This window comes from Aplidium turbinatum, chromosome 3 (assembly GCF_918807975.1).
Source record: "Aplidium turbinatum chromosome 3, kaAplTurb1.1, whole genome shotgun sequence".
In the NCBI taxonomy this organism is placed as follows: domain Eukaryota; kingdom Metazoa; phylum Chordata; class Ascidiacea; order Aplousobranchia; family Polyclinidae; genus Aplidium; species Aplidium turbinatum.
This window is the reverse complement of record NC_137474.1, coordinates 8,596,887-8,668,975: the sequence shown is the minus strand read 5'-3', so window position 1 is coordinate 8,668,975 and position 72,089 is coordinate 8,596,887. Positions and strand designations below refer to the sequence as shown.

The following is a 72,089-nucleotide window of genomic DNA, read 5'->3' as shown; positions in this document are numbered from 1 at the left end:
CTACAGTAGACCTATGTCCTGTCATTGCAGAAGCTCCCTCAGTAGACATGCCAACACAGTCCTTCCAAAATAGCTCCACTTCCGTGCAAAAATTGACGAAATTATCGTTATCGTTCGATTTGTTTTGACCAGCTTTCGATTGATTCGATTAGTTTTGCTTTTGCAATATTTAGCTATTAGCATGCAGTCCTCAAGCTAGCCCACTACCAGGGCTAGGCCTATTTACGCAGAATCTACAGCTCAGTTAAAAACAATGTTTTGAACAGTTACATCAGTTTTAACAACTGCGTTATAAAATGAAAGTCTGAAAAGTACCATTGGATAATACGCACTACTTTATGTAAAATTGGTATACTCTCTGCGACCCCTGAAGTTCGTTACGCGACCCCTTGCGGGGTCGCGACCCCCAGTTTGGGAAGCCCTGAATAGACTAACCACAAACCAGTGTATTCTAAGTGAGATATAAAGATGAAGCACCAGGAACATGTGACCAAAAGACAGTTAAAGAGGAACCAAACAATAAGTTTAGATGTAGGAGAAAGATAAAAGAGTTAAATGAAACATGGATCTTTACTAAAATATGGAAACTATTAAAATATAGGTCTTCACAGGCAATCTATTTGAGATGAGGATAAGCATAAAAGCGGAGAAATGTTCAAATAACATATTTTTAAGAATTAAACATCGCATAACACACGACAAAAGAAAGGCCGAGGAACGGATTCAATGGCGAAAAGACAATAGAAATAGTTGCGGATAATGATAAACAAATATTTACTTAATCGTTCTGTTGAATAAATTGGTGTCATTAGTTTGTAGTTGTTACAAGAAATCATCACGCGTAAATTTGTTTGGCGTATCCAGGCTTACACCCGGTGGTTGAAGATTTAGATTAAGTGGACGGGAAGACAAGAAAGCCAATCTTCGTGTCCACCTTCAGGCATGTCTTTAAGTGTCCTGCCAAAGACACAGCTACATGCTCTTGAGCGGTGTCGAACCGGCGCCCTTTCGATTGCTGTTCCAGGGTTCTCACCACTCGGCTATGCAGCCGATGTCACGCGTAAATGGTATGATACTATGTAACCAAGTAGAGCGTTCAAGTAATTTTCTTATGTTTAAACGTAAGTTGATGGTAAACAAACCGGTTAACACTTTGCTCCTCAAAGGGAGGCCAGATTTGGCCCCCCCCTCATATTTCCTTTAATTATTTGAAGCACAGTAACGCCATGCACTTGGTTTTTCTTGACTTTTCCTAAAATTGCCAGGCGGATCTGATGATATTAAATTTGATGCTAAAAGTTGTGTAGTTTTCTTGTAAATTCAAGATTTTGGTGAATTTTTGCTATTTCTAGCTCACTTCCAGCAAAGCGTGAAATGGATTACATTGCGATGACAAGCCATAAGCTCATAATTGCTTCGTGCATCGATATGCGCGAGCAGAGAGAAGCATCCTCTTGCTTTCCTTTGTTTGGTATGACCTCAATAATACAAAGCGCGTTATTTCTTATGCTACAAAGAAAAGCCAGTGATCGTAAAGCTGTTAATTAGAAACAATAATAGCAAACGTTTTTTGCGTTATCAGCTCTACAAAGAAGAATAGCAATCCACGATCAAAATAGTAGGCTATGGAGGCCACAAACTATTCAAAACAGTTGTTTCAAGCAGATAATATTCATTGACGAATAAAAAACGTTACAATAAGAAATCTTCTCTTGGATAAAGACACGAAAACCTGGTTTCGAAATAAACGTTCTATGGAAATGCTCTCATTGACAAAACTTGCAATTGAGGAAATGTATCACTGCAAATGCTTTTGGGAGAAGCCGGAGAAATAGCGTTTTTGCAAACAGTAATTGTGAGATACACTCAAAATTATGAGATAGGCTCCATTTACACGTATCAGCTAACTCGATGGCGTCCCTTCAATGCTTTATGTCGCCTACTTGTTGTTATGTCCTGTATTTTTGTTTCACAGTGCACTGTGTTTTGTTCCAAAGAGCGCAAAATAAAGATGATAATGCCTCATCTACATTACAAAATATTTTGTAATGTAGACCTACAAACAAAATGTACAATGTACACAATGTACATTACAAAATATTTTGTACTGCAGACGAGGCATAAAGTTAGGCGTCACATAAGACAAACAACAAATCAGCTTTCTTCATCATTGATTCAACATCTGAATACGTTGCGCCAATGTATAAGAGGCCGGCTATTGTGAAGACCCGCCATTTATAAACGATCCGATTATACCAAAAGTGGGACAAACTAGTGGATCAAAGAATGAATAAACAATGCTGAGAAAACTAAATCTAAGTGACGAACAATACCGATGTCTTCATTTATCTTGGAAAAATGCTGCCTAAACTTATCAACAAAAAATACCGTAAATAACGGCAAGGATCCCGAAAGCAGAATTTGCTCGACTTTGGCATGAATTTAGTCAGACATCTACAGTAATAATTCCACACATACAATAACGGGCTCTCAACTGCTGTAAGATACATAATAATCAACCTGGTTCTGGGCGATTTGTGTAACAGTTTAGGGGAAGACACTACTTGAAATGATGCACCACACAAAAGATTTTCAATGAAGACTGAGTCTAAAAACCGATGTGGATTGTGCTGCACAATAACTTCAAGTTTAGGACAGAAGAGGCACAAAATATCACGATAAAAATAAAGACCTTGTGGGAAATTTCGAGAATCATAACACGATGCAAATACCATAAACGCTTAGTTTGCATGCTGCTCTAAGCTGGCCGGCAACTACAAAGGTAGACAATAGCCTACAGGCAGTTTATAATTCGATAACAGCGCAATAAACATTATAAATACGTAAACCGACAATTTTCTTTTACAAACGTTTTACGTCTAATAGTAAATTTTCCCCCAACAATTTTTTGTGAAGCACTTGCAAACCACGGTTTTGTAAAATAATTCATCATTATTATTTTTTACTTCTCGGATATTGTAAAACGTCATCAGCAAAATCACAAAAAAAATTTCATTACTTCAATGTAGTAGGCCTAAGAATTTTTTATAAAACTGTAGCCACGTTGTTTCAACAAAGAAGCCATTTTTTAGCAATATAAAGTTATGGAAAATAATTTGCAATCCTGCAAATGTTTGGAAAGAATCTAGAAAATCTTCTCACAATCTGGCACAAAATGATTATGTTTATTGTATCTCTGTAAAAATTTTTACGACAAACTTTGAAGCTTTGTTATAATCATGTTTATCTTTGAAGTCAAAAGTTATTTTGTTTTTTGGCCAGAAACATAATCACTGCCTTGCTGATGTTGTCGCTTTTACGCGTATTTTTAGTGCTTCAAACAATAAGGACCCAGTCAGCAATCCAGTCCTTTTACATTGATTCAACATTTGTAAACGTTAAATTTATGTAGATTTGCTGACTGTGGGTTATTTCACATTTCCTTTGTTACGCATGTTCCTCAATTCGCTGTTGCATTATTACGACGCTGGCGGACTAAAATTGATTGACACAATCTTCAATAAAAAGTGAGCTTCCAACTTAGCTTTGTTGATGTAAATGCTGTATTTTTTGTGGATGTAATTTATGAGTCATGTTTATAAACACCCGTAAGCGAAATGACTTATGATGTGGCCTGCATGATATTTGTGATGCGACTTGACACAAATCCACAATTTCAAAAGCACCTAATTTGAACTTAGAAATTTCAGATAATTTCAACCACATGTTCAATTGTCTTCTCTCTACTAAAAATATTCATACTACGAACTCAATTGTAGACCTAAAATACACAAACGAAGATGTAAACAGCTATTCAAGCAGGCTAAGCTGTTAGCCTGTTACTTATGAAAAATTTGGTTCCATAAAACTAGAAGCTAGCCATGAGTTTCGGAATGCATTAGTTTAGGATAAAAATGTAAGACAACAAACGCAGTTTTGATTTTTTTTCAAATTCGTGTAACAATGTTACTCTGATTGTAACTATTTTAGAATCAGTGAGTAGCTTACAATAAGATTTGCTCGCAAGTCGTAAATTCTAATCAACGCAATGATTCGGCACACCGCACACACACTTCGTGCGTTCGATCGAGCTCTTTGTTATTTAGAAGTTTGCATGAAATCGGATTAGCACGGTAATTAAATAGCGGCAAGTTAAATCAAAATTGTCGTTTTTGGGTACCTTTGCAAAAATTGAAATATCAAGTTTAACATATAAAATTTTAAAATAATGACTTTTCAAACTTATAGACAAATGATTTGCATTCACACCAGTGCAACTTCTGTTGAAATAGCATCAGCGGATAACACGTAACAGCTGATTGAATTTGATCCAAAAACGGCCCCCCCTTGAGCAGTTAACTTCCAAAAAAACGTTGAAAAGCAAAGGGTTAAGGCGATTACAGACCAAACAATTATTATTATAAAATCTACGAACACCAAGCTTTTTGATGTTGTGAAACAAAATTATTGCAACTGGATTGGTTCGTGGTTGATATACGTGGGTCCATGGCCACCTAAAGATACGGCCTGATTAGTCACATTTTGCAGAAATTTCCAGGTTTTTCTAACTTTGGGCGAACGTTCAAATAAACTTTCTAAAAATTAGATTTTTACGCTTTCTTTATTCATTTCCCCAGCTGACACAATAGGTTTTAACATCCTCACATGTTGAAAAACAAAGAAAATTTGATTTTGTAGATTTTAGTCAGACTGTTAATTTTCAATAACAGTCTAATTTTGATTTTTTCAACTTACTTTTTCTCAATTGCTACTGCTTCCCCAAGACAACAAAATTTTTTTTGTCATTAGGAAACCGCAAAAAGTAAAAACATCTCAAAAAATGTCAGTTAAGCACTAGCAGTAGCTGTAATCAAAATCTGCAAAATGTGACAAATCAGGCCGCATCTCCAGGTGGCCATGGTGGGTCATTTAATAAATCATAATAATGTGTTTTCAAGCATATTTTCGTCAAAACCGGTTTAGACCTGTTCAAAAGCTACCATGAAAGTATCATGATTTTTGTTTAGATCTTACAAAATATTTAAAGTTACACAAAAGACGGAGGTATTTGCAAAAAAAAAAATTACCAAGCAATAACACAGTGAAATGAAAAAAAAACGTACCTTTACATGATGTAAATAATCCAAAGACGTTTTTTAATAAAACATCTTAAAAACTGATTTATGCAATACAACTTACCACGATTTAAAAATGTTGTGTTGTTATTTCAAAACAGTAAGTCATAGGTAATCATTATCTTTACAGATGAATTGTGCTTATGGAATCGGAAGAATATACATAAGTAATCATTCTATTTGAATAAGAACCTTCTGATGATCCGTTTAGGTTAAACAGGCTGTCAAGGGTTTAGATTGTAATAACTATATTTGATTTAATTCGCTCTGTTTTGCTTTTTTGTTTGGCATTGAGCGCTTTTTGTAGTATTAATATCTTTCATTGTTTTAAGTAATCTCTGAATGGCTAAGAATGAATGTGAAATTAAATTGCAGTTGTAGCAGGTAGAAACTATAAATCACTTTAAGTAATATGCTTCATAAAACTACCAGTATAAAAATTTTAGCATCTACAAAATAAACCATGCGTGTGTTTAACAAAAATAACAGGGGTTGAAAATGTAAAAAAAAAATACTTGACACTAATCCTTTTTACAAATATAAGCGTGGGATCGATCACGGATCCAACAGCTCAACAATAAAACTTTCAGAACAGAATGGAGGTGAAACCTTAAGTAAACGGTGTTGGTGTTTAAAAGTCTCATGTGACACATGCAAAGTTGTGAACATATAAAAATAATGAATAATAAGCAGATGTATTATTCCTGAGAGAAATAAAAAATTATTCAACAAACTGTAAACTAAAACTTTTTAAAACATTAACACGAAAAATTATTTTAAGAAATGGAAAATGTTAGTTCTGTAACTTGCAAAAATGAAAAAAAATTTTATTAAATCACAATTCTTTCATTGTAAAAATAAACAACTAAAAATATATTTTAATAAACTACAAACTTTTTACGTTGTATAATTGATAAATCAAAACCAAAATTTGACTAGGTGCAAACTTTTAAGTTCCATAATTTACAACTGAAAAAATAGTTTTAACAAACAACAAACTTACGTTGCAAGCTGAATTGTGTAGCATATAAAAAATAAACAAATAAATAAACAAGCAGATGTATTATCCTTCAGAGAAATAAAAGAATTATTTCAACAAACTGTGAACTGAAAGTTTTTGCTCTAAAATTATTGACACGAAAAAAAAGTATTTTAAGAAATTGAAAATGTTAGTTCTGTTGCTTGCAAAAATGAAAAATAATTTTAATAAATCAGAAAGCTTTCATTGTAAAAATCAGCAACAACTAAAAATATTTTTTTAACAAACTACAAACTTTTAAGTTGTATGATTGACAAATTAAAATAAAAAATTAACTGACTAGGTGCAAACTTTTAAGTTCCATAATTTACAACTGAAAAAGTAGTTTTAACAAACAACAAACTTATAAGTTTCATAACTTACAAAGTAAAAAAAAAATAAAATAGTTTCAATAAATTGTAATCTGAAAGTTTACCTTTGAAAACATGCACATGAAAAAATTATTTCAAGTCACAAACTTAAATTTTATTTTACAAACTTAAAAATATTTTCAGCAAATTACAATTTTATTTTTACAAGCTTAAGAAACCACAACAAAATATCACAAGTTTCTGTTGCATAATTTGTAATGTTAAAATCTGTGTTCGGAGATTTGTTTGTGTGTTTTTATCATCAGATGTCATTGCGTGTTGCAAAATTTGTGCTTGCATTCTGCTGGAGTTTGAATTTTTTCATGCTTGTCTTAAGTTTAGGCAACAATTTGTGATGTAGTTTGCGTTAGGTTTGTTGATTTTTTTCTGGTTGTCAGAATGTAGAAGTATATGTTGCAACAATTTGTTCTATAGCTGTTCATTTGGGTGTCATTGCATAAAAGGAATGTTGATTGTTTAGCTGGTATTAGCATGATCTAAAATAAAAATTTATTCGTACAAACAAAATATCAAATTTAGAGTAACGTTGTTTTGAAAAAGCTATTATTCTTTTACGCTTTGACATCATCCCAACAAATTTAATTTCCAGGTTAGTTATATTTATCAAAATTACTATCAATGATCACCTAAAACCACTGTTTCAATGATCTTTATTAAACAAATGCTTAGCTAAATTATGAACCTGATAAGCTACACAGATCTAAACTGAACAATAACAAAGCAGGAGGTTCTTTGTCTTAATTTAGTGGTTGTGTATTGAGTTGTATCGTCATGTTGTTATCATAGAGTGGTTTAATTGTAATAAGCATCATAAAACAAAATCGCAAATGTTATTCCTACATTATAAGCCCAAAGTTACGTTGTTTTGACCAAGCTATTACTAGAGGTTAGTTACATTTTTCGAACGTTACTATAAAGGTTTTGCTGAAACCACTGTTACAGCGAAACGGAGACGTGGTGAACGATTTGTCACGATTTCTTTCTATCTCTTACCAGGAAAAAGACTTGGAAAGATTCAATGACGTAGTTTAATGGGTTATAACCGAAAAGCAGTCAATTAAATGTCGAATAATTCTACTAGCGAAATGATAATCTGACTTCTTGAAGAACTTTAACGAACGGCTTCTCAAATAACTCTACTTTCTGCATCAACTACCAATCCACAACTCATAGCACAACTCTCATAATCAACTCATAATAATCACCATAATAATCTCATAATAATACTAATCAACATTACACAAACTACACCACTATTTATAGTTGGTTGTTCAGTCCAGTAACCTCGAGAAGGTTACGCAAGGTTACATCATAAAGAACCATCGTTCGGTCACGTAGCATTTAAATGTAAACAACAGAAGTCTCTAGAAGGCCACGTAGGGAAAATGATTCCAGAAAACACGTTACATAATACAGATTTCGTCATCAGAGGTTACTTCAGGTCATAACCGATAATAACACATCGCACCAGAATTCTACAATCAAAACAACACGCTCGTTGAAGATACAAAGCAAGCCATCGCGAGGCATTGCACCTTGATTGTGACATACGCCCCCCCTTAGAATATTGTTGCAAACAATATAACAACACAATCAATACAAAACACACCACAAAACAATTAATTACTCAATAAATCAATTCTCATAAGTCCATCGTTGCGTGATCTACCAACGATAGCTTTCTCAAAACAATAGTCACGTTTTGTGCGAAAGTTTCCAACGTCCGCAATGTCTTCAATGCACCGGCGAGCAAGATGACCCATCTTCCTACATCGGAAACACCTCCTCTCCGGACAGTCCTTGTCGAGATGACCTTCTTTATGACAGTTGTAGCAAGCCTTTTCATCAAAAGAGCAGCTCCTGGCTATGTGTCCAATCTCCCCACATCGGTAGCAATGGTTGTCGCGGCAACGTCTGTTTTCCGAATGTCCGCCGTCAGCAACGCACTCCCTGGCGAAGTGTCCGCGTCTACCGCATCTATAGCAAACTCCAAATGGTCGTCGCCTGCCTCTTCTCCTCGGTTCTTCGCGCTCATTGTAACCATGACCGTGAGATCGTCGCTGATTATCTGCAGAACAATCTCGAGCAAAGTGACCATTCTTGCCACAAGAATAACAAGTAACTTCAGAATCTCTCTCAATAACATTTCCGATTATAAGATCAACTAAAGAGTTTTGTAAACATAACGCTTTCACAGTCCCGGTAAGGTAGGGAGTATCGATATATATCTTCGCTAACGGTCCTTGAATTGAAGTGTTATTTATCTTTATCACATGGCCAGTTTTTCCCGTTAACTGACTGTCTTTAACCAAATCTCTCCTCACCATTATACCCGTAGAACCAGAATCACGTAAAACTTTTACCTTTTTGTTTCCAACTTTTCCATCCACTACTGGCAGGTAATCTTCAGGTATTATTTTTCCGCAAACATCTTCATCCGGTTTCTCCTCCCCAAGCTTGGGTTCAGGAATCATTAACGCACAACCGCATCGATAAACGTCCGTGTCTTTATTTTTTCCAGACTGATTGGATAGGGAAAACGACTTGTCCTTGCATTCCTTCGCTTCGTGTCCTTGCCTATTGCAACGATTGCACCACTTCCTCGATTCCTGATGATTTCTGTTAGTCTTCCTCCGGCAGTTAACAGACTTATGACCTAAGCCATTACAATTAAAACAACGTACTTCTCTTGGAACAGCACCTCCTTTAGAATTATTTGTTTGCTCCTCGTCATTATTGCATGACAGCGTTTCTTCAGTCGAGAACTTCTCATCATGAGCAACTAAATACTGTTCCGCCACACTGGCTATGTCTTCTAGAGTCTTTGGACTTCTCTCCATTAAATAAACAAACAGATCTTTTGAACATGAATCTGTGAATTGTTCCTTAACTATAAGGTTTGCCAATCCGTCTAATGATTGTTCGGCCGCCGAAAGTTCAAACCATTTTAACAAAAGGTTTCGTAAACGTTCAATAAATTGACCTGGGCTTTCGTGCCGTTCAGGCTTTGCCTCACGGAATCTTTGACGGTATCCATGCTCGGTAAAATTGTATCGTTTTAACAGAGCTAACTTCAATCTGTCGTAGTTCATGGCCTCTTCTTGCGAAAGTCTTGAATATACATCAAGAGCTTGTCCCGATAATAACATGCTTAGCTGGGTAGCCCACGTCGACTTCTCCAATTTGGCTATTGTAGCATATCTTTCAAATCTTAACAAATAACTATCCAACTCATCTTTTTCTTCAACAAATGATGGCAAATCTGGACGTCTAACTTGCGGCAAAATAACATCTCGAGGATTATCATTAGTAGAATTAGATCGCTCACCAATGTCCAGCTTTTGTCTTTCTAATTCAAGTTTTAACTTTTCCAATTCATATTGCGCTCTTCTTTCTTCAGCTTCTGCTTCGCGCTGCGCTCTTCTTTCTTCAGCTTCTGCTTCGTACTGCCGTTGAGCACGTTTTTCTTCAGCTTCTCGTTGTGCTTGTTTTTCTTCAGCTTCAGCTTCGCGCTGCGCCCGCTTCTTCTCTGCTTCGCGCTGCGCCCGCTTCTCCTCTGCTTCAGCTTCAAGTTGTGCTCGCTTTTCCTCAGCTTCAAGTTCTGCTTTCCTTATTTCACGAGCAGCTCTTCTATCTTCTCTTTCGTCAGCTTCTCGCTGAGCTTTTTGGGCCATTATCTTGTGATACTCTTCCATCACAAACTGAGACTTTTCATTGTCACTCAGCCCCATTCGTTCAGCCATGCTCCCTAAGTCTTCAATCATTTCATGTTTGACAGTATCCGCCATCTTGACATTAATTTATTATTCTTTCGATAAATCTTCGGTATTCTTCGATTTATTCTTTTTCGGTTTTTCGGTTAGATTCCCGGACGAGCCCCCAGAATGTCACGATTTCTTTCTATCTCTTACCAGGAAAAAGACTTGGAAAGATTCAATGACGTAGTTTAATGGGTTATAACCGAAAAGCAGTCAATTAAATGTCGAATAATTCTACTAGCGAAATGATAATCTGACTTCTTGAAGAACTTTAACGAACGGCTTCTCAAATAACTCTACTTTCTGCATCAACTACCAATCCACAACTCATAGCACAACTCTCATAATCAACTCATAATAATCACCATAATAATCTCATAATAATACTAATCAACATTACACAAACTACACCACTATTTATAGTTGGTTGTTCAGTCCAGTAACCTCGAGAAGGTTACGCAAGGTTACATCATAAAGAACCATCGTTCGGTCACGTAGCATTTAAATGTAAACAACAGAAGTCTCTAGAAGGCCACGTAGGGAAAATGATTCCAGAAAACACGTTACATAATACAGATTTCGTCATCAGAGGTTACTTCAGGTCATAACCGATAATAACACATCGCACCAGAATTCTACAATCAAAACAACACGCTCGTTGAAGATACAAAGCAAGCCATCGCGAGGCATTGCACCTTGATTGTGACAGTTACGTTGTTTTCACCAAGCTATTACTAGAGGTTAGTTACATTTTTCGAACGTTACTATAAAGGTTTTGCTGAAACCACTGTTACAGCGAAACGGAGACGTGGTGAAATAAAGGTTTACCGAAACCAAATTAAAACCGAAACGAAGATTAACCGAAAAGATGATAAAATGCAGTATTTATTACTGTTCATTTCACAAACTTAAAAATATTTTCAGAAAATTACAATTTAATTTTTACAAGTTTAAAGAAACTGCAACAAAACATCACAACCTTCTAGTTTCTGTTTCACAATTATAAAGTTTAACCTGTGTTCAGAATCTTGTTTGTGTGTTCTTATGATCAAGTGTGATTATGCGTTGCAACAATTTGTTTCATAGCTACTCATTTGGGTTTTCTCATTACATAAAAGAGAACGTTAAATGTTTAATTGGTATTAGCACCATATAAAAAAAAACGTAAACGGTATTTCTACAAACACCAATGACAAAAGTTACATTGTTTTGACCAAGCCATTATTCTTGCAATCTTTAAGTGATATTATATCAACAAAAATAATTTCCAAGTTAGTTACATTTAGCAAAATGGTGAACATGATAAGATACATATGGGTTTAAACTGAACATAACTAAAACAGGAGGTTCTATGTCTCAATTTCCTGCTTGTGTGTTGAGTTGTATGTTAGTTAATGTTAATATCACAGAGTAGTGCAGTTGTTGTAAGCATCATAAAACAAAACCGTAAATGTTATTCCTACATGACAAGCTTAAAGTTAGGTCATTGTGACCAAGCTATTATTCTTACAACCATTAAATGATATTATATCAACAAAATTAATTTTCCAGATTAGTTACATTTATGAAACATGACCATAAGGTTTTAGTTAAAACCAATGTTTTAGCGAAACGTAGACCTAACGTAATAAAGGTTTACCAAAACCAAAATAAACCGAAACGAAGATTAACTGAAATGAAGATGACAAAATGCAGTATTATTAAGCTTTTGAACAACTCATAGATAACACTGGTCTACACAAAATTTCAGGTTTGGGTTTTGACAACTCATAGATAATAATAACATATATATATAACCAACTAAGAAGCGGCTAAGCACGCCTTTGACCAGTTACCTTACAAAAAACTAAAAGCAAGTCACTGATGAAAAGAGCCAAAATGTAACGAAATTCACTAACCTATACAAATCAAAAAAGCACTGAAACCTCATTGATTTACAAAGATCTGGAATCGAGCCGATAGACTTACCTACCAGAATCAATACTGAAAACTCTATTCTTACAAGCAAAACACCTTTGCGAAAAAACATGGCTACACCCAAACCGACAAAAAATTAACAAAACTTTTATAAAATTAACTTAATTAAACTCCGCATATTAGCCGATCTGTAAACTTTACGGCAGTGGTCCCCAGCTGTGTGTTAACAGTTATAAAATTTAAACAGCATTATGATGATAAATCAAGAATGACTTTGTTAACTTTAATTTCAGGTTGAAAAGTTGCTTTGTGAATTACTAAAAATATGTTGGTTATGTTTTAAAGTATTTTCAGTGTCATATCTTAAAGTTATTGCAACCACCTTATCTCTCTCAAAAATTATGATGCATTTGGATTGCATAAACCACAGTTTCGACGTCATCTTTTGTTGTTGTTGCGTCCATAAATTGCTTGTTTGTTGCTTGAAAAATACGCTCACAGTATTGTCCCAAAAAATACTCTTGCAATGCGCAGGAAGTTCAAATGTCCAATGTGTGAGGACTTCAAAAAATATGCTCACAATATTCTCATAAAAAATACGCTCACAATGCGCAGGAAGTTCTAATGTCCAATGTGTGAGGGCTTGAAAAAATACGCTCACAGTAGTGTCCCAGAAAAATATCCTCACAATATTGTCCCAGAAAAATATCCTCACAATATTGTCCCAGAAAAATATCCTCACAATATTGTCCCAGAAAAATATTCTGGACCCATAAAATTGTGCACACAATATGGTAGCAACTGAACGTAATACACTACTGAAGTAGGCTACTGTGGCGAATGAAGCTAATCAGGCTCCACAAGCGCAGGTTGGTGAATTACTTGATCACACAAACTTCAGTGAAACGTGTTTTGAAACAATCAGCATCACTACTGCTACGATTTAAGTTGGTTCATCTATTCATTTAGCCACTGCAACTGGTGTTAGCCAACAAAGCAGTGCTGAAAAGCTTTTGAGAAAATGCGAATCCTTGATCTCGCCATTCAAGAAACGCAAGAAAAGGTAGATTGTGAATTAATACATTTTAACAGAGGTAGGCATCCTCTACTTTGAGAGTAGGGTGCTGCCGCGACTCGGAGTTAAAGTAACGCGCTACCGCTACCCACTACCAGTCGATAAATGCAGCTCGCTACCGCTATTGCTATTCGGACCAAAAGTAGCGCTCTCCGCTTCTCTTGCTTGTTTTGTTCTAAATTGACACTAGGAAGCACTATTTTACTACCTAGTGAATTCAAAGCGATCCTGAAAACCAACCACATCATTCTTTTACACTGCCATTTTAACGTCGTTATAAATAACATGTTTTAGATGAATTCATTACGCATCTTTCAAATACACAAGCATTTTAATATGCGAGTCACTAAGTCCTGCCCACTTTGGCTTTAGCACGTCTTTACCAACCGAGAAAAGTCTCCCCATCGCATCACTGGAAAAAGTGGAGTGTTATACATAAAACAGACATTTTAACTCGCTATTAGGAAAGGATCAATCCTCGCTATTGGGAAAGCATTCTTCCTCGGAGTCAGGACTGGTGTTGGTGTGACTCTTGTTGGTATCAACGTGGCTTTATGTTTCAATAGTAGAATGACTTCTGCCTTGATTTTTATGCATTGTTTCCATGAAAAATCTCCAAAAACTAGTTATTTTTTTTTACTTCAAATTGAAAGCTAACAGGTAGCACGAGTGCGACTGAAAGAAATGTAGTGCCTTTCCGCTATTGTTACATTGAAAAAAAGTAGCTCTGCTACTGCTTACCTCTGTACACTAATACCACCAACATTGGACGTAGCACTGCGCTATAATATTTATGTGTTCAATAGATTACTGTAAGAGAAGGGGGGATAAGCTAGCTTTTTTTTAATTCAACTTTTGCCCTGATTGTATGATACAACAGTATAAGCTATGTTCTTAGATCTCTTGTAAAAAAATTAAAATTTTTGTCCAAAGAAACTAATTTAATATTGCAACATATAGCATGATTACCATGGCTACCAAGGATTACCATGGATTACCAAGACCATGGCTACCTAAAGATACTCTCTAGGACTAGGTGACTCTTTTGACCAGTGGACCATCTAGCTAGGGGGGCTTCTGACTAGTGTACCCTCTGAAGGTTGGTCGGTCACTCCAATGGTCATGGTGTCATCATACATCTCCAAATGTTACAAAATAAAATCATTTCCATGAATATGACAAATTTTCAAACACTATTGGCTCATAAGGTCTTTATAAAACGGTAACAGGAAGAGAAAATTGGGCCAAAAAGCCAATACTATGAGAAAAAATTTCATGCAAAAATCTCAAAAACCTGATGTGATGGGTAAAATCTGATGTGATTTTTGAAATCAGCAGCCTCAATTTACCCCAAATCACATCTTACATTCCAGACACAAATTTTTTTATCTTTTTTGTTGGCCTGTGTAATAGTGAGAATCTACTTCACACGATCAGTAAAATGTAACCTCACTATAGATAGGTTAGGTCCTACAACAGAAGGCGTAGATGGACTTCACTGAATCTATTAACAAAAACGTCCACGTCTATTTTCTCGGTCATTTCCTTTTCAAACGCCAACAGAACCAAGTTCACCTAGAACATAGACCTGTGTGTAGGCTAGACTTGTCTATCCGAGATAAGACCGAGAAGCCACTCTCACAAACCGCACTACTGGACCCTAGTCACGAATGACATTCAGGAATGCCAGTCGTTGATTGCACAGTTCTTTCAGTACTATATTGGAATCCTAGTGTTCTGCAACTTCCACATGGTCATGTAGGAACTGTTTTGCGACTTGCAATTCTGCTTCTGATGGAATATCTGTTTAGTTACGCCCCTCTTAGTTACGGGCCTGCACCTTAGTGGAGCCTGTCTGACCACTTAACCCTATTCGGACTAACGGGTGGACGGGTTCCGTCCATACCTAAAACTTTCATCGATTACATAAAAGTTACTGGCTCAAATTAGCTGAAGTTTTATGACTTTTCCTAAAAATTATTCATCTTTGTTTTAGTAATAAAATTACATTTTTATGTGGTATAGTTTTTTAGTTATCAGCAGTTTTTGACACCCTACTCCTAAAATTGCCAGGTCATCTGAAAAATTTTATCATCTTGTACAAGCAAGTTAGCAAACATTTGTATTGTTTTGTGCCTTCCAAGATTTACTGCGTGACCTACATGACTACTGACCATTTCGGATTACATGCATGACTGGACCGTGTGCCTTTTACGAAGATATTAACGATTTCAGGAGATTATGACGGAGACATCAGAAAAATTTAAAAAAAAATGACTACTTTTAGCAAAAAAGCAATATCAAATAACTGGTAGAGTATGTGTGTCCACTTAAAATTTTAACCAGTTTGTCAATAATTTTGTTTCAACTTTGCGAAAATAGCAACCTTGTAACGTTTTTATATCAAAAGTTATTAGCAAATGAAAGTGTGGATGGAATAAGTCCACACGTCAGGCCATTACCTCACAAAAATAGCTTAGTCCGAATACGGTTAACACTTAGGTCCTGGGCCCATTGCCCTTTGTCATGTTCTGTCGCTTAGTTCTATTTTGACATGCTATCTATACACAGTTCATTTTGTACGTAATACTTTAGCCATTCGACTCTCTAACTTGCCTTTGCTTTTACGCATTGTCTCTCATCATTATTTTGTCATAGTAGCTAGGTTCCTGTAGCTTGGTTTCAATTTTGCGTAGCCTATAATTTTTTACGCAGTATTGTACAAGTTAGTCTTGGCCAGTGATTGGCAGTAGCGTAGCCATGAATTTTGAAAGGGGATTTTCGTCGGTGTTTTCGCCTAAAACGACACCCAGCGGCGGGGGTCTGGGAGGTCTCCCCCATAAAATTTTGAAAAATTACTTTGACTTTGGTGCATTCTGAGAGTATTTTCAACAAAAATGTGGGTATGAATATTCCTGTAAAATGGTGCAGTCAGGTGGCATAGCAAAAGAATAAGATCATGTTTTCTTCGCCATTTTTCGTAAATAAAGCTAAGTCTCTATGTTTTCTTGTTGCTAATTCCTGGCTGAGATGTTTAAATGTTTGGTATTGGCAAAACTCGCTCTTTTAATGCAGTTTTGTTTAAAATTAGGCAAGTTTTTTTTTAGACTGAAAGCATCATTCCCAAGCATAAAGAGACTGAAAGCATCATTCTCAATATCGTGACGTCACACGCGTGCCAAAGGGGGTTTGTAAACCCCAAACCCCCCTGGCTACGCCACTGGCCATTGACATCCCAGACGTCTTCATGAAATCCCAGTATGGTTTTACTTTAGACTTTATCCATTTCTTTCTCACTATAATAGGCTTACAGAACACTATGCTACATTGGCATACCTGGGGTGGGGTAGGTGGATTGGGCCATGTATTTCGTATTGGCTTAGTGTATAAAACAAGATTGTTAATTGCTTTGACAGTGCAATCCTAAACATATTAAATGCCTTAATCTACGTCGTTAACTACTAAAACATTTTAAGGGGGGGGGGCATGGCCCAATGCCTCCCCCACCTGCGTACGCTAGTGGTCTTGGCCAGTATCTTAGTTTGGCTACTACAGATTCTTTTATTTATTTATTTATTCAGTTAGCCTACAGTTTAGGTAATACTTTCGTATGTTTGCTTTTAAGGCACTAATAATGCTCTACAGTAGTAGAGCTAAATGCATATGCCATAAATAAGGCTCTGCTGATTCTTCATGCATTTTTAATCAAAAAAATACTGAACTGATACTTGATGGAGAATCGCTGGCCTGCTGCTTCTTAGTCAGGAGATCCCCTATCCTGGAACTCAATAAATATATTGTATTGACTACACGGGTTGCTGGAAACAGTGAAGTTAATTTTAAGCCGCTCGCCATTACCGCAAACACTTAACTGAAAAAGCTCAACATAGTTGAACTTGAAAAATATGAAAATGCAACTAATCGTCTTTCAATTCAACTATACGTAAAAGACAAACTTTATCGACTTGAAATGGTAAAGCAAACAATGTACTCTTTGATATAATTTAATGCAACGGTTGTGATGTTGCGACCGTGAAATATTTTAAACTGATTGTCCTGCTTTGGTATCATGCACGTTATAAATAACGTCCGCATTTTGTCGCTTCTACCTTTTTCTAGACCTCTAATTTGTTTGTCATATATTGTTTTTTCGTTGTGATGGTCAGAAATAAAAACAAACTGAACTAAACTGTTAGGAAGAAAGCATTGATAACATGCAACATAATTCCCGATTCTTTTATTGCCAAGAAATATAATCGATATACTGTATTCGGCAATTTCCTCATCTCCAGATTGTCGTGCATCATTATTTTATGCAATGAACTTGATCAAGAACAAATTTTTAAAAGCAAACTAGTTGACGAATAATTCAAATATTTGTTTGTCGGGCAAAAGTAACTAATTATAGGATTATAGGTGCCCGGTAGGCTATTTAACACTTTACATGTAAAATACAGTCCTTCAGTTTCATTGATACGCTCTCACATTTGATAACGGTATTGCTTAGTTTGACTGTTTTAACAAAAAAAATAAATAAAGAACCCATATGAAACAACTGGAAAAGTATTGGCCCACATCAGGACTACAGACAACTATCTTACGTTACATAGAATCCAATCTTCTTTAACATTCAACACTTTAAAAATTTAAATTCAAGTAAAGGCAATCAAGTTTAATTATTCAAAAAATGACTCAGGTATGAAAGTGACTTTCTGTCTGTCATATCTCTTGCCCTTTCTCTGGGTTTGTAACCTACAAACCGTAGTTGGAGTCATTCAGGTTGGGAGACAAGACGTCTTTCAAAAATAGCAAAAACAGTTCTTCGAATAAACAACAGAGCTTGTGCTTTCAGTAAACGTTGATGATGAGAGTTGCTGAAATCAAACTCGAGGTACAAACTTTCATAACAAACAATAACTAAAAGCATGTCTAAGAGTGATGTATGAAGCTTTGTGTACAACACTTTCTAAATGTGGTACAAGTGTCAAAGTGTGTGGCTCACGTTTTTAACTTTTTAAAAAGCGCAAACGCGTTTGAAAAGTTCATGAATGTCACGTCATGCCCAAGATTTGTTTTTTAGAGACTTTTTCTATCATCCAACAAAATACTAGTTACTTTTACAGTTGAGAAGGAGCGATCTTCCTGACGTCAGCACTACCTGACTACTCACTATAATAGAACAGCGAGCATTGTGTTTCGCTTACCATACCGGTGTAGCCTCCACACTAGCCATCAAGTTTCCAATCAATTGAATTCTTACCTTTGTGGATTTTGTGGAAAGGTAAGAATTCAATTGACTGGCAAAAGCAGCGGTTGAGAACTATGTGGCAAGAACTAATGGTGCGGTGCTGATGAGCCCAGCCTCATGGACGAAACACGTGTCTATCGCTGAGTTCTTGTTACACTCGACTGCCGAGAAACACAGTTACTTTTTATTCGAAAAATATACTAATTCAAAATAATTTATCATCTCTGCCTATATCGCCACTTATGTTTAATTGTAGCCGAAATTTCTTAAAAGAACGAACCTTTAGAAAAACCAAAAGAAGGGTTTTAGTTAAATCGTAGTAGCCTACTCTGTAGCTTTCAAAAGTTTAAATTTCAAAAGGCAAATCCAGCCGAACTCCTTCTGTTAGAGTTTAGAAATTTCTGGCTTTGCTAGAGAGCGTGACTCTTGGCTGCCAACTTGCCAAGTTCGTAGCGTTTCTGGTGTTTTTTTTTAGTTAGTTGGTTTTGAATTTTATCCTCGGACTGACAAAGCCTGGATAGGTTATTCCTGGCCGTTTTGCATACTTGTAGAGCAGGGGTTCTTAACCTTTTTTGTCTCATTTACCCCTTGCCGAATGAAAAAAGTAAAATTTACTCCCACCGTTTTGATGGCCCCTTGTGATGTCATCGTGTCCAGTCAACCATGAGAACAAATGAAAAACATCATTTTTGTCTGGATTTCCTTGGCAAATATCAAAAACAAGCTGTTTATTTGCCGAAGACACGATTGTTCTTGACGGGGTCATGTGAAAAAAATAATGTCTTGGAACAGTCGTTGAAAGAGCTACTCGCATGTCGTCTTTGGGAACTAAGCGAGATCGATGTTTTGTTTTAATAGTCAACAATGAAGAGAACCCTGCTTCACATAGATAAGTAGATGGAAAAGGTATAATAACTTCAAATGCACGCTTAGTCAGCATAGGAAACTCTTCGACTAATCCACACCAAATCTTGGAAAAGTCACCATTGCACGATAAGAGTTTGGAACAAAGCGTTGTTGAACATTGAAGATCAATCAATTCATCTCTGCAAAGATCACCTTCAGCAATACTTTCTAACTTGGCTTCAAAGGGATGAGTTATCCAAAGAGCAGTAGCCTACTGTTAAAACTTTCACCTTCGAAGTAACCGTCAAAGTTCTTTTTTAAAGCGGCAAGGTGCTGGCATATTTCGACTTCGAGGTCAGAAATCTTGATGCGACTTCTACTGACTTTCCAATCATCAAATGTTGGAAAATTTGCGTAAATTCCTTTTTGAACTCTTCTATTCCATAGATCTAATTTTGTCTGAAAGCCTTAATTTATGATTCAGTAAATTTACCCCCTCGGTAGATGAAATTTACCCCCAGGGGGTAAATTTACCCCCGGTTAAGAACCCCTGTTGTAGAGGATTTTGACGCAGGGCCGGTTACCGAGATTGATAGTGTGAAGTTTTCCGATTGTTGAAATATTGTTCTCGGGGAATTATTCCATCCACTAGGTGCGGCTGAATGGAGAGCAGCCCTGAAATGCGTTGCTCAAGTGCACCCCGAAAGCCGAACCAGCGTCGCGTGATCTTGAGCCGGGCGCGTAACCACTCAATTAATAGGGCTACCTATAGGATGAAATAATCTCCTGGCAGCAACTTTCCAAAAGGTAGCCTACCATTAAAAAATCTCCTTTGAGCAATGGTTTGACAAATCAGAGCGGTGCTAATCAGTGGAAAGTTGCTTCCCGGCAACAACTCTTCAACAATTGGAAACTTCACTCTGTCAATCTCGAAAACCGGTCCTGTGTCAAAAGCTTCTACAACAGTGGTTCTTCATCGGGGAAGCACACCCCTCTTGGGTGGTGTCAACTACTTTTAATAGGGGGCGCCAGTTGCAATGATATTTAATCCTTTTGCAGTGGTTTCAATTGACTAAACTATTTCTTTGCTTTTTATATTTTTGGAAAACTGGGGGTCACTGACAGGGCTGTGTAATTGTGTATACACTGAGAAATTATTGCAATTGTTAATACTCATTACATAATTTAACACAAAGCTTCAGCATCCAAAATTTTGCCTCCAGCAAAGCAATGAAGGGTATCTTGAACTTGATTATCATGGTAGTCAACTTTACAACAGCAGAAGGCTTTATAATAGGCTGGAGGTCTTTGCAAATGCTTTTTCAACCTGTGTCTTCAGTAAGTTGGACGCTGCACTCACAAATGGTAACTTTTGAGTAAATGAACGAATATTCAAATATTAACTGTGCTAGAATCCACGTGTCTTTGCTTCTTTTTCTAGGGCAGTTGCTGTCAAGGCCAAGAACAGGCTGAGAGTTGAAGACTTTATCAACGTTGCACAATTTCTGTGAAGTTGAACTTGCATTAAAAATTGCTTAAAGTCAATTTCAAGTAGCCTACTTCACTAATATGTAACTTAACAAACAAAATCAAAATTACTTTTGGTGTTACAGTTCTTCAAAACCGGCGAGGAATCGCAGAATATGTAATTATTGTTAAAGGGAGGCATGTCAGAAAAAAGTTAAGAGCCACTGCTCTACAAGTACGCGAAACTACCAGGAATGACCTATCAAGGTTTTGTCAGTTCGAAGATAAAGATTCAAAACCAACCACGTGATAAGATTGATGACATGTTGCACGAATGATTGTGACGAGTTTAAAAATTTAAAAACTGCCGCAAGTTGGTGCTAAAGAGATTTGGTATTTGCAAAATATTGCTATCGCCGACATCTCACTGCCCTGTGGCTATGAGTGACTGCTTTGCAATTTGTCTTAGCAACATTGCATGTTGACGATGTTATTTTTTAGACACTAGTCACCGAAAACGTCTAAATCAACTAAATCAAACTAATTTGAGCCATATGATATCTGTTTTTAATCTATACAGACTAAAAAGCAAAAGATGATTGTACCTGCTCGTAAGTATTAGCCTACACCAGGAGTATCCAAACTTTTTACGGACCAAATTTGATAATGTGGAAGTGCTCGCGGCCACCAGTCTCAGACAGTAGTGTTTTTGAGTAAAGAAAGATGCATTTAGCAATACTGTATTAACTATTTCATGCAATTTTCATACAACAAAGCAATATGCAGGTTTAAGTATTTTGTTGTATAATACATGTCATGAGATAATAAGTTAGGCTGTTCAAGTTATCTGCTTTTTTATCACCAATTAATACACCCAGAAACTTTGTGAAACACAACTGTGTTAGTGTCAAGGATGAAACTGACGTCTTGCTTTCTATACCCAGATCAAGTCTGGTTCGAAGTTACTGGTAGACAAGCGTAAAGTAGCACGAAGGTGGGAGTCGCTCAGCTTTGATCACAAGCTGTTCATGTTGAAGTTTATAACCGAGAACGTCTGCTCACACAAAATAATGTTGAACCGAACGTATTTAACATTTCTTTTGTAAACTTTTGCATTTCTGGAAATTTGTTTTTATCCAGTTGCTGATAAAAAGGCACGAGAGAAAGATGTTGCTGTGGACTTCGCAGAGAATTAGCTCAATTAACAGCAGTCATTAAATTTGCCAGCAAGAATGAAAGTTCGACTGTATGTATCACTTATTATTGCACTCTTTGTCAATAATACTGTAGTTGATTTCGCAATTATGACGCAACAATGGTTCTAACTTTTCTCACCTGGCTGTGTCTGTGGAAAAATACTGTATTACCGTCTTTCTCAAATTTTTTTTATTTTTTATTTTGAATGGAAGTTGAACTTGAACGATTTCTGTGTATCTGTAGCCCAAAAGTAACACATTGTGCAACTACAGCTGCGAGCCGTACAAAAACGTATCGCAAGCCGGACTATAGACAGCCCTGGCCTACACCGTCCAAAATACGCAAGCAAACCGTCCAGCATCCAAAATATGTCTGAGACAGAGTACAGTCAGGGGCGCCGGAACGATTTTTGATTGGGGGGCAGCATTATGAAAAAAGGGCACTTTTGTTGCTAAAAGGCTAACTTTTTTTGAAATTTTAAGATAAGATATAGCGATAATGCTCTTCTATCAGCTCACCATCGAGTAATGATACAAGTGTCCGATATACAAAGAAGGGCATCATGCTACGTTATAATGATGTAACCTACTGCGTTGCAAAATTTTGTGCCGTGAATATTATTTTGAGGCAAAAAATGAAATATTATAATTAAGCTAAAAGCGAATAGCAAAAATTGTTATATTGCAAAATGTGCAGTCTTACATGACCTTAAAAGGGCACCATTGCCCCCCTTGCCCCTCCTTTCACAGACAAATTGAGGCCAGGGGGGCATCCGCCCCGCTTCCGGCGCCCCTGCGTACAGTACAGTGTGCATCCAATGAGAGAGTGCCAAAAACAGTAGCCTTAAAAAGGCGGAGAAGGTCGTCGAGTCTGCACTGTCTCATTCAAACATTCATACAAAAGCAAGTATTGCGTTTTTAAATAGCAAATTGACACAAAAAGAAGATTTGATTCTTTTACTAACAATCCGCTGTTTGAGATTGAAGAAACATTAAAGGTTTTTCATACTTACTGTAGCCTACCTTCAAGTAATGAATTTGAGCAAATTTGATTTTAATTGTAGTTTTAATTTTAACTATAATTTTAGCAAGCTTAATTTTATTTGTTTCGTAAAGTGGCAGCATAAGAAAACGTAGTCATAAGAAAACGCAGTCGAAAAACAAAACTTAAGGGTGCACTACTATTTAAAAATCAATTTTTTAATAATTTTTGTGTTTTGATCGATTTAGGACGAAAATTTGATGCTGATTCCAAATATGTGATTAGTTTATTAAAATTTCTACTCCTTCTTGTCCAAAATTGCCATTTACTGGAAGCACTTTTGAAAAACAGAGCTAATTTTTCACAGAATATTTCAAATCCAGCAAGAAAATATGCTCCCTTTCACCAAGCTATATATAACTATTGCAAACAGGAAAACAGCTTGAAATAAGTGGAAATTGGTGATAAGAAATTGCTGATATTGTGATAAAAACAAAGCTTATTTTGACTTAGGACAAAGCATGAGTGAAAGCAGAGAGGGGTTTTGAGAGTTGTTGCTGGTGTGCAGTAGGTGTACTGGTGTAGGTTAGTTTTTGACAAGTCTATGCAGTGTCTGTTCTTTCTTGCATGATGCTTGAAATAACTTAGGGTATTATATATGGTCTTCACATCTTCATTTTATCAATTTTCAGCTAGCTCTAACAATGCCTAAAAAGAATAAATCCAATAAGTCTAAAGTAAAGGTACCGCAAAACAGCTTCGGGCCAGCTGATGATACCTATTCAGCTGCAAGCAGTCCCAGCTGATACCTCTGAATATATTGTGGTCTGTGATAGACAAAGATGATAGTGAAATGGATTGGAATATGTGCCAACTCCAACTGTATCTGAAAGAAAGCTGCAAGCTAGTTTCATTTCTGAAGAAGACTGTGTAGATGAGATGGATAATGCAAGTTGTCGGAGCACTGGATTTCATTTGATTGACCTTCGGAAGCAATGTCTCAGTTACATATGTGTAAAAGTGGTAAGTAACATAGATACATTTTTTTTACAAATAGAATACATACTTTTATAAATCCAGCAGTATGATAGGTGTAGTACGGTATTTTCTATCTTTGTTTATGATCATTATAATACATAGACAACCATAATAATAGATATAATATGTTATTTAGATTTAGCAATCGATATGCTGGTACATATAGTAACCTTACATTTTGTTCAGTTTTAATTTTTATTCTTTTGTGACATGTTATTCTTATTTAGGCTCCATGGCAGTCATAGATGAAAGAAATACAATGGACTATCTTGTCAATTGGCATTCCAGTGCACTAAGTGTGGACGATAAACAATAATCTCCACTTCAAAAAGAAACAAACTTTCACATGAAGTGAATTACGTGCCTCTCTAGCCATGTCAGAGTTGGGTTTTGGACAAGAAGCATTTACAACAATTAGATGTATGTTTGGAATGCCTCCTCCATTCCTACAAAGCAGTTGGGAGATGCAAAACAAAAACTAATCACATGCCCTTGAAGGCTCTGCAGAAGAACAGTACACCGCTGCTAGTACAAAATTACGGCGGTGCTTGCAGGAAAATAGATACTCTGATAATATTGATATTAAGATAATAATCACATATAAATGCTTGATGAAGTGGAGTTTCTTCTCTCTTCATTATTCTATGCTACCACTGCTAGTATTTGCTCATTATCATTTAGTCAATAGCCATCAGTCAACTTAACTCTTGGCTATGATTCTGCTTTTGGTGTGCTGGGCGTTTTTGCTGTTTTTCTCGAAATCGATATTTTTGGTCTTCAATTTCTAACTCCTCCTCAGGTAGTTATCCGATTTTGCTAAAATTTCGTACAAATGTTATTTAGGGTGTCTACAGTAAAGCTATGGGGCATTTTCTTAAAATTTTGCTTGTGTAAGTTTTTATGGCCAATAGTAAGCTCAAATTTGAAAAATTGAAGTGCTCTTGTGAAAAAGACTGTATTTTTTGTTTGGAGGGTTTTTTCTAAAAATGCCCCCATAGGGTTGTTGACATAGGTTAATAATATTATTTCACCAAGTATGGAATAAATATCTCCTAGGCCATTTGAGTTTTTAGATATTTTGTTGATGCGCTGCAAAAATTTTTGTATTTGTTTAAGCTTGTGTATCTTTAGTTCTTCTATCTTGATCTTGAAATAGATATCATAATTGGAAAGATAATTTCTTGTGCTTTCCAGCAATGTATAGTTTGCAGGGGTTTGCATGTATCTCTTTCAAGTTATTAACACTTATGCAAACTTCGGTATAATTTTTTTTCTAAATAGTAGTGCACCCTTAAACAAGCAATGAAATTAATCAAATAAAAATTAAGCAGGTACATGTAGTATGTCTCAACTTCTGGTCTGTTTTAATAAAATTTTGTAGTCCAATTCTTAGGCGACTAACCAAACGTTCCAATTTTGAAGCCAGAATCGCACACCTCATTTGAACATTCAAAATTGCCAGAGTGAAGCTGTAAAAGATCCCTTTTCTATTTCTGTCTAAAAACTAACAATAAATATTTTCCTTGTCAAACCATAAAATAAGAATCAAACAGTTAGACATACGCAAGCCTAATATCATTTTCAATGTTTATAAATTAAACAGATACAAATTTGTTATGATTGGACATAAACTGTTGTAGTTCATTTTGGTCTCATGTTTCAAGGTACGAGATTAAAACATTTCCGAGGGAAGGGGGCAAAACAAATTACTTGAATCAGCACGATTTCTTTGAAATAGCTCAAATCATCTATCAGCTACTAAATCAAATCGGCGATCTCATTTCATCTACATCTGTGGTTTCTAACCGGGGTGCTATTTGCAATGCTCTTGCGCAGTGATTCTCAACCTTTTTGTTTTGGTAGCCCTCTTTTAGTACCTTCGAAGCGGTCGCGGACCCTTAAAAAAATTTATCTGAAATTTAGTATATCGCTTCTCCAATAATCGAACCAAATGTTTCATAAGTTTCGAACGACACACTGAGAAGAATTTGCTAAACTCGCGACGAACTTATGATGATTGAAGGCATTGACGAAATTATGTTATGAGCTTTATGTTGGCACACAGCATCAAAAATCAGTAATCTAAATGTTGATTGGATGTTTTTCTATAAATGTTATCAAAAATCAATAGAATTTTGCCACCTTTACAAAGAATTTATCCCTTTTTTTATTTCTAATCAATATTAATTCGTTATAATCTTTGTCATTGCAAAACTGGCATTGGTGAGAGACTGCTGACTAACTTTTGTATTTCTAAGTTAGGCATTGATCAATAGACTGCTGTCTATAAAGAACTAAGTTAAACAAAGCCTTTTAAAAAAATGAATTTATATGATATATTTTTCATTAGGAATCCAACCTTTGTGCAATGTCCTTTGAAAGTTCAAAAGACATCGCACCGGTTCGTTGGGTAGTACAGTTTGAAAATCACGGTAGCCTACGGTAATACACAAATTAAGAACAACCAATTTTTAAATTTCGTAATTCATCAATCATGCTGCAAACTCGGAAACTTTCACGGACCCCCTGAAATCGCTTCGTGGACCCCCGGTTGAGAACCACTGCTCTGAAGTGTCGCGAGCTATTTCTCGTATTCATGTTTAATTTGTCTTCAAATGGTTAGCTAGGATCATTGTTGCTGATAAATTTTCATGCTCGATTGTTTTAGTTGCATCAGTTACGAACAGTTTTTTTTTTATCATACGCCGCATATGATGTTTCGTGGTCACAAACTTTTAGTATGACACCGTTCTATTGTTGTGGCTTTGAGATGTCATCGTCAATGTCTGTACAAACTGTGCTGAATATCGATTGTAGTAGTTCTGTAGGTGAATGCTGTGCATAGAAAGGTTTTGCCAATTTGTCTGCCAAGGGAAGAGCAGTATATTAATTAAGTTTCATGCTGACTTTGAAATAAGTAAACTTTTTTTTATCAAAATGCCGTTTTATAGTGGCATTCAATCTCCAAGTAAAATTGAAGTGTTACTATCCGTAATTGGGCATCTTTCTAGCACTAGCTTGACTGGGCATGTAGTTCTTCTTAAGAGGCTTTTCCAATGCGCGTAAGTTAGTGATTTACAAGCCAACACATTAATTTATCAACCACCTTAACCAGTTCAAAAAAGAAAATCAGAGAGTGAAATAACTTTATTTGTCGATGCAATTATATCATAATACACAGTTAGCTTACATAATGATAACATTCAATTCACAAAAATAAAGAAAATCATAAATAAAAATTTTATTGTTTATCGCTTTGTATCCAGCTGGAGTGGGAGTCGATCTTTTTTAACGACTCCCACTCTGGTCTATGCCAAAATCCTTCAGACCTCACAGCCATGAAAATAAACAACACCGCATTTTCTATCGATGCTTCTCAGGTTGCTGTCAAGGTCACGTGACAATACCCATACAGCAAATCAGTCGATTTTTACAATGATTCAACGTCTGCAGACGTTGAATTAAATAACGCAGAATAAAATAACGTTTGATTCGTTTACTAACATTCCGGTGTTTGAGACAAAAGAAACATTAATTCCTTTTCCCACTTGCTGTAGCCTACATTCAAGTAATGAATTTGAGCAAATTTGATTTTAATTGTAGTTTTAATTTTAACTATAATTTTAGGAGACTTAATTTTATTTGCTCAGTGAAGATGCAGCAGAGAACATCATAAAAAAACGCAGTCAAAAAACAAATCTTAAACAAGCAATGAAATTAATCAAATAAAAATTAAGCAAGTACATGTAGCATGTCTCAACTTCAGGTCTGTTTTTACAAAATTATACACATTTTGTAGTTCAATTCTATGGCGACCAATCAAACGTTCCAAGTTTGAAACCAGAATTTTCACACCTTATTCGACCATTCAAAATTGCCAAGGTGAAGCTGTAACAGATTTTTTTTCTATTTCGATCTAACAATAAATATTTTCATTGTCAAAACACAAAATAAGAACCAAACAGTTTAACAAATGTAAGCCTAATATAATCTGTAATGTTTATAAATTAAATAGATACAGGTTTGTTATGATTGGACATAAACTGTTGTAGTTCATTTTGGTCTCATGTTTCAAGGTACGAGATTAAAACATGTCCGAGGGAAGGGGGCAAAACAAATTACTTAAATCTGCACGGTTTCTTTGAAATTGCTCAAATCATCTATCAGCTACTAAACCAAATCGGTGATCGCATTTCATCTAGATCTGTAGTTCCTAACCGGGGTGCCATTTACCTTGCTCTAGAATGCCGCGAACTATTTCTCATATTAATTTTTATTTGTCTTCAAATGATTAGCTTGGGTCATTGTTGCTTTTTTTGGGAGGAAAAAAAACAAATTGTTGTTGATAAATTTTCATGCTCGATTGTTTTTGTTACATCAATTAAGAACAGTTTTTTTAATCATACGCCACATGTGATCTTTCGTGGTCACATACTTTTAGTATGACACCCTTTCTATTGTTGTGACTTTGAGATGTCACAGTCAATGTCTGTACAAGTTGTGCTGAATGTCGATTGTAGTAGTTCTGTAGGTGAATGCTGTGCATAGAAAGGTTTTCCCATTTTGTCTGCCATTGGGAGAGCACTAGAGCAGTATATTAATTAAGTTTCATATTGACTTGGAAATAAATAAAAAATCTTTTTATCAAAATGCCGTTTTATAGTGGCATTCAATCTGTAAGTAAAATTGTAATGTTACTATCTGTTACGTCGTATTTGTCCGCCTCCTTTTCTATGTTTGAAAACTAAATTCGGATTCCCTAAGTAGCACCTGGCAACCCCTGCTGTCTCACCTCGAGGTGTGATCGTTACGTCATAATTACATTTGCGCCTTTGCGTTCGTTACTACGTTTCTTTGTGCTTTGAGTTTTGTTAAGTGGCAGTAGGCTACATGTAAAGATCAGCTTAACGTTTACAGCAACTATAGTTAGCGACTGGTAGTTAATTCTAGCTATTTAACGGTGCTGCTGTTTTTTAGTTGAATAAGAGTTAGCCTACTGCGTTAATGTACTGTGTGGTTGAAGCATAGTTGAACTCTGTGCAGCAATTTCATCTGTCGTTGCCGTTGGCCTATGTGGCCAAATCAGTGATTATCACAGTTCACGGTAAGCTTAACATCCTACTGCAACCTTTGTGATAGGCTAGGCCAATGTGAATTTTAGTGTCAATGGTTAAGTGTAATAAGTACCCCGTCTTATTTCCCGATGTTTAAATCAAGTACGGGACTCACCTATGATGTGAAATTTATAGCACAATATTTTTTACTGTTTACTGTTTATATGTTCAGTTTCGATCTACAACGGTAGAATTTTCAATTGTTGGGTTTCTCCCTGTGCTGTTCCGTGCGCCACAAAATAGTCGGTAAGAATTCATTAGGCCTATAATTCGTCATCTGTAATTCCGCATTAGGCCTAATTCGTAAGTTTTGTTTGCTAATCGTTGTTTTGCTGTGTTGTCACAGAAACCTTCTTCTTCGTTTGACCTTCTGCTTGTTCGTTGTCGTCGCTGTCGTTGTCGTCGACAGTTGAATACATTACCGTCACTCTGTGTGCGTGTTCGTACGTTACATAGAAGCGTTTCGACTATTGTGGACAGTCCTCGGAGTTGCAGCACTCAAGTTCCGAAGGTTTGCCGTAAGCTTAATTGTTTCTACATTTGTTTATTTATGATGAGCGTCCAAGGCAGTAGTCCACTCGAGGATGCGTCTGCAGCCAAGCAAGCTGAGTTCGATGGGGCCACAAAAAATTTGCAGCAGTCCTATCTGCATGGAGAGCAGCTAATGCTTCATCCTAGTACTAAGTTGGAGGTATTCCGCTCCTACTGTTCCGATGTGAACCGAAAATATCAGGAAGTTGTCAATCTGATTGGAGATGATAGGGAAACCGAACGCTCCCTAATGGAAAAAAATAAGGTCGAGTTTGACACTCGTTGCAAGGAGTGGTTGGAAAGAACTGCCAACTTGCCGGGGCCATCTACGTCCTGCAAGAAGTCTAGCTCCTCGCATCGTTCCGTGAGCCTACGCTCTGGAAGCACCCGCTCAACGGCTAGCTCAAGGCAACGTGAAGTACTGATCCAACTGAAGCTGGCTCAGCAGGAAAAGCTTCATATTCAAGAGGAAGCTCGGATAGAAGCAGAGAGGAAGAAAGAAGAAGCTCGGGTAGAAGCTGAGAGGAAGAAAGAAGAAGCTCGGATAGAAGCTGAGAGGAAGAAAGAAGAAGCTCGGATAGAAGCTGAGAGGAAGAGCAGACAAGCTGACCACAAAATTGAAATGTTACAACTGGAATTGCAATCTCGGGCAGAGGCGATGAGTGACGCTGATCCATCTTACGTTACTGTCGATGAAACTGGATTCACGTCACCTGGTCTACCAAACAGCAAGGCGAATGTTTCCCCCCGTTTGACAAAGAGACCCTCTGTGCAATTTCAAGAGACATCTTCTCCTGTCCTTTCATCTCCTTATGGCATTCATGATGCTAAAGCTAACAAGCCTAATTCTACGGTCCCTGCAGCACACTGGACTCCTGAAGCAAATATTAGTTCGCCAAGTTTGGCTTGGCAACCGAAAACAATTAAACGTGACTCGTATGGACCAGATTACCAACCTATGTCCCATGTCGGTGAACAACCAGGGTGCTCCTATCAGCAGCCCCAACAACCAAGTAGACATTTCTCTTATAGTGACGAACGTTTCTTACCACGACCAGAAATACTTTCATTTAAGGGTGACCCCTTAACTTACCAAAATTTTGTTCGGACGTTTGACACACAGATCGTCCCGCTGGTACATAACGATCAAAGGAAGTTGGTCTATTTGTTACAACATTGTCATAGTGACGTAAAGCGTTCAATAGAACATCTTGTGAAGAAACCCGATGGCTATGAGCTGGCAAGGAAGAAGTTGTACTTGGAGTATGGCCAACCTCATATCATCGCAAATGCAGCAGAGCAAAAACTGAAGAGGATGCCAAAGGTTGGGCATAACGATCCTCAAGGTTTAAAGGATCTAGCCAATGCCATGGACGTGTGTCTCTCAACCCTGGATGACATTAATGAGTTTGCTGGACTGAACTCTCTGGACACAATGATGGTAATGATTGAGAAGTTGCCATTCCGTATGCAAGAGGCATGGGCAGAGAGATCGGTTATGGTTCTGCACAACACAAGTCGTGAAGCAGGATTCAGAGATCTTGCAGAATTTGTTGGCATGCGAGCAGAGATCCAGAACTCCCTCTATGGAAGTAGGATTCATAAGGCGAAGGAAACTCACCAGACCCTGGCAAAGAAACCCAGTCGGAAGGATCGAGTCTCAGCATTTAACACGGACGTTCCTCCGATCAAGGGTGTATCAAAACCATCTTTCAGTAATGCTTGTCTATGTTGTAAACGCAAGTCGCACAAGCTTGTTGATTGTGACGAGTTTAAAAACATGATGTACAAACAGCGTAGACAACTGGTTTACGATGCACACTTATGTTATAAGTGTCTGACTAGCACAAAGCATCAAACTCGCGACTGTAAAGTTGACAGCACATGTACCATTGAAGGGTGCAAGGGACGTTTCCATCATACTTTGCTCCACAACCCTAATCCACCTAATTCATCTCTGCCACGCAGTGATGAAGAACAAAGGGGAGTTCTTTCTTGTTCAGTGACGGAACCGCGGCCGCAAGATAAAGACGTGGGTGTCTGCAAGGCCTACCTGTGCATTGTGCCAGTAAAGGTTAGATACAATGGCAATGAAGTTTTGACTTACGCGTTCCTCGATCAAGGTTCTACAGCAACCTTTTGCGCTAACAGATTAATAGACGTTTTGAATATCACTGGGGATAAAAGAGAGATCTCACTACAGACTCTTTCTAACACGTCTAAAATATATGATGGAATATCTGTAAGCTTGTCTGTGTCCTCCCTAGATGACAGACGAAAGTTTGAGCTGTCTGGAGTCCTGTCAATTGATGAAATTCCTACAACTCCAAATGCCATTCCAAGTCAAGAGGAACTGTCTGGACTACCCCATCTAGGTGATCTGGAATTTCCCTGTGTGAAGGGTGGAAGTGTGACTCTGTTGATCGGTGTCGACAATCCAGAAGTGTTTTGCATTCAGCGTTCACGGAAGGGATCACGCGATCAGCCAATCGCTATAAAAACCCCGTTGGGTTGGTCCTTGCTGGGCCCATCTCTGTCACCAACTTCCTCTTCCTCTTATCAAGTTAACTTTGCTCAATCAAGAGACATTGCCATCGAGCAACAAATCGAGTGTTTATGGAAAACGGACTTTGGCGATGAAAAATCAATACCTGACATGCCCAACTCACGTGAGGATAGAATGGCATATGACATGATGACAAAATCAGTCAGGCAGATTGATGGAAAGTATCAACTCCCATTACCTGAGAGACCCCTGACCCGCAGAGGTATTTTGTCTGCGACGAGCTCGCTATATGACCCCCTGGGGTTTGTTGCTCCAGTAACCTTGAAACCAAAGTTGTTGTTGCAAGATTTGTGCAAGCAAGGTCTCGGTTGGGATGACCCAATTTCGGCATCTGAAGTGGACATTTGGAATGAATGGATAAATCAGCTACACCAGCTTCACGATGTACGTTTGCCTCGCTGTTTCAAACCTCCCCACTTTGGCGTGGTAACGGAGCATGAACTTCACTATTTTGCCGACGCCTCGTCTGTGGCATATGGAGCTGTGTCCTACCTCCGTCTTGTTGATGATGAAGGAAGGATTCACTGTGCATTTCTGATGGGAAAGTCCCGTTTATCCCCACTTAAAACAGTTTCCATTCCAAGGCTGGAACTCACTGCTGCTGTTATGGCCGTGAGGTTAGATAAAATAGTGAGAAAGGAATTGAACCTACCCAATTGCACATCAAGATTTTGGACAGACTCGAGCGCTGTCTTACAAAGTATTTGTAATGCAAGGAAAAGATTCCCTACATTTGTTGCCAATCGATTGTCCACGATTGAACAAAATACAGACCTTTCGAAATGGAGACATGTGCCTTCAAAGTTAAACCCTGCCGATTGTGCGTCCCGTGGTATGAATGCGAATACGCTGATTAGCTCCAGCTTCTGGTTGTCTGGCCCAACGTTTTTGTGGGAAGCCGAAGAAAGATGGCCAGAGTCTCCAATAAAACTACCTGATCTTCCAGCAGAGTTTGCGCCCGTCAAGAAACAACAAGTTTACGTGAGTGCCGCTTCAGAAGCTTCTTGTTCTACTGACCGATTGATTCATCGATATTCCAAGCTGATACGCTTGAAGAAAGCAACAGCATGGTTGATGCGTTACAAAAGGTTCCTCATGATGAAGACTCGACCTTCGTTTTGCCAAGCCCCACTTGCCCGGTCTCCTATCACAGTCCGTGAGTTGAAGTTCGCTGAAATGGAACTGATTAAATATGTGCAAAGAAGTCGCTTTGGACAGGTGCTAAACGTATTATCTGGAGGTGCCATGCTAACTAAAAGGACATTCTCACGATCCATGGTTAAATTGAACCCTATATTGGTTGATGGGGTCCTTCGGGTTGGCGGCCGTTTGGAGCGAGCACCAATCGAAGAAGATGCCAAGCACCCGATCTTGTTACCTTTTGACTCTCACCTTACAGATCTTGTGATTACAAGTCACCATGCTCAAGTGGGCCATTCTGGCATGACCCATACATGGGCATCTCTTCGACAAACGTACTGGATTCTGAAGGGAGGCGTCGCCGTTAGACGTGTCCTTGGGAAGTGCTTGCTCTGTAAAAAAAGGAATGCACAAGTTGGCAAACAATTTATGGCTGATTTGCCATCTGGAAGACTCCAACCCGATAAGCCTCCGTTTTCTCATGTCGGTGTCGACTATTTTGGACCCTTTATGGTGAAGCAAGGCCGCAGTTCACTCAAACGTTATGGCTGCGTATTCACGTGTATGTCAATAAGAGCTATCCACATTGAAATTACCCACACCATGTCTACCGACTCGTTTATTGATGCCCTTCGACGATTCATCGGTCGTCGAGGTCTCCCAACCGACATTTATAGCGACAACGGATCGAATTTTGTCGGTGCTGAAAGAATATTGCGTGAGTCCTTACAACTGTGGAACCAACAGAAGATTAATGAGTATCTGTGCCAACAAAATGTGACCTGGCATTGGAATCCGCCAACCGGCTCTCACTTCGGTGGAGCATGGGAGCGCATGATCCGTTCCATTCGAAGGATCCTAACTGCTCTGATGAAGGAGCAAACCGTTTCAGATGAAGCTCTCGTTACTTTGATGGTCGAAGTGGAGTCAATCATAAATTCGCGACCCATCGTTCCTATCACCTTTGACCCACAAGATGATGTGCCGTTGTCTCCCAATCACCTATTGCTGTTGAGAGAAGCACCAAACCTGCCCCCTGGACTGTTTGATAGAAAAGACTGTTATGTTCGACGCCGCTGGGCCCAGGTGCAATACCTAGCCAATCAATTTTGGTTGCGCTGGACCCGTGAGTTCCTCCCATTCATCATTCAGAGACAGAAGTGGTTTCAAAGAGAGAAGAACTTTGAAAAAGATGATGTTGTCCTCCTCGTCGACGATTCCCAACCTCGTTCGAAGTGGCTGTTGGGGCGAGTGGTTGACACATACCCAGACAATAAAGGGACTGTACGCACAGTTTCGGTGAAAACTCGATACAATGTGGTCAAGAGACCAATTTCGAAACTGTGCTTGATTTTGGAAACTGCTTAATGCAGAACAAAATGGACTGTTTACCTGTCGCCGGGTTAAAGGCATTGATCAATGTGTATTATGAACTATTGAACAAATTTCTGTTGGCTAATAAAGCCAAAAACAAACATTTCTTGTTGAGAATAGTGAAAAACACACTACCTGCTTCGAAATTTGCCTTTAAGTATAAGTGAGTATAAGTGACTGCATTTTGCAACCCTTTGTTCATGAGGGTCCTCTTGAAGGCTGATTGGATTGTGAAACATATCGTTCCAAACACGACTTAGTTTGATCGTAAAAAATGTTCACTCAGTTCCTATTTTTGTGTGGGGGTGTTACGTCGTATTTGTCCGCCTCCTTTTCTATGTTTGAAAACTAAATTCGGATTCCCTAAGTAGCACCTGGCAACCCCTGCTGTCTCACCTCGAGGTGTGATCGTTACGTCATAATTACATTTGCGCCTTTGCGTTCGTTACTACGTTTCTTTGTGCTTTGAGTTTTGTTAAGTGGCAGTAGGCTACATGTAAAGATCAGCTTAACGTTTACAGCAACTATAGTTAGCGACTGGTAGTTAATTCTAGCTATTTAACGGTGCTGCTGTTTTTTAGTTGAATAAGAGTTAGCCTACTGCGTTAATGTACTGTGTGGTTGAAGCATAGTTGAACTCTGTGCAGCAATTTCATCTGTCGTTGCCGTTGGCCTATGTGGCCAAATCAGTGATTATCACAGTTCACGGTAAGCTTAACATCCTACTGCAACCTTTGTGATAGGCTAGGCCAATGTGAATTTTAGTGTCAATGGTTAAGTGTAATAAGTACCCCGTCTTATTTCCCGATGTTTAAATCAAGTACGGGACTCACCTATGATGTGAAATTTATAGCACAATATTTTTTACTGTTTACTGTTTATATGTTCAGTTTCGATCTACAACGGTAGAATTTTCAATTGTTGGGTTTCTCCCTGTGCTGTTCCGTGCGCCACAAAATAGTCGGTAAGAATTCATTAGGCCTATAATTCGTCATCTGTAATTCCGCATTAGGCCTAATTCGTAAGTTTTGTTTGCTAATCGTTGTTTTGCTGTGTTGTCACAGAAACCTTCTTCTTCGTTTGACCTTCTGCTTGTTCGTTGTCGTCGCTGTCGTTGTCGTCGACAGTTGAATACATTACCGTCACTCTGTGTGCGTGTTCGTACGTTACACTATCTGTAATTGGGTATCTTTCTAGCACTAGGTTGACTGGGCGTGCAGTTATTCTTCAATACGTTAAATTGCCTACCACATTTATTGTTGTTAGCCTTAGCCTACGTTGATTTCTGAAAGTTATTTTATTAATCGCCTTTCCCAAGGGCACCTACTAGGTTTGCAGATAATTTTATGTCTGTGGTGACCATTCTACCTGTAGTCTCCACGAAATTGTAACCTGCAAATAATAGTCCGGCAGCCCGTGACGTTTTTGTAACATCATAAGGTACAAAAGGTTTGAGTGTTTTATCAACCTTGCCCCACTGTGGGATGTTCAGAAACCCACATCCGAGGTTTCACTGCTGGGGCGTTTGGGGGCTACGGCCCGGTGAAAAACCCATTTTGGGGGTCAAAAAAACATCATAAGGTACAAGAACAAAACCTACGCCAGAGTTTATGCCTTCACTTGTAGACTTTGGAACAAGTCGATCTGGGTGCCTCAGGTGGGGCATTCCCGAATAAGGGGCCCCCAAAGTTGGGGCAAAATACGTAAAAATAACATCATAAGGTACAAAGATGGAACTTCTTTCATCAGTTGGGGCATGTTCCACTGAGTTCGAAACAACTTTTGGTATGGCCCCAAGGTGGGGCTTAACCTCATTTTGGGGGTATAACCCCTAAAACTCACAAAATTAACATCATAAGGTACATGGATGAAACCAAGTGTAGGTGATAGTACCTCACTTACGGACTTCAGAACATTAAAATTTGGTCGCCCCAGGTGGGGCATTCCCGAATAAGGGGCCCCCAAAGTTGGGGCAAAATACGTAAAAATAACATCATAAGGTACAAAGATGGAACTTGTATCATCAGTTAGGGCATGTTCCACTGAGTTCGAAACAACTTTTCTTATGGCCCCAAGGTGGGGCTTAACCTCATTTTGGGGGTATAACCCCTAAAATTCACAAAATTAACATCATAAGGTACATAGATGAAACCAAGGGTAGGTGATAGTACCTCACTTACGGATTTCAGAACATAAAAATTTGGTCGCCCCAGGTGGAGCATTCCCGAATAAGGGGCTCCCAAAGTTGGATCAAAATACGTAGCCTACCGGTAAAAATAGCATGATAAGGTGCAAAAATGGAATTTCTTTCATCAGTTAGGGCATGTTCCACGTCTGAGTTCGAAACAACTTTTCTTACGGCTTCAAGGTGGGGCTTAACCTCATTTTGGGGTATTAACCCCTAACATTCACAAAATTAACATCATAAGGTATAAAACAAAGTGTCTCTCGTGTATATTTCAAAACGTCTGCAAATATTTTGGAAAATTAATGAAGCATGTAAGATATAATATCTACACAGCATAACATTTGCTTATTAGGTTAAAATTTATCACTATGAAAATAGATATTCTACGCAGGGGTGGATTGGCGGCTAATCATTAGCCTACTGGGAATTCTAGAACGTTCCCGGTTGGCCGGTCAGAGGGTCACTGTCCTGTTTTATGTAAGTTACAAAAGAAAATTTTATTTGAAATATGATAGTCGTAGCGCTATATCCTTATTCTTTGTTTGAATAACACTGACAATGATTCAAGTTACAAATCGAAGCTTGCTATACAAATACGTGCAATGTCTAACTTTATAGCCTACATCATATTACCGGTGAAAGACTTTTTCTGAAATGAAATAAATTGTTTGTGAAACGAGTATTTTTATGCTAAATCTATTTTGATAGAATTGGACCGTTATTATTTTTTAATTCTCGGGCTAATTCAATTTGCTAATCCGCCCCTGATTGTACGTAGGCCTACCTACATTTAAGTTTCTCTCAGACTAAACACTGAACAGAAACAAATCACACTATGTGGTCTTATTTAAACAACTGAGAGGACTTCTCGAATAACATGTGACTTCTGCTGAAAGGAATGGAAAAATTGCTCGCTACAAAATAACGAAACCTGGAACGGCATGTGAAAGAAACGTTAAATTATACACTAGTAGAACAAAAAGATGCACATTGAACTATTTAAAAACGTATGGCCTGTTCATCAAGTCAAAGGGCTTCTTGAAAAAGCATGCCTCCTGCATAATCTCTCTCGGGTAGGCTATGCACCATTGGGCCCGGTTTGCAGCCATGTGAAAAGATCAATCTTAACACTTTGTTCTATGTGGTTTCGTAAGTTCTGGTGGAAACCGTAAAATTAATACAAGTTCAAATCATACTCTAAACCCCATGTTTACAAGAATAAAGGTAAAAAGTTGCTTATGTAGGCTATAGCCTACAGTTTATTTATGCTTGAGGTGGAGAAAGGCAAAAACATCTATTCATTAAAGGTTTGCAGGTTTGTCGTCAGAAAAGTCGCATTCATCCGTTTCTGTTGTTTCATGATCTGATTCTGTTCCGTGTTGGTCCAAACCCTTCTCACTTTGCAGAACGTTGTCCAGCGTGGACGGAACTGGATCTCCATGAAATCAAACCAGTGAATTTACCATCTTCCAAACGCCAGCCGCTTTCAACTGGTGTCTGGAAAAATCTTCCTTTTTCAGCAGCATGATTGCAAATGCCACAAATGTAATTCGCTCTGAGTATTTTCTGATGGAGCACAGTTTTGCTCAGGGGAAAGTTGCTTCCATCTGAACCTTTCCGTCGTCGCAATGGATTGGAACCTTTCGGTTTGTATGTCTCAATGAATTTTTTAAATCGTAATTCATTAACGCAATGACCACTTTTACATCCACACATCTGGCACACAAATTTTTCAATGCCTTTTTCAATGTTTTCATCAAGATTTTTCGAATACCCCAAAGCAGCAAAGGCATGTTGAGCATGCACATTTTTCTCCAATATATTAAGGGGTCGAGCCTTCCCTTTACCCGAAAAAGCAGCTGTATGATCACAGCCTGTAAAGCAATGAAAACCGGGAAGCGACCGAAGTATGTCTGGAGATAAAGTACTGCCAAGCTTTGATACATCAATATATCTCAGACTCAGAGTGTTGTTTGCCTTTACACCACCTTCCATCCATATGTTACGTCTTTTTGTACAAACGACAAATTTCCCAACAATATAATCAGAACATTCCTGTCATTAGAGCGGACTACCACATTTTTCACATCTTGGCATGCGGTAACGATGTGGTATACATTAGGCGCGTATCTGCTTCTTCGTGGTAGCATAACAAGGACTCCTCTTCACCACACAACATTTTTTCGCCATCTTTTCGATAAACATAACATTTTTCATCAAGTGTAGCATAAAAGAACCTTAAGTCGAGAAAGCTGGAATACTCATCTGATTTTCAAGAATTAATAAGAAAATGCACCAATGCTTGCCTGAAGTTGTCATTCTTCATGCGGCTGCAAAATTAACAGGTTGTTTTATGGCCTCTCCTTCGATGACGTATTGCTGATCGCGGAAGCCATGAATTGCTCGGCGATCTCGCTCGGCATCTTTCATGGACAGTTCGATACAGTTCTATCGAAAACAACGGCGATACAGTTCTATCGATACAGTTTCATGGACAGGCGATACAGTTCTATCGAAAACAACGTGATTGTTTTCCCACTGTGTCTGCACAATTTCTTCAAAGTCGTCTTTGCAACACCTCCGAATGTCATCGGCAAATCTCCAAGAGTGTGAAGAAGAAACATACTATCGATTTCAAAACCTTCAAAAGCATTGACTTTTGAGTTGATTTCATCGTTGCATCCATATGGCACAAATACAGCGGTACTGGTGTGAGGGGGTAAGACAGCATCAATTCCACGTCTACCTTGTGATCTACTGCTGAACATAGAAGCCTTTCCATCAAATTGCGTTCCATTCTCAACTTAGAAAATTTGCCTTCGCGGGTTATGCTTTTCACAACGGCAGTTTTAGAAGCAAAGTTGCAGATTTTGTTTCTACGTGTTGGCTTGTTGAAGGTGCTAGCGTCCTGGTGGCATTGACTTATAAATTTGTTTCTATTCTCAGTTCCTTTTTGAAAAACATTCAAAAGAAAATTTGAAGTGGCAGGAGCGACTGCTTTTCCTGTGCTAAAATTGAATAGAAAGGATACATCGAAGCTTGCATTAAATGGATTAACTGTACTGTTTATTTTTTTGCATTAGTTTATCCAAATGTTTGCGGTCTCTATCGGTGCTTGAAGGACGAAGGTCAAATGATGCTTCGTCTGCTGATGTCATCCCCAGATCTTCATAGAAGTTGTAAAGGATCGATCGGCGCATAAAGTGAGTAAGTGCCCATCTCTGTCTGGCACCAATTGAATTGGTGAAAGACGAAATCCCAGTGAGTCGATTGGCAGATTCTGCATTGATTGTTTGCTCCAAAGTTTGATCAACAGCACATCCGCAGAAGTTTATTTGAGTTCTTTAACATAGAAGCCTTTCCATCAAATTGCGTTCCATTCTCAACTTAGAAAATTTGCCTTCGCGGGTTATGCTTTTCACAACGGCAGTTTTAGAAGCAAAGTTGCAGATTTTGTTTCTACGTGTTGGCTTGTTGAAGGTGCTAGCGTCCTGGTGGCATTGACTTATAAATTTGTTTCTATTCTCAGTTCCTTTTTGAAAAACATTCAAAAGAAAATTTGAAGTGGCAGGAGCGACTGCTTTTCCTGTGCTAAAATTGAATAGAAAGGATACATCGAAGCTTGCATTAAATGGATTAACTGTACTGCTTATTTTTTTGCATTAGTTTATCCAAATGTTTGCGGTCTCTATCGGTGCTTGAAGGACGAAGGTCAAATGATGCTTCGTCTGCTGATGTCATCCCCAGATCTTCATAGAAGTTGTAAAGGATCGATCGGCGCATAAAGTGGGTAAGTGCCCATCTCTGTCTGGCACCAATTGAATTGGTGAAAGACGAAATCCCAGTGAGTCGATTGGCAGATTCTGCATTGATTGTTTGCTCCAAAGTTTGATCAACAGCACATCCGCAGAAGTTTATTTGAGTTCTTTTTACGGACAAGATGCCTTGTTCAAACAGATCACTTATTTCAGGGTGAGTTGCTTCCATTTTTAGCATGTTATCCTGCAGTCGCAAAATCCATCTTGCATAATTTGGTTGGTTGAAAATGAAGAATACGCTTGACATCTCTCCTATGCAGTGCACAAACAACTGATGATTTGCAGAATGAATACTCCGAGCAAAGAGTAGGTAGCCTACGTCTTGACAAGTTTTAAGTATCCATACCAGTACTGGGCAGTCTTGCCATTTTCTCCTGTTTCGGTTTTTCTTGAAAATTCTTGATAGGAACTCAAAAAGTCTTTAACATCGTCATCTAAAAAGCCAATCGTTGACTGGGATGGACGAATACATAAACGACGTAGTTCTTCGTCCAGATTTTCAGGAGAAGGGCATTGTAACAAGAATTGATTAAAATGCAAGATTTCTAATGCTGTTCCGAAAAGAACGTGTATTCGTTCGCACCTATTGTAATGAGTACCAAGCAGAAATCCGTTAAGGTATGCTTCGGCAAGAATACCAGCTTCTGTTAGGGTGTATGGACCACCTGAACCATCCAAGTACTTACCCATAGCTTTAAAGAACGCTATGGAAATGTGGAAACCACCCAGTATTATGAACAAGCGGTCACATTTTGGACTTTCTTGCTCTTGAATGATGAGGGAATGTTTTGCAATAGCCAGATCGTATGTAACACACAGGTACTCTTGCTACCACATGTACGTATGCTACTGTACACTACAGTCTTCAACTGGTGAAATATTAAATTATAGTTGCTTAAGGAATTATGACTTTCGCACCCGGTATCAGTCTTTGTGCTAGGAAAAATCCTCAGGTGAAGCAAAAAAAATTTTGACGTTTTGCAAACACTTGGTTCCATCCAAATAGGCTACAACCTTGAATTTGGGATTGTATATCCTAAAATGAGGTAAAGCCCCACCTTGGAGCCACAAGAAAAGTTTTTTCGAACTCGGTGGAACGCGTCCCAACTGATGATAAAAGTTCCATTTTTGTAGCCTACCTTATGATGTTATTTTTACGTATTTTGTCCCAGCGTTGGGGCTCCTTATTCGGGAATGCCCCACTTGGGGCGAACAAATTTGAATGTTCTGAAATCCGTAAGTGAGGTACTATCACCTATACGCTTGGTTTCATCCATGTACCTTATGATGTTAATTTGTTAATTTTAGGGGTTATACCCCCAAAATAAGGTTAAGCCCCACCTTGGGGCCATAAGAAAAGTTGTTTCGAACTCAGTGGAACATGCCCTAACTGATGATACAAGTTCCATCTTTGTACCTTATGATGTTATTTTTACGTATTTTGCCCCAACTTTGGGAGCCCCTTATTCGGGAATGCCCCACCTGGGGCGACCAAATTTTAATGTTCTGAAGTCCGTAAGTGAGGTACTATCACCTACACTTGGTTTCATCCATGTACCTTATGATGTTAATTTTGTGAATTTTAGGGGTTATACCCCCAAAATGAGGTTAAGCCCCACCTTGGGGCCATAAGAAAAGTTGTTTCGTACTCAGTGGAACATGCCCCAACTGATGAAAGAAGTTCCATCTTTGTACCTTATGATGTTATTTTTACATATTTTGCCCCAACTTTGGGAGCCCCTTATTCGGGAATGCCCCACCTGGGGCGACCAAATTTTAATGTTCTGAAGTCCGTAAGTGAGGTACTATCACCTACACTTGGTTTCATCCATGTACCTTATGATGTTAATTTTGTGAATTTTAGGGGTTATACCCCCAAAATGAGGTTAAGCCCCACCTTGGGGCCATAAGAAAAGTTGTTTCGAACTCAGTGAAACATGCCTCAACTGATGAAAGAAGTTCCATCTTTGTACCTTATAATGATGTTATTTTTACGTATTTTGCCCCAACTTTGGGATCCCCTTATTCGGGAATGCCCCACCTGGGGCACCCAGATCGACTTGTTCCAAAGTCTACAAGTGAAGGCATAAACTCTGGCGTAGGTTTTGTTCTTGTACCTTATGATGTTTTTTTGACCCCCAAAATGGGTTTTTCACCGGGCCGTAGCCCCCAAACGCCCCAGCAGTGAAACCTCGGATGTGGGTTTCTGAACATCCCACAGTGGGGCAAGGTTGATAAAACACTCAAACCTTTTGTACCTTATGATGTTACAAAAACGTCACGGGCTGCCGGACTATAAGTAATGAGTGTTGTGAATGTAAAACTTCTGATAATCTTTTTTGACAGGTGGCGTTTATTTGATCTTACATTGCTGGGTGCACAGTCGACATGTTGGCTTCTGGCATGATACGTGAATCCTTGTTTGTGTTTCTCAATATGCTTTTTAGTTGAGCCAGAACAAATTATATTGTGACAGTTGTAAAGACTTTAAGTGCTTACTTCATGTTTATGTTTGGCTATGTTTTATAAAGCCTTTATTACGCCATCTTTATTATACAAATAAAGTATGTCAATGACACGATTCTGTCACATAATTACATTCGTTCCGCACCTAGACAAATGCGTAACACGGCATAGCATCTATATTGTATACACGTTTAATTAAATGAGCAATTAGACTACATCATGTTGTTTTGGGCAGCTACATTAACACTTAACAGATTGATTAGATTCAAATAGTTTTATATTTTATGGCTCTCCATTCCATGGTAAATGAACAAAATTAATGATTTTACTGATTTTGCATCAACTGCATTGTGTTGATTTGAGAAGTTTTAAAAATAAGTTCGCCTATTTAAATGAAAAACGGTTTCATAATTTTTGACTTCCTAAATTAACATGATACCTTCAATAAACAAACACAATAAGATTTCATTATTTTAACACCATACAAAACATCAACACGAATGTATAACAAATAAAAATTGGACAGAAGACCTACATATTTGTTGTACAGCTTGAAATGTTTTTAACTGATATAATTCTACAGTTTTTTTGTTCAGCACATGCGTCCAAGTAAGTGCAGCCGAGATTTTGACCAAATTTACCACTTTTTGGCAACAGGGGGCAACTGTCCTCGGTTACTCCTCTGTTCCACTGGCACACACGCCTATGTTTCTGCGTCAAAAGATTAATTCCTCTCTTCATTGTTCATTGGACAAACCATTCTAATTCTTTTTATTAATTTCTTGTACGATTCCTTGGTAGCGCGATTGAAGTCAGAGTTTCTGAAATTGTAAATCAAGCAGTTCCACAGACTGTTGCTCAACATAATCAAAAATGATATGGCCTGCAGTGCTGACCATAATGTTTTAGATGCTTCATCACGCCTGACCCCACCAATAGACATTGCTATTAGAGTGATCATGATAGGAGTCATGCAAATAGTAAAAACTAACACCATAATAGCGAGAGTTTTCAGAAGCTCCCGTTCTATTTTGCTATCTCTACTTGACTCCATCGTCAGGTGAACGAGTCTTTGTCTTTTTGCTGCCTTGTAGACGTAAAATGTAGCAACTGTTGTGATCCACATAACAATAAAAGGAATCGGAAGAGCAATTACTACATTTAAATTTATAATATCAATCAAGATCTGTACACTGAACACTAAACAAAAAATGAGGAGAAGTAAAGATGATGTTGTCCATATAAACAGAGAAATGTATTTAGCAATTCGTTTTGATTTTTCTTTTCCATATTTCAGTGGTCGATATATTGCCCACAATCTATCCACCGCTGCTGCTACTAATGTAAGAAAGGAAACAGTAACAGACACGAATAGAACTGAAGAAACCAAATAGTCGTGTGGATTCAAAGGAGGCTCTACATAAGGTTCGTTGAAAAAATAATACAATGACTGACCAAAGTTAGTTTCCTTTAGTAAAAATCCATTTTCAATTTTGTTTGGTTTCAAATATAAAGGTTTGCCGACTTCGAACATCCAAATAATTATTTGGCCAGGTAAAACAATTAACCCTACAAGCAAATCAGCAATCGCTAATGACATCTTGTAATACGCTTGACCGTTCTTACGCAAGCATTCGTAATGCGTCAACACGTAGAGCACAGTGAGATTACCAATAGTGATAGCAAGAGCAAGAATTCCAATGATGCACATTAATATGATGCTAAATACTTTCCATCTGCAAAAAATGAAATCAAGTTTAGTGACCAATAAAAGCGATATTTAATGTAATAACACAAACAGTTTTAAAAGTGTAGACAGATAACACTGTCCAAAAACATTTTGAATTTGGTAACCTGCAAAGAATTTTAGCGTAATAGGCCTATTCTGTATCCCAATCTCCAATCACCCTTTTTTCATTAGGTTACTTGTATTTTTCTGGATATTGAATATTACGGCATCCCTAAAAATTCAAACAATAGCTGCCACCACAAATAACAATGACAATGTATTGAACTTTCAAAACAATATCAATGATGGCAAGAGTACGGCTGGAGACAGTGGCTTTGATGGAGTAACAGGAAGCATAATTTTAAGTGCTGATACCTTGGAAATGTGTTCAGTGTTCATGGAGCAGATGCTTGAAGTGCTCTGAGTTTATTTTCTGTAACTGCGACTTAAGTACTTTTACAGTAGTTCTCAACTCTTTAATTGAAGATACTATTCGTTGTAGAAATGGGTTGGCGTAAGCAGACAGACCATGCGACTGACTCATGTCTGACTGCTATTTTTGCTTAATCAACATCAAAGAATTGCTAAAACAAATGAAAATTTGTAGCCTATATCGAAATTGTAACTCTACCAGAAAAAATCTTTTAGCAGCAGGTTAAACTTCTCTTGTACTTGTGGACTAGCGAAATTTTTTTCCCACGAACTTTCTGTTTCAATTCAATTTTTTCGCGCGGTTTTCAAAGTCAACAGCCGATTTTAGCCCTTCAGCCCCAGGTCCAAATCTACACATTAAATTTGACAAAAACGTAGCCTGAAGACACACCTAGTCTGGTCAAGTTTAAAAGTTGAGAAAATAAATTGATTCTGGCCACTCTAAAAGTTAGATTTTCGTATTAATTAAGGATTAACCCTATCCTACTTTTTTTTTTAAAACTTTTGTGCACCGCAAAAATTAGTTCAAAGGAAAAAAATTACTTTGATGGGCGTCGAACCGTTGTTCTCACAATAAAAGGCTCAAGATGAAACCACTGAACTAAACACGCCAACGAAGAATGTTTGCATTCACATGGTTTCAAAAGCGAACTCTAAGCAAAGTAACAGAAAGTTCTTGGGAGAAAAAATTTCACTGACAGCTGGAGAGCCTAACATTAAAATCAATTAAATTGATTAAATCGTAGCAATTTGGTTTTGTTGTGCGCTTGGAAGAAAAGTAATACAAGAGAATGTTACAACACAGAAAGAATCATGAAGTGCAAATTGAGCGAGCTTGTTTGTTTGTTTTTGTTTGTTTTGTTTTATCTTTATCCTGCATTGCGGGAAAGCGGACTTGAGCGCTATGCATCGGTGTACGCCTTCCGACATACACCTGACCCACGCTGCAGCCGACGGCAATGTCTGTTTCCGGTTGTCTACTCTACTTATGACTTAAATTTGGTACTAGGCTACCCATTACTCGAAATCGATCATTGGGTAGAGGCAATTATCGTAAAGTTTCTTAAATTACGCAATTGATGCACTTGAAACTTTTCTGGTTTGAAAACTCGAATGTAAAACAAGAAATAGCACTGACATTCCAAGAATATACCATGCATAAAGTTGGTGTTTTTTAAAACATTGTGACTATCTAACTAAGTATTTATAAGCGCATTTATGACATCACTATCGTCTTTCGGTTTCATCAAAGTGATCGTTTTTCGTCTTTTTGTGGTCAGCTGAAGTCAATAATATTCTGTTTTTTATGTGGAGACTTAAACTAATTTTAAAGAAAAAGGCAATTCTATGCGTTTACGCTTTGCTAATTTTTTTTTTCAGTTTAGTTGTAGTAGCGTTTTTTTAATGGGTTTGGCGGGCTATTGTGACTTTGGCACTTTGATATATTTTTGGCGTTTTTTTTTTAATTTTTCAACATTATTAACTTTCTTCTTCAAGACATTGATCAGCTGTGATTTACCATATGACTTCCCTCCATGCTGTTCTGTCTTTTGTTTTTAGTAATACTTCTTGCATGCTCATCAGTCCCGTAATTTCCTAAATATTGTCAAAATATTTCATTTTTTGTCGTTCTTTGTTCGTTTGCCTTGTACCATCCAGTCAACATTAAATTTTCCAACGAGTGGTTTCAAGCTATGTGTCCGAAATATCTTAACCTTCTTCTTCATCGTGTGTCACACGGCCGTAGCCCAGAGCATCACGCGTAAGCTCTTGCTCTATTGTTGAACTTGGCCAAATCCTGTGCAGAGCACCTTTCTGTTAGGTCAGGGTATTCGAGTAGGTGTTGCATTGTTTGCTCCTGTCCGCATTTACAACTTGTGCTCCCCATGGAATACCCCCAGTGTCTCATTAAAGTGACTTAATTTTTTGAGGTTGATAATCAGACTCCAGTTATTGGTTATTTGTTGAGTCAGAAATTGATTTATTTTTCTTATCATCTAGCTGCGTAATAGTTTGATAATAGTGCATTTTGGGTTGATTTTGTCAACGGTATACCTCAAAATGGTGGTAAACATACCACCATGTTTACCACCATAACCTATGAGGTGCTGCGATGTGCCATATTTTAATCTAAGAGTCCATTAGAAAACGTCAAATTTCTAAACGTTGGCTATAACACCGCCAATGTGGCAATCTGTTTGCTGCCAAGATGAAGACTAGCGTTTGGTTTCCAGTCCAGATGCTATTATAGTGACGTCCACGCAACAACACTTTATCAATCTCGGTGGACGTGCCAACGTTAGTGGATCAAAGCTTTTACAAGTTTGTAAAACTGCTGGTGCAAAACTTTTAAAAAACTTTCTCATGTCAATGACAAATATTCTTGCAATGAACAACCAACGCTCTGCAATGTTTTTAAAAGATTTACTTTTTAGCTAAAGTTATCATTTTGCTTAGGCTACTTACCCTGTTTGTGAACAAGCCCACGAAGATATTTTGTAAATTGATTCACCGGGTTTGTAACATTTATTTACAAATTTCGGAAATAACCTTACGACACTTCCACGCCATCGCCATCTAGGGAAAATCTCTGCATTTGCGTACATTGCAACTTTAACACACGGATTATTATCCAATGTTTCTTTAAATGCAAAGTTTGGAATTGCCGTTAAATCGACCCATTTCCGCCAGGAAGACGTTTTGAATACTGGAGTGTAGTTTAGTGCGTTGCTGATGTTGTCGTAGTCCTGTAAGACTCGAAAAAATGTTTCGTTTCGACATTTTTTCAATAATCTTGATACATCACAAAACCTTTTGTGTATCAATTCATCTACCGGATAAAAATAATAGTTTCTCTTGCACTGATCTTTAAACTGAGAGCAATTCCAAGCTTTTAAAGTGCTGAGAAAGGTTCCCAAGAACTCTCCTTTTTCAAAATAAGGCCGGTACTTGGACTCATTCGAATTATAATAGTTGGAAAAATATTTGGTAACGTCTTCGCAACATCGCTGATCGTGGTCTTTGTTTCTAACCTTCATTCCAACCGCAAATCGACAGGAAAAGTTGCTGTTTGTTGAAACGTTAGTTTTGTAAATCACTGTTCCGTGTCGTGATCCAGCACTCGACAACAATATCAACAATACTACAAATCGAAACATACTTTTAATTTCTTTACCTACAAACAGATGACACAATTAATCACATTAAAGTAGGGAGAAATCGTTTTAATTTCAACTTTAACCCTGATTTTACGATACAACAGCATGTTCTAAGACCTCTGGTAAAATTCTCTCGAAATTATTGTCCAACTCCTCCTACCCTGAAAATTTATTTTCGCTTAAAATTGCCTTGATATCATCCATGGTGACCTCTAGTAAAAGATCATGTCAACGCTTGAGAGATTTCTTCGACTGGCGGCTGATTTTAAATCGCGGCTGAAGCTGCAGTGCGAGTATCGTACGTTTAGACTTAGAGCGTAGTAAACTTGTGAGCAGTGCAAGTACAAGGTACTGTGTAAAGCAAAAGCAGTGTTGCTTACAAAGTATTGCGTCCTAGTGTTGTGTAAAAACATTTCTGTAGATGATGATTTGCCCCAATAGCCTTGTATGCAGTCAGGTAGGTTTCACATACTAGCTTACACAAGTATAATGGTAGGTCTAAGTTGCACCCTACTAAAATTGTAGAAAAGCTGGTTTGTTTGGAGTTTTAGATATGAAATAGGTTGGTTTACACCATAAAATGCACAGAAGCAACTATATGATGTTGTATGGTATTCCTTTCTGCATTGTTCAGTTTTGAATAATTGTCTTGTAGCCTATGCTAAAATCTAGGTAAATAAGTCTCCAAAATTTTGTTTGCTACCTACACCTATGTCAGTAAGTGGCCTATAATGACTGTTTTACCTTTAGTTGTAAACCTACAGTAAAAAAAATACAGTATAATAAGTTGATAAGAAGAAATGCAATAAATTTTCTGTCCCTGGTTGGAATAATGAAGTTAAGCAGGCTCATGCTATTGCCAGAGAAACTTACATCATGTGGGTGAAAAATGGGAAACAACGGAATGGTTATCTGTATGAGTTGATGCAGAATAAACGAAAGGAGTTTAAAAAAGCCTTTCGCCGTTGTAAAAATGCCTCTGAACAACATAGAGCTAATGCTCTTGCCTCAGCACTCAACTTGGACAGCTCACAAAAGTCATTTTGGCAGAAGGTAAAAAAATCTACTTGCAAAAATAGTTCTCTTCCTGTAAATGTTGGTGGAGCAAAAGGTCCTGAAGCTATTGCTGAGATGTGGAAGCATCATTACAGCTCCTTGCTAAATTCCAGCAAAACCAACACTGAAAAAGAATTTGTTAACTCGTATATTTCTTCTAAGGATAAATATCATAATCTTTCAATATTTTGTTGCAACATGGACACAGTTGGTCCCTTGCTTGCCAAACTGCCATTAAATCGAGCTGCTGGTGCTGATAAAATTTCAGCTGAACATCTCGTTTATGCTGATTATTCTATTCGTTTTCATACTAGTGTACTTTAGTAACTTTTTAATATGTGTCTTAGCATGATCTTAGTCATGGTGTTGTACCAAATTCTTGCTTGGACACTGTTCTAGTCCCAATTGTAAAGAATTTGAATGGCGACATTCAAGATTCAGGTAACTATAGACCTATTGCTGTAGCTACAGTAATCTCAAAACTGTTTGAACTTTTTTGAATACTAGTGACAATCAATTTGGGTTTAAGTCTGGCCATAGTACTGACATGAGTGTTTTCTTATTAAAACAAGCAGTGTCCTCTTATATCAGTCATGACACTCCTGTACATGCTGTTTTTTTGGATGCTTCAAAAGCCTTCGACAAAGTCATTAAGTCAATCATCATTTATTGTTTAAAACGCTTATCACACGCAACGTGTCTATGTATTTTGTTCGCTTATTGAAATACTGGTATAGTAAACAAACCATGCAAGTGAGGTGGGGAGGTCACCTGTCCCAATCATTTAATGTGTCCAATGGAGTCAGACAAAGTGGGGTGTTAAGCCCCTATCTTTTTGCAGTATATATTGATCAGCTTCTTATGAGCTCAATAAAACAAAAGTTGGTTGCTATGTTGGCAACTCTTGTCTAAATCATATTATGTGGTAGCCACTTTAACAAGTCGAAATTCTGCCACTGAAATTGATTAGAATGCAACCGCCAACCAATCACAACATGTTATAAGAGGCTACCGTCCAATTGTGATCCTTCTCGCACTCATCCAGAGAGTTAATGCTTGTTTTGAACTTTATTTGGTAATTACAGAAGAAAAAGAGCAATAGAAGTAGTGGGAATCGAACCCGCGTCAATGAAATGACCATTTTCTACCCCTAACCCTAACCCCTAAGCCAACCAGCTGACAAAAAATCCATCACTTAATTTGCTTTCTATCATCTTCTTTTCGCCATTTTTTACGTCACTTAAACCGTAGCTTGTGATTGGTTAGCGGTTTCATCCTAATCAATTTCAGTGGCAGAATTTCGACTTGTTAAAGTGGCTACCATATTATGTTTGCTGATGACATTTGCTGCATCTCGCCTAGTTTGTGTGGCTTACAAAATTTGTTAGATGTTTGCCACAAGTATGCTGTTGAACCTGAAATTACTTTCAATTCTAAAAAGTCATTTGGTAGGCTATGTTAATTTCCCAAAAAACTTTTATCTTTTACGTGCTCCTCTGCTACATCTAGGTAAATCTGAAACTGTGTTCACGAACTCTGTAAAATACCTGGGTGTATTTATTGAAAGTTCTCTCTCAGATGAAAATGATATTTCAAGGCAGGTACGCTCTCAGTACTGTGCTGCAAATAATGCAAAATCTCATTTCGCTAAATGCTCACCCGCTGTAAAAAACATTGTGTTTCGCTCTTACTGTATGTCCTTTTACGCATCCCAGTTGTGGAACAAGTTTAGATCTTCTAGTATAAAACGATTACATGTTGCTTACAATGATTCTTTTAGAATATTGCACAACTTGCCTCGTTATGTCAGTGCCCGTGAATATCAAGTAGGGAAAGGGCAGGTTAGTTGATACAGAAGGTTAGTTGATACACCACTAAAAACGGATTCCAGAAAACGGATTTTGTACAAATACCGCCACCAACTGGTGAAGAATACTGATTGAGTGGTGACATGATGATTTCGCTGTTATCCAATTTCAAGTTTGTAAAGAAATGCGAAATGTTCAAAAATTGAGTTTTTTTGTAAATTTTTTCAAATTTACATTCCAGTTAATTCTTGAGTGTTTGAAAAACGGTAAAAGATTAACTTATCGGCGACAGGCAGTATATAAGTGTATAGTATCATTGCATAAATCAAATCATTTTTAACCGACTTAGTTAGATTGATGGCAGACACATTTTTGATAAAAGTAAAGAAAAGGTTAGTTGATACATTTTAGCCCAAGCTAGTTGATACACTGTATGGTTTGGTTGGTTTGGTTTGGTTTTGAATCTTTATCCTCGGACTGACAAAGCCTTGATAGGTTATTCCTGGTACTTGTTCGCATACTTGTAGAGGCACTTGACGCAGGGCCGGTTACCGAGATTGGCAGAGTGAAGTTTTCCGATTGTTGAAGTCTTGTTGCCGAGAAATTATTCCATTCACTAGGTGCCGCTGAATGGAGAGCAGTCCTGAAATGCGTTGCTCAAGCGCACACCCCGAGAGTCGAACCAGCGCCGTGTGATCTTGAGCCCGGCGCGTAACCACTGAGCTATCGGGGCGGACTACCTGGGATCAACTAACCTGTATTCATAGATTCAGTAACCTGCAGTATTTCAACCATATTTTCAGGTAAAATAGGCCTACATGTGAAACTCTGTAAATTGGTTTGGAATTAGTTTTTGAACTTTTGAGCTGTGTGTAATTGAAGCTGCAGAACCTGTGAACTTGACAACATCACAGAATTAATAAGGCCTCTTTGACAACATGCCCCAGTTTTATAAAAGAAAAACTGATCGATGCAGTGGCGACACTCAGAGTTGGATCAATTACATTAATTTAGTTCAATTACAATTACTCCCTTGAATGTTTCAATTACATTACAATTACTCAATGCTAAAAATGTCAAATTACAATTTCAATGAAGGGATGCCTTTCGGCATGGCATAGACTAGGCTACACATACACACTACATTGTGGGTAAGAAAGGCATCGTGGGTAGAAAAATCAATAAATGAAAAGGAGCGCCTTTCACCAGGCAAAATAATGCACAATAAACTAATTGGCGTTTCTTACAATAGAAGGGGTTTTGGAAAAAAAGGACTAGATAAAGTGGTAGCTGAGGCGGAACACTACTAAATGTAATTGAAAGTGTAATTGAGCCAAAATTTTAGCAACTTACAATTACACAGAATGAAAATGCCTCAATTACATTACAATTACATAAAAAACTGTAATTAATTACATCAATTACCAATTACAATTGATCCAACTCTGAGTGGCGTAGCCAGGAATTTTAAAAAGAGGGGGTTTTGACGGCCGGCGGGCGAAGCCCGACGCCGTCTTTGCCAAAGGCGACACTAAGCGGCGGGGGTCTAGGGGGGCTCCCCCAGAAAATTTGAAAAAATTACTTTGAATTTGGTGCATTTTGAGAGCATTTTCAACAAAGATGTGGGTATAAATATTCCTGTAAAATGGTGCTGTCCGGTGGCGTAGCAAAAAGATAAGATCATGTTTTCTTGATCATTTTTGGTAATAAAGCTGTCTCTATGTTTTCTTGTTAATTCCTGGCTGAGATATTTGAATGTTTGGTATTGGCAAAACTCGCTCTTTTGATGCAGTTTTGTTGGCGTTAGGAAGAACATCCGGATGTAAAATATCTTTATCACATTTTACACTAGATAACACTATAAGACTGCAGCACTGTCATGAATTTTGGTTAACCCTGACCTGGCAATATGGTTCTACTATCTACACTACAGTAGTTTGAGTATAAATTTCAAAAGTAGCCTATAAAGTATATTATATTCTCAGTATAATTGAGGCGTATTTTAATCGTATCAACTAGAAGTTCAATGTATCAACTAACCTCATAGGTGTATCAACTAACCTTCTTGGAAGGTTAGTTGATACAAACCGGAGATGTATGTTTGAATGAGTCTGAACTGATAACCAGTGACATCAAACAGACTAAACTTGGGGGAAAGTTAGCCCAACAAACGAAGTTTCTTTAGCACCATAAGTGGTGTTTCTATATCCAACAGTTTTAGTAAAATCTCACTAAATGTGAAAATTGTATCAACTAACCTGCCTTTGCCCTAATGTAGGCTATAATATAACAACGTTTGATGCTTTATTGAGGAAAAACATGTTTTCGTTTATCAACCGTTGCATTCACTCCTCAAATCGCTTTATATTAGACCTGATGTCATCTGATTGTTTTTATCGTTCTGAATACTTTCAATTCTTCCAACGCTCATTGTATGTAAACTTGTAACAGTAGATAGCCCATTTAGTGAAATTTTCAATCGACGGCATCCAAAGTGGCTCTCTGTGACCTTTGTGCGTTTGCAGTTTGTGTATTATTTCGTTGTTTTTGTTTTTAGATACGGAAAACTTGGTCTGACGCAAATAAATAATAAAATAATAATAATAATATCCGTTCAGCTAACTACAGTACAGGAGCCTACCACTGCTACAGTTGCTGCTTGTTAGTGTCAAGTTAATCATGCCATTAAAGTGCTGTGTTCCACTGTGTAAAGGAAACTATGATTCAAGCTTATCAAAATTATCAGTCTATAGGTTTCCGAAAAATGAGCAGGAACGTCTTAAATGGATTAAAGTTATCCCACGAGCAAACTTGAATGTGACTAAGCATACAGTTGTGTGCAGAAAGCACTGGCCTAGTGATGCTAAATTTGCTTCAGTGCTATATATATTTGAGTAAAAAACTAGAGTTTATTTCAATGATTGTTAAAGTGTGAAAATATACTAGGAAGCATAATTATACTGTAGCTGCAAGTGCACATACACCGAGTGAGTTGGAAAAATCGAAGTAGGCTATACGTTGGAGCATACGAGGTAAACTTCACATCTTCGTTGGTTTTCAAGCAAGGTAGATTAGATCCAACAATGACGTTATGTTGATAATAATCGTGCCTTGTTAATGAATATTGATGTTTGTGTGCTACCGCTGTCAACAGCATTTATTTTTGGCTGGTTCTCAACTGATAATTATTGTATAATCATTCAGTTATGAGATGCGTTCTTTTGCCTGATGAAGTGTGGTTTATGTACAAGAAAGCTTAGTAGAAAGACCATATTACACTTCAGCTTGTGTGCAACTCAGTGCTGCTTGGTTGTGCTTCAAGATATCAAATTATCCGAGATAAACGCCAGACAGCAAAATCCTGACAATCAACCTCCAGTCCAGACAGCAGCATGAGCGTTGTCAAAACCTCTTATATAGGCCACCATGGTATCATCGTAAAACACGGTATGGTGATCATTTCGATTTGTGCGCATGACTACGCGCATGCGCAAAAGCGCGGTGAAATTCTGGACATGCTGTGTCTGTATTGAAGAAATAGAGAGTAGACTACCTCATTAAATTGATCCATGGGTATTGTAGGCTAAAGCTTTTGCCACACACAACATAATAGTTTCGTCAGTACTTATCATTCTTACAAAAGCATTTACTGCAAACCTTCTTCTTTGATAAGATAGATATGTAGTTACTAACGAAGCTACACATGTACGACGAAAGCTTCACAATACAATTGAATTTGTAAATTTAGTGCGTAGCCTTCTTTCTATTTCTTTAATTAGTATTTATTGTACTGCGCATTCATTTGGAACACCGGTAAATTCAAAATAAGAACGTTCATTTATGTAGTTTGATTTTTAATTATTTCTGTAGCCTAATTATTTGCGTACAAATATAATATAAAATCTACTCCCGGTCAAAGATGATGATGCATTGTGTCGATATTAAGTGCGTTGTGCCGTGCGTTATACAACATTTACTGTAATGAAACTCTGGTGCTTCTTTAATTTTCGTTTCTTCAATCTGCCTGCTTTTAACCACTTTGCATCGGCTTTTGCGCTTGCCGCATCGTGACGAACCATCGGCTTTTTTCTGGATTTTTTTTTGCCAGCTTTTTGGCCTTGCTATGAGCTTGTAAACTCATGTAAAACTATTTCAGACAGCAGATCGTGTACTTCAAACAGTAAATCAGCCTCTTTTACATAGATTCAACATATTCAGGCCTTCAATCAATGCAAAACAACTTTTTTAAAAACTATTGTAACAAACAAGATTTTGCCTGCTTTTGAGACTCCTTCAAGGCATCTGAACTGATGTGAAACGAATTCAGCTGGCAATTCAGCCCTCATCAAGTAATCAGCTTCTTTTACATGGATTTAATGTGCCCAGGCCTTGAATCAATGTGAAAAGACTCATCGAATAGCCAGTTTGAACAGACTTTTCTCAAAATTGCTTGTAAACAAACCTGCTTTTCGCTAAGCACCATAATGATGATTTATTGAAGCCAAACTATTTCTGATCGATAACAGAAGCTTTAAAGAAATCAGTGAAATCACCCAAGCAATACAAGCTCGATGCGACCATAAACACTATTCCTGACAACAAAAAGTTGCGTTTATTCACGCTTGCCGGTACTGGGGCACGCAAACACCCAGCGTCCATCAACGCTTGCCGATGCAAAGTGGTAAATAAATGCAAATTATCAACAATAACAGTCAAGCCGAAAGGCTAAAACAAACATGTAATGAAAAAATCCTCTATATTATGGAAAAATTGCTGCACAAATCCGGTTGAAATCAAGAAAAAGCTTCCTAACACACGTTTAGCCACTAACCTCAACCAAGGAGGAAGCAAGACTTAGGCAATGGAAACAACAATTCGAAAATGACCCATCATACACTGAAATGAAGGTCTCACCATCAGAGTCCCTCCCCCCAGGAGCAAACGCTTCTTGGGCAAAGTGGAAAACATTAAACCGACTCCGAGCCGGTGTTGGGCGCACTAAGTCTGCAATGGTAGAATGGGGCTACGACACGGGCCCAGTTACATGTATCTGTTACACCGAGCCCCAAACAGCGGACCACCTTCTTGTTTGCCCTCGGCTTGCCACCCGGTGCAGTAGGTGGGACCTGTCAGTGTATAACTTCGTTGCGGTAGAATGTGTCGATCTGTGGTGTGCCAACGAACTTTAGAAGACTCGATAGAAGAAGATCAACAAACCTATTCAGAAATTTCTTATTTGTATATTGTTTCCACGTATAACAATGTTGAAACGATGTAAAACTGCATAAGTTTTACTTATCCTAATTGTAAATTGCTTTTTGCTCCATAAAACTACTGTACTTTTGCTTCCAGTTCCAGATAGAATTAGGCTACTTGAAACTGTCTGCAATATTTTGATGAAAGCGAATTTGTTGCTTTTTGATTGATTAGCGAACCATCTACTGCAAATCAAGAAACCTGCGGGTGAAGTGCAAACAATGACATTAAAAGCTTTTAAAAGAGGTGATGCTTTAAAAGTCATGTCTTTCGTTGGCACTTGGTTATTTTTATACTTTCGTTCGTGACACTTATAAGATGATGCATCTGCAAAAGTAAATTCCTTATTGTTATTTTTTGTGTGTGCCATTACGCAAAATTTAAAGCCAGGTGTAAGGTCGTATAGCGGTGCAGGTTGACAAATGTTAAAACACCCTATCTACACTGAGATGATTCCATTCGAATTTGTCTGCTCGCATACCACCAACAAGCTGGGATGATTGTTCTATGTTGGAAAAACGCGCAATTGTCTTCGAAATACTCAATTTGTCCTCGTCAGGTCGTAGTTTTTCTCGGTTGTTGACAACCCCTTTTCCAGAATTCATTTACAAGGTGATACACCTAAGCATTATATCACGACTTATTCAAATAGAATATAATTATAATTAACAAATACTCCAGAAAATCTAACATAACCTTTCTCAAATTACGATCAAGAGTTCATTTCAATAGCTCAGTTAACAAATGCAGTAATCTATTTCTAAACTGCTAAACAATTCTGTCCATTAATACGTGTGAAACTGACGTAAAGAATGTTCGCGTAGCTGAGCTATTATTGCTGAATTTGAGAAATAAATAACGCAAAGTTCTTCTATTTGAAGTCATGGATTAGGAAAAAGGCTATTACTGATGCTGAATGTAAAAACGTTGCAGTTGCATAAAAAGGCCGTTCGTTAACGTTAATGCTGAGTATTTCACAATATAACAAATCTGAAATTGACACAAAGAAATAACAAGCAAACCCATTTAGCATAGAATCAACGTCAACTGTGCTACTGCTAAGCCAACGTATACACAGATGTAATCTCACAATAATTAATCAACTGGAAAGAATCCGACAACACAGGCTATTTTCGATGCGTTGAAAGTTCAAAATAACACAATTTCAGAACCATGGGCGCCGCTGTTGTCTGAAAACTGTCAGAATCTAAGATAGTTAATAGACTTGCTTTTTTTCCGGACGTTGCAGACAAAGGGAGAATGTAAATGTTTTTCTGTAATCCAACAGACAACCTAATTTCCAGATAGGAAAGTTCTGATTTCGCTCACACAACTTTTATATTCACAAAAGTGGTGTTACATCCTCCCCCCTAAAATGCTAATGAGACATGAGATACATTTTACAAAGACAGAAACATCACTACTTATATGTTACACTACTACAAACAAGTGTCCTTTATTATACAGTACATAATTAGGCCTACGTATGTGCATACAACTCATTTAGTGTCTCTCGTTGTAGACATGCTACAAAGCATAATATCGATCATTGTTCTTTTACTATGTCCGTAATGTCATCTTCTTTCGAGGCGATCGCATCTGCTTCCTGGATGAGGCACAGTTTTGCTATAGGCCGTTGAATACTTCCGACTACGTGAGAACTTCTACAATTAGAACGACTCCTTTTTTGTCAGGAAAGGATCTGGTAACGCGACCCATTCTCCATCTTCCGCGAGGAACGTTGTTGTCCACAACAAGAACGATATCGTCTTGGTGAAGGTTATGTTTCACCTCTGGCCATTTTTGGCACAAGGCAGTGGTTGGAAGGTACTCGCGAGACCACCTTTTCCAAAATTGATCTGTCAGGTATTGGATTTGTCTCCAACGACGTCTTATATAATTATCTTTTTGGTTAAACAAGACTGGCGGCAAATTGATTTTCAGGCAGGGGCTCCGGACACTTCCTGAGAGTTGGGGGGTAATTTAAGCAGGGGTGGGAACGATGTTTTGACATCAACAGGGAGCTTATTGAATTATCGCATCACATATACTTCTGTGAGGTCGCCCCCAGAATTTGCTGCTGTGTGGTAGTAGCGGTTTGCACTAGCTTTCGGAACACAGTTCCCTAGTCATGTGCTATGACGAAACCATTGTGTTATAGCACATGACTGTAGAGAACTGTGTTCCGAAAGCTCGTGCAAACTACTACTACCACAGCGAACCCGCACCATCAAGCTAACACAGGCCGTTTGTATCTACACTTGTGATGTATTTTAATGATAAAACAAAAATTTTCAAATCATGCTAAACACTTACTTTAGAGTTGAAAGTTTAGGAATATTCAATTTTTCAAAGAAAATGCTGCATTTAAAGAGTTTTAATACTTAATGCGTTCTTAAACTAGCCCTGACAGAAAAGCAACGTCAGCAATAAATTGCATTAGTCTCTCTCAATGCTTACGTGGTTTTATATCGGAAAAAATGAAGTTGTTTTAGGTTGAGGGTTGGTATCTCACATCTAGACTTACATGACCAGATTGTCCACCCCATAATGCAGTCGGTTGATTGTCTGATTTTGAGAATAAAGAAACTGCAAGATCAAGAAGAAACGAGTTCTATTCTCGAGGTGTGCGCTTGAGCAACGCACCAAGGACAGCTCTCCTTGTAGCGGTAGCAAGCGTATGGAATAATTTATAGAGTATAAAATAACAAGAACAAAAACTCCAATTCATCAAATAGGTTTTGCGTCTATGATTCAAAGCTTTTGCAAGCTTGCGAAGCTGCCAAGTTAAGCTTAAGAGGCTATTCCAGTGATCGTAAGTTAGCGATTTACAAGACAACATTTAAATAATGTAACCGATATAAAAAAATGTAAACCTCAACCAGTTCAAAAAAGAGAATTACAGAGTGAAATAACTTTATTTACCGATGCAATTATATCATAATACACAGTTAGCTTACATAATGATAACATACAATTCACAAAAATAAAGAAAATCATAAATACACATTTTTATTGTTTATCGTTTTGTATCAAGCTGGAGTGTGAATCGATATTTTTCAACGACTCCCACTCTGGACGATGCCAAAATTTTTCCGACTCCACAGCCATGAAAAACAACACCGCATTTTCTTACGATGATTCCAAGATCGCTCTCAAGGTCACGTGACAATACACATACAGCAAATCAGTCGCTTTTTTCAATGATTCAACGTCTGCAGACGTTGAATTAAACAACGCAGATTAAAATCACGTTTGATTCGTTTACTAACATTCCTGAGTTTGAGACTGAAGAAACATTAAATTTTTTCACACTTACTTGTAGCTTACCTTCAAGTAATGAATTTGAGCAAATTTGATTTTAATTGTAGTTTTAATTTTAACTATAATTTTAGGAGACTTAATTTTATTTGCTCAGTGAAGATGCAGCAGAGAACACCATAAAAAAACGCAGTCGAAAAACAAAACTTAAAGAAACAATGAAATTAATCAAATAAAAATTAAGCCTAGGCCTACATGTAGTATGTCTCAACTTTTGGTCTGTTGTAACAAAATTATGCACAGTTTGTAGTTCAATTCTTAGGCGACTAATCAAACATTCCGATTTTGAAACTAGAATTGTACACCTGATTTGACCATTCAAAATTGCCAGAGTGAAGCTGTAAAAGATTTTTTTGAGCAGTATATTAATTAAGTTTCATGCTGACTTTGAAATAAATAAACTTTTTTTTATCAAAATGCCATTTTATAGTGGCATTCAATCTCTAAGTAAAATCGAAGTGTTACTATCCGTAATTGGGCATCTTTCTAGCACTAGCTTGACTGGGCGTGCAGTTATTCTCCAATACGTTAAATTGCCCACCCATTTTTGTTGTTAGCCTTACGTTGATTTCTGAAAGTGGCAGTAGCGCCGCCAGACCTTCAACATTGGGGAGGCAAAATATTGACAGTGAAAGACAGCAGCGTAGTCAACAATTTTGAAAAGGGGGGTGTTGACAGCCGGCGGGCAAAGCCCGATGGCGTCTTCGCCGAAGCCAACACTTAGCGGCGGGGGGTCTGGGGGCCTCCCCCAGAAAATTTTGAAAAATTACTTTCAGTTTGGTGCATTCTGAGAGCATTTTCAACAAAATTGTGGGTATGAATATTTCTGTAAAATGGTGCTGTCCGGTGGCATAGCAAAAGGATAAGATCATGTTTTCTTCGGCATTTTTCGGAAATAAAGCTAAAGCTAAGTCTCTTCTATGTTTTCTTGTTGCTAATTCCAGACTGAGATATTTGAATGTTTGGTATTGGCAAAACTCGCTCTTTTAATGCCGTTTCGTTTAAAATTAGGCAAACTTTGTTTTAGAGACATAGGTTGATTGCTTTTTTTTGCGAGTTATTACAGTTTTATTATTTATCAATTTTCTCCTTGGTTGATTCAAAAAGCGATCTTATTCCGGTAAGTCACTAACTTTTATGCTCTGAAGTCAACCCAAAGTTTAGAAAATGTAACGTCATAGAGGTCATACATCTTGATGAGTGTCAAACAAAAAGCTTTGAGACAATGAAGTTACTTGAGGCTATTTTTGATATATTCAAGTTTTGTATAACGAATAGCTGTTTAGATGTTAATCTAGATCGAACAAGCGATCTCAGCAGTTGCAGATGGCTTGCATCCTTGCACAGTTTGACGAGAAATTACATCATAGATCATAGGCTAAAGCTTTTCTTGTAAACAATGTATGTATCCGTAAATTCAATTTGAAAGGTTGAAACCCCCGATCCCCCTCCCTTGGCTACGCCACTGGTGCAAGACAGTGGTATATTATTTAATTTCTTATGTTTTCTACCAGGGCTGGAAAAAATGTTTAGCGTCCCGGGAATCTGTTTTTAGAAAAAAAAATTTCCGCGGCTTCAGTTCAGTTGTTTTTATTTCTGACCATCATATCATAAACAATACACGTCATCATAGCAAAGGTCGAAAAAAGGTAGAAGCGACAAAACGCGAACGTTAACACGTGCTTGTGACCGAAGTAAGTTATTGAGTTGAAAAAAATTTGGCACGGTTGCAACACCTTCAGAAAAATTTAAGCTATAAAGGGAAAATAAAAAAAGAAAATGTTACAAAAAAAAACAAAAAAAACATATAGGCCTATTTAAGCTATAGCTTTATTAGCCCACATAACTATAGCTGATATATTTAAGATTTGTATGGACAGTTGCTATGAAGATCGGCCATGGTGCGTTATCAAGAGTGCTGATGGTAATGAGAACCTTATACAATCACGATAATGAGAACCTTATATTTTACTGATCTCCGGAACTGCTGACGTAAGCCTTAAAAGTCATGTCGACATATTCTTGATGCCCCCCTTATCGAAAATTGTTCTTTGTAATACCGCTTTGAAGGAGGATTACGACTATGAACAAAAGAATAAATTTTAAACTTCATTTTGAATTGAAAAGACATGACGTAATGTCTTCCAACCTTAGTTATATATTTTTTCATTACGTAACGTCTTGTAGGCTAGAAATAAATTGAAAATCAGTATGATCACTCAAAATGAAAGCAATGGGACTACGAATCCTCACTAAACCAATCAATCAATGGTCTTGTTGCACCGAAGATGACAACCTTATATTTTACTGATCTCCGGCGCTGACGTAAACCTTAAGGCATAGATCTGTTGACTCAATGCAAACCCTTTGAAGGTTGGGGGGAGGGGCTGTCAATTCAACTCTTTTGTATCAACAGTTGTATCTCTAAAACCACTGAGGCTGCGACTACGAGATTTCTTGACTTTTCCTAATTTTTATTTACCTCTATTGAGCTGAAATTTTGAGCGAATAAAGGTTATAAATTGAAAGATATAAGGCATTTCTCAGCACATCCCCTGAAATATTTCATATTCTATTGTGAAACATTTCCCCACCAGCTGGATGAAAGTAACTAATTTGGCCCATGTCTCGTTAATCCTAATTGTTTTACAGCGTGAAGGGCATTGGCTGTATGTAAAATAATGTAAAAAGAAATTAATCACAACATTACATTGCACGTTATTCATTACTCTACCAAAAAATAATGTGTAAACTCACGCTACAAATTACACTCATAAGTGACCTCAACATTTCAACGTATTTTTATATGAGCAGTTCTAAAATTTACATAGTTTTAATTTTCGGATATGCTCAGCGTGAATAATTTTACAAAGTGAATCCCAAATTTTGAAACCGTGCCTTAAAAAATAACAGAGATATCACTCCTAAAGCATAAGAAGAATCGACAGCCCCCTCCCCCCCAAACTGAGCAAGACTCCATGAGCCCCCCTTCTAAGGGAAGTCATGTCGACTTATTCTTGATGCCCCCCTTATCGAAAATTGTTCTTTGTAGTACCGCTTTGAAGGTGGATTACGACTATGAACAAAAGAATAAATTTTAAACTTCAATTCGTATTGAAAATACATGACGTCATGTCTTCCAACCTTAGTTATAATTTTTTTCATTACGTAATATTTACCACCACCAAACCACTTTTGACGATCGAATTTGTTAATTTATTATTCGGTAAAATGTTTAGATGATGTCACGTCATTACGCCGATTTGAGATATCATTTCATTCATGACGTCGTATGGATGAAAAACTTTTACAAGTTTTATAGGCCTACTCTGCTGAGATTAAAGAAGAAACATAAATGATAAATATTGGAGAAATTGAGTCTCCTTTACAACTTAAGAATTGAACAACTCAAAACTGCTGAAACAAAACGTTTTTTTTAAATGAAAGAATCACTGCAAGCAACCAATGGCAAAATGCGCGCGGAAGAAGTCATGGGAGTTTGAGGTATCAAAAATTTAACAGGTTGTTATTTTTCTACATTAATGTGACGTTAGTTAAAACTTTAAAAAGTCTATATTTTTGCTTCTGTAGAAAATCTTTTTATCTACTGTACAATTTAGTCATCAAGTTTTTCCATACTTTTTTTTAAAGAGAGAGCTTTTACCCCCCTCCCCCCCCCCTTGCAACTTGAGTTGACTTACTTTAGGTTGGGATTCAAATATTAAAAAAAAAATATTATTATGTATTAATAAAAAAAAAATTATAAAGATGATGCCCAAAACATTGGGGGGGCAGCTGCCCCGCCTGCCCCTCCGCCCGGCCGGCGCCACTGAAAAGTGGTATTATTTATTGCCTTTCCCAAACGCACACACAAGGTTTACAGATAACTTTATGTTTGTGGTGACCAATATTAGTACCAGTAGCATCCACGTTATTGTAACCTACAAATAAGAAATGAGTGTTGTGAATGTAAAACTTATGGTAACCTTTTTTGACAGGTGACGTTTAATTGATCTTACGTTGCTGGGTGCACAGTCGACGTGTTGGCTTCTGGCATGATGCGTGAAGTCTTGTTTATGTTTCTCAATATGCTTTTTAGTTGAGCCAGAACAAATTATATTGTGACGATTGTAACGACTTTAAGTGCTTACTTTATGTTTATGTTTGGCTATGTTTTATAAAGCCTTTATTACGGCAATTTTATTATTAAATAAAGTATGTCAATGACCCCGTTCTATCAAATAATTACATTCGTTCCGTAGCTGGACAAACTGCAGAATACAGCATAAGTTAGCATCTTCATTGCATGCATGTATAAAAAAAATGAGCCATTACGTCATGTTGCTTTGGGCAGCTGCATTAACGGGTTGACCAGGTTCAAATAATTTTATATTTTATGGCTCTCTATTCCAATGTAAATGAACAAAATTAACGATTTTACTGATTTTGAAGCAACTGCATTGTGTTAATTTGAGAATGTTTAGAAAAGAATTGGCCTATTTGTATTTAAAATGGTTTCATATTTTTTGACTGCTTGAATCAACATAATATACAGTCAATAAACGAAAACAATAAGCTTTCGTTGTTTGCTCACCATACAAAACATCAACACGAATGTAACAAATAAAAATTAGACAGGAGGCCTACATAGTTTTGTACAGCTTGAACTGATACAGTTTTACAGCTTTCTGTTCAGCACATGCGCCCAAACAAATGTAGCCGAGATTTTCGACCAAATTTGCCACTTCTTGGCAACAGGGGGCAACTGTCCTCGGTTACTCCCCTGTTCCACTGGCACGCACGCCTATTAATTCTGGTCTTCATTGTTCATTGAACAAACCATCATAATTATTTTTATTAATTTCTTGTACGATTCCTTGGTAGCTCGATTGAAGTCAAAGTTTCTGAAATTGTAAATCAAGCAGTTCCACAGACTGTTGCTCAACAGAATTAAAAATGATATGGCCTGCAGTATTGAACATATTGTTTCCGATGCTTCACCAAGCGTTAACCCACCAAAAAAAGGTGGTATTGAAGTGATCATGATCGGAGTCATGCAACAAAACACTAAAACCTAACACCATAATAACAAGAGTTTTCAGAAGCTCCCGTTCTATTTTGCGATCTCTACTTGACTCCATCGTCTCTCTCTGTCTTTTTGCTGACTTGTAGACGTAAAATGTAGCAACTGTTGTGATCCACATAACAATAAAAGGAATCGGAAGAACAGTAATTACATTTACATTTATAATATTAATCAAGATCTGTACACCGAACGCTAAACAAAATATGAGGAAAAGTAAAGATAATGCTGCCCATATAAACAGAGAAATGTATTTAGCAATTCGTTTTGATTTTTCTTTTCTATATTTCATTGGTCGATATATTGCCCACAATCTATCCACTGCTGCTGCTACTAATGTAAGAAAAGAAACAGCAACAGACACGAATAGAACTGAAGAAACTAAATAGTCGTGTAAATTGAAATGCTGGTTTATATTAATGACGTGGGAATTGTAAAAATAATACAATGACTGACTAAAGTTTTTTTCTTTTAGTAAAAATCCATTTTCATATTTGAGTGGTTTGAAATATAAAGGTGTGGCGAGTTCGAGCACCCAAATCATTATATAAACTGGTAAAACAATTAACCCTGCCAGCAAATCCGCAACCGCTAATGACATCTTGTAATACGCTTGACCGTTCTTACGCAAGCATTCGTAATTCGTCAACACGTAGAGCACAGTGAGATTGCCGATAGTGATAGCAAAAGAAAGAGTTCCAATGATGCACATTGATATGATGCTAATTACTTTCCATCTGCAAGAAATGAAATCAAGTTTAATTGACCAATAAAAGCAATATTTAATGTAATAACACAACCAGTTTTAAAAGTGTCGACAGATAACACTGTTCAAAAGCATTTTTAATTTGAGCGTAACTTTCTGTATCCCAATCTTCAATCAACTTTTTTCATTAGGTTACATGTAGTTTTCGAGATATTGAATATGGAATGAAATCTGGCTCAATACATTGCTATTACAATGTTCAACGTCTTCTTATCGCATCTCTAAAAGTTCAAACAATAGCTGCCACCACAAATAACCATAACAATAGCCATCTCCAGCTTGTTGATCACTTTCCTGGTTATCATTTCCTGGGATATGAATAATGTTATGACAAGAGTGTTTATGAGCTCTTGAGATGTGAGACGTAAAGGATGAAACAACTTTGTATGATTTCTCACAGTTTACTATAGGACACTTCATGGAAAAGCCTTCTCTTATATGTCCTTTGATGTGCTGCAATAATTGTATTGAGTTACTGAGGGTAATTCCACAAAGTTAAAGAGAGCAAACAAGATTATACGCCATATTTATCAGTTCAGTAATTCAGTTCAATAAAGAAACCAAAGCAAACTACTAACCAGCTAACCTTTAATCTTTGCATAAGTCAGATCAAGACGTTAGCATATCCTGTTGGAATAATTATTTATTTGGGTCAGACACAAATCTGCCATCAGTCCATAGCGAGGTCACACAAACTAAAACAGTAAAAAGATTCATATAGAGTCCTGAGCGATGTATATATACAGGCAATAAAAAATATGCATGACTATTGACTAGTGTTCCGAATAGACTATAGTCAGAATAGACAGTGTTCTCTCTAAGGAGTTTGTGAGTGGGCAAATGACATTTTTCTTTGCAAGCCAAAAAATGGCAATGCATTTTAAAAGAAATTAGACATGCTGTATTGACATTAATGACTCAACAATAGATAAATGACATCCATTTAAACGTGATAGTACACCTTTAGATTAATATTTTATAGAAATCCACCAAGAAAAGTCAAGAAATACTTTACCAACATTTGAAAAATCTCTTGGCAGAAGACATTTTTTGCCCACAAAAACATGCTTAAAGGGAACACTGAGAATAGAACAAATGCAACATCAGTCACCTACCATACACAGTAATACTGAATAAAGTATCATGAAGTGTAATTTCACATGACACCCTGATCTTATCAAGTCTCTAATCAAGCCAATTGTGGAAAGGGAGCGCTGAGCTATGAAGGCATTCAAACACACATTCTTTCTAATGAGGTCTTGAAGCATTGTTATATAGCAGCTAACCTGCAAGCTGTATATATATACTTTGGAAATGAGGAATATTGCACGCAAGTTTCTGTCACAGGCGTTGTTGTAGGCAACATGAATGTGATTAATACTGGACGCTAGGAGTTCCATACCTGGCATCAATACATAGGCATACAATAATTATAAATCAAAAGATATATAAAATCAAACAAGATTAAGCATATATACCTCACCACTAAATATATAGGCCTACATATAAGCCATTTTTAAAAAGACTTATACTAAGCCGGGATGATTTTCTCATGCATAGCCCTGTTTGTGGAAATCTCTACACAGGAACCAAGAGTAGCCCAGATACATCGAACATATGCTATGCATAAGTGGTTTAGAGGTGGCACTGAAGACCAACTGGGAATAAACTGAAACAAAACAGCTTAAAATGAGCCGTTTACGGACAAATAAGCCAGGTTTTAAAAACTGCTTACTTTAAGGCATTATTTTTTGCAGTGAAGTCAAATTACAAAAAACACCAGTTTCCAACAAAACGGTACCGGTAAAGCTAAATGACGGACTACCGGTATCAGGATTTGTATTTCAATCTGCTATCTGACTGACTCTCACTATTTCTCTGCTAATCTGCTTGCACTACTTCTCTAACATATATTACTGAACCAAACCTAACCCTTTGCTATTACACTCTAACAAAAAAGCTTGTCACTAAGATCTCCTTAGTGACCACCTGCTGGTAAATGTAACAAACAGGAAAGAAACAAGATCTGAAAAAATAACCGCAGCAGGAAAAGCAATAGGCTACAGTTTTGTTAAGTTCCGTTATTTAAAGTTGTACACTATGCTTAGTTTGCTATACCATCACACTTTTTAAACTGGAGATTATTAATCAGGCCCGCAACTAGCTTGGAGCAGCAGGGGGGGCAAAACGTATTCTAGAAGGGGCCCAACTTTTACCTTCCGTATCATGTACGAAAACGACGTTTGTACACAATGTGGGTATATTTACGCAAGAACATTAATCGTAGGCCTAATACAACGTTTACATTACACTAGTTTATCATAGAAACAGTCAGTGATGTAGCCAGGAATTTTGAAAGGGGGTGGGGGTTGACGGGCAAAGACCGACGGCGTCTTCGCCAAAGGCGACACCCAGCAGCGGGGGGTCTGGGGGGCCTCCCCCAGAAAATTTTGAAAAATTACTTTGAATTTGGTGCCTTCTGAGAGCATTTTCAACAAACATGTGGGTATAAATATTCCTGTAAAATGGTGCTGTCCGGTGGCATAGCAAAAGGATAAGATCATGTTTTCTAGGGCATTTTTCGGTAATAAAGCTAAGTCTCTATGTTTTCTTGTTGCTAATTCCTGGCTGAGATATTTGAATGTTTGGTATTGGCAAAACTCGCTCTTTTAATGCAGTTTCGTTTAAAATTAGGCAAACTTTGTTTTAGAGACAACATTCTACCACACCCTTAAACACACAATGTTTACAATTAAATAACACAAGAAAATTGAGTATAAAACTGAAAAGTCAGCGAACAGAGCTAATTAACATAATTTTTTCAAGGGGGTGCCAACATTTTTGCAGGGGGGGTTTCGCCCCCCCTGCGCCCCCCCTAGTTACGGGCCTGTTATTAATCCTTCCAGCGAAACTTGTTTTCAACTAGTTCCCTCCCCTCTGGCTTTACCTAAAATGGCGCTAATTCCCGACGACAGATCCGCGGCATGCCGCCAAAGCGTTTAAAAAATCTCGCATTGTGATTGGTTAAAACTTGTATCACAGTCATGTGACATTCAAGTTCACGTAAAGGCGTTTGTGAATTGTTTTGCAAGTAAAACGTGTAAATTTTTTACAAGTAAAAAGAGAGTAAATATACAATTTTTTTTAACAGTGTAGCATTTTTTTCTGCTATATTTGGCATATAACTGTTTTCGTTGTGATAAACAGAAATAAAAACAAACAGAATTGAATTGGATTTTTGACTGTTTGATATTTTTTGGCTAGTAAAAAGAAACAAAATATAGAAAAACCGTTAACAGTTTGGATTGCAACTTTCGAAACACTTTCCAAATATTTTGTTTGAGGATCTTTTGCGTAAACCGGTACTTCCAACGGTATCGAGTTGCCAATACGGTTTTAGCGCACAGACATTTATAAAGAATTGTTTACGCTCCACCATGACTTAAGAACGATTGGTCAGCTTTGTGGTGCATTAATCAGACGTTGCAAAATCTCAATTATTTGATGCTGTGATGCGTAACTTTGCATTGCAAAAGCTCTGGATCGGATAGAATGCTTTGTTAAGGTATTTTCATTACCTCTACGTGTGCTTACTGCACAATTTTTTCCACCTTTACTAAAATTACCAGCTACAACAAATTCGATTCGCATCATGATTGGAATCAATACTGGCATGGCACGCAGACTTGTCAAGAACAGGAAACTGTCATCACTGACTCACCAGCGGCTCTTCCAGGATTGCACACAACAGACAGACAAGAATGGGTAACAGCTAATTCGATCATCAGAAAACACGCCCGCACTGCTTGAACACTACCAGTATATACTGTAGGTTGGTTACTCTCAGCAGCCCTGGACGCGTACATAGCGAATTGAACATTTAGGACATCGATCACCTCGTTAAAGATGCTCAGCCACCAAATCATTGGCGGATATGGAGCAGCACATGAATGTGACGACATTTTTAAGCACTGGCTGAAACGCCAAAGACACAAACATGAAATGTACACAGTGCACTCCATACGACTTAGGCCTATAGGCTACCACAATTTTTCTGGACAAAATAGTAACCAACAATAGCAATTTTGCTGCAAGTGTAGTCGAGTGATTTTGTTGCTTTTCATATTAAATTTTTTTTTTATAACGGTAACCTATGTTGTTAAAATCTAAACGTGAAAGGAATTTAGATGAGTTTCATTGACTAACAGGACCTGTTAAAAACAGGGCATGCATATTCTGCCATAGAGTAGCACAGCAGAATATGCATCCTCATATGATGTCACAGTAAAAAAAATATTATTTAAAAAAAAAGAGATTATGATAATAATGCTTGTTTTTTATATAGCGCTGTATCCATTGCAGCATGCGTTGGTCCTCAGCGCTTTACAAAGCAGACAGTGTCAATGTAACCGTATAGAGGCGCAGCTGAGTGCATTATTACTTTAATTAATCCATTCCATTGCTCAGTGCCAAGCAGGAATTAAATTCAGTACCATTTTTAAATTGTCGTCTTTGGTATGACCCGACTGGGTATTGAACCTATGCCTACCGATTCAGAGGCGGGCGCACAAACCACTAAGCTACCTAGCCGGTTAGGTTATTATATGATTGGTTCGGAATTTTCTGAATTATGAAGTATCAGGGGTGTCGGGGAGGGGGATATGGTGATCACTAGTCACTTAAATTACGCAATTCATGAACTTAAAACTTTTCTGATTTGAAAACTCGAATGCAAGACAAGAAATAGCACGAACATTTCAAGGATACGTCATTCATAAAGTTGGTGTTCTTTAAAATATGTGACTATCTAAACAATAAGTACTATTAATACTACCAAAAAGTGCTCAATGCCAAGCAAAAAGCCAAGCAGAGTGAATTACATCAAGTGTAGTTATTATTTACTAAAATCCTCTACAGCCTGTTTCAACCTAAAAGGGAATCATCAGAAGGCCCTTATTCAAATAGAATCTATTAGAAATATAATTATTTATTTTTCTTTCTTACTCATCAGCGCAAATTATAAACCTAATTATTTTATCTTCATCGAAATTATGAAAGACATGATTTTTTGTTCTGAACAACTATTACCCATAACCAATTCTGTGGCGGAATTTAAGTAAAAAAATGTTTAGCTGGTATCAAAACTTTGAAATTTCTGCATACTTTAAGCTATGCTTTTGTTGTTTGCAAGCCTAGTTAGTTGTATGAAGTAAAACTAGGCTTCCACCAATTCAGGCAAACAACCCGTTTGGGTAATTACTTTCACTGGTGGCTAATCTAACTTTTAGGCAGAGGTGGACAGAAGCGCGCTACTTTTTTAGTAGCGGTAGCGACGCTACATTTTATTGGAGTAGCGGCTGCAGTAACGGAGCTCCTTTTCTTCAATGTAGTGGTAGCGGAGAGGCGATACATTCCTTTCAGACGCACTTCCGTTATCAGCTGCTTTTCAAATTTAAAGCGAAAGCAATGGCTCTTTCTTGAAGATTTTTTATAGAAACAATGTTTGCAAAAATCAAGGCAGAAATAATTCGACTGTTAGGGGAAACATCAAGCCACGTTGATACCAACAAGAGTGACACCATTACCATTCACAAAGCCAATGCGCACAGCACTTATTTGCCTCGCATTTTGAAATGCTCGTATTTTTGAAAGATGCGTAACAAAACGTAGAACGTGGTTTCTATAACGACGTTGAAATGGCAGTGTAAACGAATGATGTCATTCGTTTTCAAGTTCATTTTTACGTCACAAAGTGCTTTCTGCGTCAGTTTAAGTTAAGACAAAGTAACGGGAGAAATAGCGGTAGCGCTCGCTGCTTTAGCCTGAGTAGCTGGTAGCGCGCTACTTCTAAAGTAGCGGAAGCCCATCTCTGTTTTTAGAAGGTTACACAGTTTTCATGTATATAGTATTGGGACTACTCTCTTTAATTTTAACATAACCAACTTGACTTTTCAATGATATCTGATTTTGTGAGTTAGCTCGTGCTTTTTTGTTAAAAAGTTTACAACACAAAATGTCGTAGCAATTTGGTTTTGTTATGCGCTTGAAAAAAAAAGTAATACAAGAAAATGTTACAACACAGAAAGAATCATGAAGTGCAAATTGAGTGAGCTTGCATCCAAAGTGCTTGTCCACGGGTAAAGATATATGAACTATAGCAGTGGTCTTCATTTTTTGTCTTGGCGGGCCCCTGTTGGTGTCATCGAAGCGG

General features: G+C 37.5%; 3 protein-coding genes and 1 long non-coding RNA gene across 7 annotated transcripts; 3 read left to right on the top strand and 1 right to left on the bottom strand.

Moving 5' to 3' along the window:
• The first annotated feature begins 28,609 nt into the window (after nucleotides 1–28,609).
• Nucleotides 28,610–29,618, top strand: LOC145767470 (uncharacterized). Of its 2 annotated transcripts, XR_014288791.1 has the most exons (3): nucleotides 28,610–29,176; nucleotides 29,359–29,432; nucleotides 29,533–29,618. It is a non-coding gene; the product is annotated as an uncharacterized LOC145767470 (long non-coding RNA). The 2 variants fall into 2 exon arrangements; XR_014288790.1 differs by having other exon boundaries at nucleotides 29,359–29,618.
• A 121-nt stretch (nucleotides 29,619–29,739) lies between these two features.
• LOC145766509 (uncharacterized) lies at nucleotides 29,740–33,691 on the top strand. Its single transcript, XM_082578234.1, has 2 exons — nucleotides 29,740–33,600; nucleotides 33,683–33,691. The coding sequence occupies exons 1-2, from the start codon at nucleotides 29,740–29,742 to the stop codon at nucleotides 33,689–33,691; spliced, it is 3,870 nt and encodes a 1,289-aa protein (XP_082434360.1).
• Nucleotides 33,692–33,846: 155 nt separating this feature from the next.
• On the top strand, nucleotides 33,847–43,691 carry LOC145767156 (uncharacterized). 3 transcript variants are annotated; one of them, XM_082578921.1, is made up of 3 exons: nucleotides 33,847–35,505; nucleotides 35,688–35,761; nucleotides 43,150–43,691. In XM_082578921.1, exon 1 carries the CDS (start codon nucleotides 33,853–33,855, stop codon nucleotides 34,789–34,791), a length of 939 nt encoding a protein of 312 aa, XP_082435047.1. In that variant the 5' UTR covers nucleotides 33,847–33,852; the 3' UTR covers nucleotides 34,792–35,505; nucleotides 35,688–35,761; nucleotides 43,150–43,691. The 3 variants fall into 3 exon arrangements, with proteins under 3 accessions (XP_082435047.1, XP_082435046.1, XP_082435045.1); XM_082578920.1 differs by lacking the exon at nucleotides 43,150–43,691 and adding an exon at nucleotides 35,862–35,947; XM_082578919.1 differs by lacking the exon at nucleotides 43,150–43,691 and having other exon boundaries at nucleotides 35,688–35,947.
• Nucleotides 43,692–43,839: 148 nt separating this feature from the next.
• Nucleotides 43,840–48,157, bottom strand: LOC145767157 (uncharacterized). Its single transcript, XM_082578923.1, has 2 exons — nucleotides 47,897–48,157; nucleotides 43,840–45,005 (listed from the first exon to the last, which is right to left on the bottom strand). Exons 1-2 carry the CDS (start codon nucleotides 48,034–48,036, stop codon nucleotides 43,994–43,996), a joined length of 1,152 nt encoding a protein of 383 aa, XP_082435049.1. The 5' UTR covers nucleotides 48,037–48,157; the 3' UTR covers nucleotides 43,840–43,993.
• Between the last annotated feature and the right edge of the window lie 23,932 nt (nucleotides 48,158–72,089).

What these genes read in the sequence shown, in the direction of transcription:
- LOC145767156 (XM_082578921.1), top strand. Translation starts at nt 33,853, where the DNA reads ATGGCTGATTTGCCATCTGGAAGACTCCAACCCGATAAGCCTCCGTTT.
- LOC145767157 (XM_082578923.1), bottom strand. Translation starts at nt 48,036, where the DNA reads ATGTACGCAAATGCAGAGATTTTCCCTAGATGGCGATGGCGTGGAAGT. An exon ending in TGGGCTTGTTCACAAACAGG is followed by an intron (nt 45,006 to 47,896) that starts GTAAGTAGCCTA and finishes CATTTTTTGCAG; the next exon opens with ATGGAAAGTATTTAGCATCA.
- LOC145766509 (XM_082578234.1), top strand. Translation starts at nt 29,740, where the DNA reads ATGAGCGTCCAAGGCAGTAGTCCACTCGAGGATGCGTCTGCAGCCAAG.